The sequence below is a fragment of the Centropristis striata genome, chromosome 13 (assembly GCF_030273125.1).
Source record: "Centropristis striata isolate RG_2023a ecotype Rhode Island chromosome 13, C.striata_1.0, whole genome shotgun sequence".
NCBI classification, from domain to species: Eukaryota; Metazoa; Chordata; class Actinopteri; order Perciformes; family Serranidae; genus Centropristis; species Centropristis striata.
In genome coordinates this window covers 11,798,670-11,859,617 of record NC_081529.1, presented here as the reverse complement: position 1 = coordinate 11,859,617, position 60,948 = coordinate 11,798,670, and the positions used below count along the sequence as shown (strand labels likewise).

Here is a 60,948-nt window from a genome sequence, read left to right as displayed (position 1 = left end):
GTGACAACAATAGTGGACACTTTGGGTCTATAAATAGCGTGATCAGTCACTAAACATATGTCAGAATCACACTGTGTCCTGATACGATAAATCCAACTTTATTTTTTATTTTTTACATTATTTAAACAAACTGTGTCTTGATGTGAAATTAGAAATGAAAATAATTTCTAGTAGTTTCAGTTCAACAATCAAATTGCTGTTCTTTCTTACTTTCTTTCTTTTTGAAACTTTTATGAATGAGGAATCTTTATTGTGTGTTTCTTTATGTGTTTTTATGATGTGTCAAATAATTCATAACAATAGGGGAAAATAATTGAATACAAGACACTTTCAAACAAACATAAACACAAAAAAAATAATCACAGCAATTAATGAGAAACACTTCATGTTCTATCAGCCCAGTAAGAATGAGGACTGTAGGTTTTTGTACAGCTGCTCAACCAACTCCAGTCACTGTGGCTCTCGAGCACAATAATAAACAGCAGAATCTTCAGTCTTCAGACTGTTCATCTGCAGATACAGCTGCTGTCTGCTGTTGTCTCTAGAGGTTGTAAAACGGCCTTGAACTGACTGAGAGTAGTAGTTGGTGGTACCATGATTCAAAGCGAGCCACTCCAGTCCTTTACCAGGAGCCTGTCTGATCCAGCCCATCCAATAGCTGCTGAATGTGAATCCAGAGGTTGTACAGGTCAATCTGTGAGATCCTCCAGGACTTTTAACTGCTGGTTCAGATTCTGTCAGAGTCTGACCATCAACACCTGTCAGTCAAGAGGATAAAAGAAAACATTAATTCAATGAATTTGCGACACAAATATGGTCTGTGTAAAATTAAGAAAAGTCTCTACCTGCCCAGCAGACAGTTAGAAGCAGCAGTCCTGTCCTATAGTCCATCATGTTAAACTGTGTGTCCACTGTCCTCTGTCCTCCTCTCTGCAGTCAGATAAGTAGAGGTGGAAGACATCTGAGTTTTGCATTGACTCCTCCTTTCTGATTAAACAGTGTCTTCCATTCAATCTCTCCACAAAACTAATTGAATCCTTTCACTTTCTTCTAACTCATTCATTTTTTTTAAACTCAAGTTATTATAACATTATATTATAATGCTTACTTAACTGTAAATTAATTTTATCTGTGGATAATTACCCAATTCAACATACACACAACACAGTTTTGCTACTGTTTGTAAATTAAAGCTTATTAAATGTTATTATGATTATTCTGGTTTCAGGTCATTTAATATGAAAATCGCCTTATAGGTAAAAAAAACAAAAAAAAACACCTCATGTCTCCTGAAATTATTTTTCTTTAAAGTTTAAAGATTTGTGTCACGTGGCTTGTAACTTCTGCTGTTTGGAATATTTCTTGTATTATTAGACCAAATATGTATATTTAAACAATTAAAGGTCAAAACAATTTAAGTTTAACGTTTGAAGACATGATGGGTTAATTGATTATATTATTTGTACAGTGTAAAATTTATCAATGGTTTGTTGGTGATTGTAACCTAAAAGCATTTAAAGAGATGTAAGGGTTAATTTCTACTGTAGTGAGGAAGGTTTTTGTACACACAATGATGTTTCAATGATGATAATTTTAGATTATCTATTTGATATAAAATGTTGCTGTAAAATGAGATGAAGAACCTTTGTTCTTAGACTTCCTGTTTACTGTAACAGTGAGCTTGTGTTGAAGTCATTAGTGGTCTGAGGGCTCCTCCTCTGGTGGCTTCATGTTACAAGTGTTCAGGCACTGAGGGGTTTTTGTTCAGCTCTACTGATGCTTTGTGTCACTGTGGCTCTCTGGCACAGTAATACACAGCAGTGTCTTCAGGCTGCACATTCTGTCCGTTTAGAGTCACTGTGTTGCTGGAAGAGTCTAAGTCGATACTGAACTTGTTCTTCAGTGAATCTTTGTAGTATGAAGCACCAGTATATTTCATTCCAATCCACTCCAGTCCTTTCCCTGCAGGCTGTCTGATCCAAGCTGTGCTGTAGCTGCTACGAGAATAAGAGACCTGACAGGTGATGGTCAGACGTTGACCTGGCTGCACAGTCACAGAGGCTGGCTGAGTCAGCGTTTCACACTTTACACCTGTGGAGGAAAACATGTTGAATATTGAATGAGTGTAATAAGAGTGAACAGTCAGTGTGCTGTGATCATACTGTCAGTGTCTCTGCCTCAGTGAGACTCACAGGATCCAGCAGCCAGCAGCAGCAGCACAGCTACAGAGAACATGGTTGGTATTGAAGGTGATCTGATGGGAGCTTCTCTTCTTCTGCTGCAACTGACAGCATGATATCAAGTCTTTATAGCAGACTGTGAGGAAGTTCACTTTGCATAGAGAAGGACACTGACAGGCTGTAAAGGAAGGATGGACTGTCCTGTCATAAGTAGTGTGGGACTCTCCAGGTGTTTTAACCACTGGTTCAGACTCAGTCAGTGTTTGACCCTCAGTACCTGCAGACATTTAAACACCTCATTAGTTACTGTAATGCAGACATATTGTCATATTGTCAGAAAAACATTCATTGTTCTTACCTGCCCAATTATTCATTGACAGGATTGTCATATATGATTTATATTTTTCTTTCATATTATTATAATAATAATGATGACTCAATTAATGATTTTCAAATGGTTTAACTGCTATGTTAGTTTATTGTAAAATTGAACATATTCATTTATTTTGCTCAGCAGCATTTGGTGGTCCATCCATGTTCTAGACACATCATGTATAAATGTCCAAATATATTATCAATACCTGCTGTTATTCATTAAATCAACAATGGGAACATTACTAACCATTTTTAACCCAACAACACAGGAAGTCACAAACCACAGCATCAACTGCTGCTTTCACAGTGTGTGTGTGTGTGTGTTTGTTTAGAGACATTCTCTCCTTCGTGTCATCTGACTTCTTATCTTCTACTGCCACCTGTTGGTACTTGTGAGAATAACTTGTTTGAGGTTTTTGTAGAGCCTCTCTGCTTCCTTTAACCACTGTGTGTTTGGCACAGTAATACACAGCAGAGTCCTCTGGCTGTAAGTTGGACAGTCTCAGATACGTCATGCTGTTGCTAATATCTCTGGTGACTTCTATTTGTCCTTGCATGCTGCTGGCATAATCTGTTCTACTTGCATCGCTGTTAACACGGCCGATCCACTCCAGAGCTTTTCCTGCAGGTTGTCTGATCCAGTGCATGCTGCAGCAGCTAAATGTGAAGCCAGATCCCCTGCAGGAGAGACTGAGAGTCTCCCCGGGCTTTTTCACCACTGAACTGGAAGGAATGGACTCCATGCTCTGACCTGTACAACCTGATGAGATGAAAGGAGAGAGGAACCACAGAAGAAAGTGAGACAGTCATGTGGGAAGTTTTCTGGTATCACTGAGCGACCATCAGTCCATGTTGTCTGATCAAAGATCAAACAGCAGTCAGCAGGAGAACTCACAGGGCAGAGAGAGAGCAACCAGCAGAAGAGTGAGTGTGTTGATCATCCTGAGGCTGGAGATGTGACCTCTGATGCTCCACACAAAGTACAAGAGCAGTCAGCAGGACACAAGTACACTGCACACACTGAACATTTGCATCAGCACATCATGGGGAGGGAGGGGCTCCTGAAAACACAGAGTTTAATTAATCATTTATAATTTATTACATTTTTGTCCTTTTAATGGTTATACAATAACACATCCAGAGACAGGAACACTTTTTGGAAGTGATTATTGATATTGAATTAAAGATAATTAAAACAATAAAATAACAGTAATAAATAACAAAAACATCAAAATACATATTTGCACAATGGACCTAATCACAAATATCTGGAAAAATGTTTTCTTTAATTTGTTCCGAATGAAGCTCATAAGAAGAGTCTATTTCAGGTTTATGAAGGTGTTTTACCTGTATAAAAGAACCTCTGCAGGAATTTGATGCCAGTCGAGCTGTCATATTTAATAACAACAATCGTCTCTTTGGGTCTATAAATATTGTGATCAATCACTAAACATATGTCAGAATCACACTTTGTCCTGATGCGATAAATACAACTTTATTTTTTTCTTTTTCACATTATTTACACACACTGGGCCTCATTCATGAAACGTTAGTAGATTTGTGCGTAGATTTGCACATAAAAGCCTACGCTACTAAAAACCTACTCCGGATTCATGAACGCCGCGGGAAACTCAGATCTGATCGTAAACACGTGTGTATGATCATGAATGCCAATCCATCGTAAGGTGGCAGCGCGCTCCCGATAATCAGCAATTAGCATGAACCCCGCCCATGAATTGCTAATGACCACCATATAAGGAGGTGTGTAGAGGCATCCTGTCGACCTGTCAGTCATGGCACAAAGAAAAAAAGAACGAGAAAGAAAAAAGAATTTTTCCGAAGCGGAGATTGAAGTTATTTTGGGAGAAGTGGAGTCCAAAAAAATTTTTTTATTTTCATCTGTTAGTAGTGGTGTGACAGGGACAGGCAAAGCGAAAGCGTGGAGGGAGGTGACGGACGCAGTAAATGTGGTTTCTGTAGTGCAAAGAACTACAGCAGAGGTTAAACGTAAATGGTTTGACATTAAACTTGACGCAAAGAAACGCATTAGCGCACACAAAAAAAGTACATCTGCCACAGGAGGAGGACGCTCAGAGTCCAAATACCCCGTTGGTGCGCTCTACAACGGCCCGAGTAGCCGCGTGCGCCTCATTGTATGCTCCTGTGGTGTCTGCGGGCTGGCCAGTGGGGTCATAAACCACGGCGTCAGTGGGTAACCCCTATCCCCTATGGATATAGAAAGGTAAGTCCATATATAACACACACATGTGATTATGCAGGCTATATTCTTACCAATGAGCCAGCCGTCTCTCACAGCTCCATCCTCCAAACGCGTGCCAACTGCGCAATTACGCAGGATGAATGCGTCATGCGTCCCACCGGGCCACCGTGCCACAACGTTTAACAACACACACTTTGCGTCACAGATCAGTTGCACATTCACGGAATGAAAGTTTTTCCGGTTAATGTAAGCAAATGCATCACCGGATGGAGCCTTGATGCGTACGTGTGTGCAGTCTATGGCACCGATAACACCTGGCATGTTTGCAACTGCACTGAACCCCTGCATTACTTCTGTCTGCCGTTGTGCGCCGTATGGAAATTGGATATACTCTGGCATTAATTTAATGATACCTCTGAGAACTGCAGGCAGGATACGTCAATTTACATAGATAATTCACAATTATGAGTTTAATCTGAATCTTAATCCCGCCAATTGCCAACTAATTTAACTAAATATGTTATATTTTTAATCGTTTGCTATGTTTATATCACATTTTTCAAAGGCATCTGCGTATTGTGTACATAACAGAACGCATTATGAATTAAAATTGTAATTTCCAACAGTGACGAGCATTATTTATATGCGTTCTTAAATTTACACAAGCACTACGTGTGGTCAGCAGCATGTGTAGATTTTGTTAGTAGCTACGAAAAGATCGGAGCTACTAAAATATTGATGAATGCGGAGATGCACGTAAATTTCCGTCTGCGAACGGTTTACACACAAATTCGTTCTGCTCACGTTTCATGAATGAGGCCCACTGTGTCTTGATGTGAAATTAGAAATGTAAAGAATTTCTAGTAGTTTCAGTTTTTCAAATTGCTGTTCTGTCTTTCACCCTTTTATGAATGAGGAAACTTTATTGTGTGTTTTTCCTTGTGTGGTTTGATGATGTGTCAAATAATTCATTAAATAATTCAACAATAAGAAAAATAATATTTTTTTAACACAAGACACTTAAACAAACATTAATACAAAATGTATATCCACAGCAATTAATTAAAAACACTTCATGTTCTATCAGCCCAGTAAAAATGAGGACTGTAGGTTTTTGTACAGCTGCTCAACCAACTCCAGTCACTGTGGCTCTCGAGCACAATAATAAACAGCAGAATCTTCAGTCTTCAGACTGTTCATCTGCAGATACAGCTGCTTTCTGCTGTCGTCTCTGGAGATGGTAAACCGCCCTCTGACTGACTGAGAGTAGTACTGGCTGCCACCACCATTGGTAATAGTAGCGATCCACTCCAGTCCTTTTCCAGGAGCCTGTCTGATCCAGGCCATCCAGTAACCACTAACATCAAGTCCAGAGGCTGTACAGGTCAATCTGTGAGATCCTCCAGGACTTTTAACTGCTGGTTCAGATTCTGTCAGAGTCTGACCATCAACACCTGTGAAGAAAAGAAACAAGATTGAGAGAAATAAGAGGTTGACACAAATAGTAGAAACATATTAATGATATCTGAGAAACTGCTCACCTGCCCAGCAGACAGTTAGAAGCAGCAGTCCTGTCCTATAGTCCATCATGTTAAACTGTGTGTCCACTGTCCTCTGTCCTCCTCTCTGCAGTCAGATAAGTAGAGGTGGAAGACATCTGAGTTTTGCATTGACTCCTCCTTTCTGGTTGAATGAAAACATTTTTTTTATGTCATGGCTTTCACCTAACTGATCATATTTGGTGTTATTCTTTAACATAATCATCTCACTGTATCTTAAAATCTGTATTTCGTTTCCATTTTTTTTTAGCTGATGTCATCACTATCCTTGTTTTACTGTCAGACAGTTTATTTTTTCTATTTTTTTGTCCAATTTATTTTTATATATAGTAGGTAGTTAGGTTGAGACATTGTGTCACAACAATAAGAACAGAGTTATCTGCATTTGTTTGGAGGAAACTTTGACATCCAACATATTGTCAGTTGTTTGCTTTTGGCTTGTAGCTTCTGTTTATAGAGCAGAAATTTAACTTCTATTAAGTAGAGGTGGAAGACATCTGAGTTTTGCATTGACACCTCCTCAAAGGGAAGATATAACTGGAATAGATGTTCATTCATTCATTATCCTTAACCGCTTATCCAGAATCAGGTCGCGGGGGGCTGTAGCTGTTCCTTTGCACAGGGATGATTATTCAGATTGGGAATCTAATGACACCCAAAACAAGTTGATTAAGTTATGGAAATGCACTTTTTATTTCATGATAATAGCATTTGAATATGTATGTATATTCTAATGACTAGCTGTCTAGAATGTATCCCTCCTGAAGCCCAATGTCACCTCGGACTGGTTCCAGTCCTTTGTGACCTTGAGAATACACCATGGAGGAAATTGCAGCAACTTGAATGCTCTCTCAACATCACCTGTACTGCCCTCTCTTGGTTTAAGTCACGTCTCACAGACAGACAACATTTAATCAGCATGAACAGGCGTCCCGCCGGGCTCCGTACTTGGTCCTCTGCTGTTTACATGCCACCCCTCTGTAATCTTATCTTCATGGTCTCCACTTCAGCTTTTATACCAGTGATGTCTATTTCTACATATCCACTAAATCCATCATCGATGCAACTCTCTCCAAGCCTGTCGCATGGATGCAGGTCAACTTTCCCAAACTGCTCAACTCTTATTCCAGCATTATACATCTGCAAGCTTGACCTAAATTTTGACACTGACTTCTCATTCCAACACCAATTCATTTTTCAATTTTAAAACACTGTTTGTCTCCGCTCATCTTTCTCCTTCTGTTGCTAAATCTCCAATCCGCTCCTTCATCACATCCAGACTTGACTACTGTGATTCTACTTCTTATTGTAATCTTTATTGTAAGTCTGTTATAGACTCTGCTGTTCACCTGCTCACTCACTTTGTCCTCCTGCATCCACTTCACTCTTTCTCACAATTCAAATGTCTTCTCTTCACTCACTCGTCCTCTATAACCAGACCGGCTGTTGTCTAAACGACTTCTTTTGTGCATCAGTCAAGACAAGTTGATCCAAACTTTTTATGTTCAACAAACTATTCAAAAATCCCCTTCGAACACATTTTCAATGTTTGATCTGATACACGTTTTGCTTTAGTTTTTTTATTTGGCATGAATGGTATCACATTATCTTGTTACCATATTTTTTTGTTATATAAAATCATGTAGGTGACACACAAACTTAATATAAAATGAAATAGGAATTTCAGTCATACATATTCAGTCAGATTTCTGTTCATTAGGTCACCATTTGTACAAAGACAAATTAAATAGTAAATTATACCAGCATGTACTACGTGTTTGTGCACACAATCCCTGCAAGTAAACAAATTATCTGAATCGAATTCCATGGCCCGCCCAAAGATGTGCCTGTTTTAATATCAGAAAGTATTTCCAGTATTGTGTATATTTGAGAAATCATTGAAGCAGAGTGATAGGGGAGAATATATATTAATATCTTTAAACAGGATCATTTAAAAATATTACTTTTAGAGGAATTCTGGTCATTAATAATTAAAACTATCTTTTTAAAATATATGATTCAGAGCAAATAATACTGAGACTAATGAATGTTTCTTGTGTTGGTGGTAAAAAGAGGAAGTAGTTTTTGGTTGGCGCTGCTGTTAGTGTCTCTTATTGCGTTTCTGGCACATTAATACACTGCTGTGTCCTCAGTCTTCAGACTGTTTATCTGCAGATACAGCTGCTGTCTGCTGTTGTCTCTGGAGATGGTAAACCGCCCTCTGACTGACTGCGAGTAGTAGATGGTAGCACTGCCACTGCTGATATAAGCGATCCACTCCAGTCCTTTTCCAGCAGCCTGTCTGATCCAAGCAGCATCAATATTACTACTGAAGCCAGAATATGCGCAGGTCAGTCTGTGGGACTCTCCAGGTGTTTTAACCACTGGTTCAGACTCAGTCAGTGTTTGACCCTCAGTACCTGCAGACATTTAAACACCTCACTAGTTACTGTAATGCAGACATATTGTCTTTGTCAGAAAAACAGTTATTGTTCTTACCTGCCCAGTTAATTGACAGGATGAGAAAAACAATGAAATAACCAGGTGTGATCATTGTGAAAGCCAGTTGTCTCTGTCCAGTCTGCAGTGTGTATGTCAGTGATTTAGTGTCTGTCCTTCACTCTGCAACACATATGTAGAGATGGAAGACGTCACAGATTTGCATTGACTCCTCCTCAGAGACAAACACCACATCTCATGCATATGTGTAAAATAAATCCATCATTTGTACCATTTTTTCCAGATTAATATTATATTGATTCTTCCTCCTTGTTTTCCATTTCTCAAAAAAGTCAGACAAAAGTGTTGGATGACAAAGTTTCTTGTTTGACCTGTACTGTATGTGACGTCAAGCTGAAGTTTTGATGAGTTAAATTAGAGGAGCTTTAAAAAAAGTTGTCAGCTGAATATTTTAATTAATTGAGTGTTTTATGTTTGATTAAGTGTGATTCAGTTTCCACTGTGGAAAATGCATGCAGCATATTATCAGTGATTATTTGTCTCAGTATTTAAATTGAGGATATTTTATCTGAAGTCATTAGTGGTCTGAGGGCTCCTCCTCTGGTGGCTTCATGTTACAAGTGTTCAGGCACTGAGGGGTTTTTGTTCAGCTCTACTGATGCTTTGTGTCGCGGTGTCTCTCTGGCACAGTAATACACAGCAGTGTCTTCAGGCTGCACATTCTGTCCGTTTAGAGTCACTGTGTTGCTGGAAGAATCAAAACTGATACTGAACTTGTTCTTTAGGGAATCTTTGATGTATGTGCTGTATCCAACACCTCCTCTGATAATCCACTCACGTCCTTTCCCTGCAGGCTGTCTGATCCAAGCTGTACGATAGCTGCCAACAGAATAAGAGACCTGACAGGTGATGGTCAGACGTTGACCTGGCTGCACAGTCACAGAGGCTGGCTGAGTCAGCGTTTCACATTTTACACCTTGTTGGAAAAAGAAAATGTTTTGTAAGAAATTATGAAGTTAACTGCAAAAGAAGTGATGACTTTACCAAATGCAGAGAGACTCACATCCAGCTGCCAACAGCAGCAGCAGAGCTACAGAGAACATGGTTTATGTAGAAAGTGACGTGCTGTGAACTCCACTGACAGCCTGATGGGATGTTTTTATAGCTGAGGAACAAGGAAGCTCACTGAGTTTGCATACAATCAAACATATGAAGCATCAATGTTGGTCTGAATGGAGTCAATACAAGAGTCTGTTCACTGTTATTATAACTGCAGTGTTAACAATAAGGATCGTTATCACTATAATTACTAATATGAAAACATTATATCAATGTACATTCATATATTTGTGTGTGTGTGTGTGTGTGTGTGTGTGTGTGTGTGTGTGTGTGTGTGTGTATGAAATAATGATCATTTGATTGCTATGTTACCATTCCTAAAATATAAAAACTCTCTGTATCAAGTATTAAGCTGTAGTCCAGTCCAGTGTTTGAGTTTGTGTTGAGATCAATGAGAACAGCTGATTTGTGTCTCATTTTACTAACAGAGGAGAGAGAAACTTGACACTGACTGCCTTCTATTGATTTTATAGTAGAAACCACAACATTATAGATTCAGATTCTTGTCTCTTGACCCTTTTATGATCACGGAATCTTTATTGTTTTTTCATGATGTGTACAATGCAGATACAATTATTAATAGATTAATACAATTAATAAATAAACTAAAAAACATAACATAAATCTTATGAGCACCTCTTCATGCTTGTGCTCTGCCAACCCAGTAAGAATGAGGACTGTAGGTTTTTGTACAGCTGCTCAACCAACTCCAGTCACTGTGAGTGTCGAGCACAATAATAAACAGCAGAATCTTCAGTCTTCAGACTGTTCATCTGCAGATACAGCTGCTGTCTGCTGTTGTCTCTGGAGGTTGTAAAACGGCCTTGAACTGACTGAGAGTATTATTTGCTGCCACTTTTGGTCTCTGCAGCGATCCACTCCAGTCCTTTACCAGGAGCCTGTCTGACCCAGTGCATCCAGTAGCTACTAAGTGAAAATCCAGAGACTGTACAGGTCAATCTGTGAGATCCTCCAGGACTTTTAACTGCTGGTTCAGACTGTGTTAGAGTCTGACCATCAACACCTGTCAAGACAACAAGAAAACATATAAAATCTGTCAGCTAGTCACAAATGGAAATGTCAGATCAGTGAAAGTCTCCACCTGCCCAGCAGACAGTTAGAAGCAGCAGTCCTGTCCTATAGTCCATCATGTTAAACTGTGTGTCCACTGTCCTCTGTCCTCCTCTCTGCAGTCAGATAAGTAGAGGTGGAAGACATCTGAGTTTTGCATTGACTCCTCCTTTCTGGTTGGAAGAAACGTTATTTTCTTATGTCATGGCTTTCACCTAACTGATCATATTTGGTGTTATTCTTTAACATAACCATCTCATCGTATCTTAAAATCTGTATTTTGTTTGCATTTTTTTAGCTGATGTCATCACTATCCTTGTTTTACTGTCAGTCACTTTGTTACTTTTCAAAATGTTTATTTTTTCCATGTTTTTGTCCAATTTAACTTATAGGTAATGGCATATAGCTGCTGTTTTATTAATCAAATTATTAATGTGGTGTGATTCTCCCCTTGAGATAGTCAGGTTGAGACACTGTGTCACAACAATAAGAACAGAGTTATCAGCATTTGTTTGGAGGAAACTTTGACATCCAACATGTTCTCAGTTGTTTGTTTTTGTCTTGTAGCTTCTGTTTTCAGAGCAGAAATTCAACTTCTGTAGAAAGTTCAGCTGAATTTATTTCATCTCATCAAAAGTTTAATATTTAACAAATTATATACATGAATGTGGGGAAATTATGTATGAATGAGCTGGTGTTGAAATCATTAGTGGTCTGAGGGCTCCTCCTCTGGTGGCTTCATGAGACAAGGAAAGGTTTTTGACTTGTTGAGTTTTTGTACAGCGTTGCTCCTTCCTGTGTCACTGTGGCTCTCGAGCACAATAATAAACAGCAGAATCTTCAGTCTTCAGACTGTTCATTTGCAGATACAGCTGCTGTCTGCTGTTGTCTCTGGAGATGGTAAACCGTCCTCTGACTGACTGAGAGTAGAAGATGTAGCTGCTGCCACTGTTGATATAAGCGAGCCACTCCAGTCCTTTACCAGCAGCCTGTCTGATCCAAGCGTTCCAGTAATCATTATTGAAGCCAGAATATGTGCAGGTCAGTCTGTTGGACTCTCCAGGTGTTTTAACCACTGGTTCAGACTCAGTCAGTGTTTGACCCTCAGTACCTGCAGACATTTAAACACCTCATTAGTTACTGTAATGCAGACATGTTGTTTTTGTCAGAAAAACAGTTATTGTTCTTACCTGCCCAATTAATTGACAGGATGAGAAAAACAATCAAATAATGAGGTGTGATCATTGTGAAAGCCAGTTGTCTCTGTCCAGTCTGCAGTGTGTATGTCAGTGATTTAGTGTCTGTCCTTCACTCTGCAACACATATGTAGAGATGAAGACGTCACAGCTTTGCATTGACTCCTCCTCAGAGACAAACACCACATCTCTAGAAAACATTTGGCTTATATCATTTTGTATTACTATTATGGTAATTGTGATGATTTCATTAATGCTTTCCAAGTAATTCAGCTGCCTTAAAATATGTATAATCAAATTAAATATATGTTTTCATTTCACTTATGCATGAACATATCATGCATAAATGTCCAAATATATTTTCATGACTTGCTGTTACAATGTAGTGGGAACATCATGAGCCATCTTTCAACTTGGCAAAACAGGAAGTCACAAACCACAGAATCAGCTGTGGCTCTCACAGTGTTTGTTTGTGTTTAGAGACATACTAATTATTTGACTTTTTGTCTTCTACTGCCACCTGTTGGTATGTGTGAAAATAACTAGTTGAGTCCTTGTGGTGGTGTAACAGTTTTTGTATGACTCTGCTATTGATGTCTCTCACTGTGTGTATCTGGCACAGTAATACACTGCTGTGTCCTCAGTCTTCAGACTGTTCATCTGCAGATACAGCTGCTGTCTGCTGTTGTCTCTGGAGATGGTAAACCGGCCTTGAACTGACTGAGAGTAGAACTGTTTGCTGCCATCACTGTAGATCAAGGCGATCCACTCCAGTCCTTTTCCAGGAGCCTGTCTGATCCAGTTCATGCCATAGCTGCTGAATGTGAATCCAGAGACTGTACAGGTCAATCTGTGAGATCCTCCAGGACTTTTAACTGCTGGTTCAGATTCTGTCTGACCATCAACACCTGTCAATCAAGAGGATAGAAGAAAACATTCAATTCAACAAACTGGTGACAAAAATATGGTCTGTGTAAAATGAAGAAAAGTCTCCACCTGCCCAGCAGACAGTTAGAAGCAGCAGTCCTGTCCTATAGTCCATCATGTTAAACTGTGTGTCCACTGTCCTCTGTCCTCCTCTCTGCAGTCAGATAAGTAGAGGTGGAAGACATCTGAGTTTTGCATTGACTCCTCCTTTCAGAGACTAACATGTTTGTAGGTTTTGGTGACCAGGTGGGGACTGTAATGTCCATTCCTGTTTTAAGATATTTGTTTATTCTCCCTGCAAAACAACATCCTGTGAAAACTGTTTTTACTTTATTAAGTGCAAGGCAGTGAGCAAACCAACACATAACAGGCACAGATAGAGGTACAGGAGTTTTGATTTAAATTGACACTGCAGATTACTCAATGAGATTGATGCACCAACAATACATTACAATTATCAGTGTTATTGTTGTTATTATAATTTGTGGAAGTAGTATTACCAAAGTTATTGTTACTTAAGGAGCAGCAGATGAAGGCACAAGGAGTGATCAAGCTCCAAACACCAACTATTTTTTTTCATTCTGATATAAATATCTTGAAACAGGTGAAAACGAAAGAACGAAGAATGAATTGATTTAACTTGGTTTAACCCTTGTGTAATGTTCATATTGTTGTTACTCAGCCAGTGTTTGTGGGTCTGATGGACCCGTTGCATTTTGTGGCTTTTAATGCCTCACAATCAAACACTTTTATGTTAAAATACTGAACAGATGTTTACCTTATCCCAATTACAAGCAGTATAAACAATATATATGGTTAATATTTGCCCTTTACCTTTGTTACGTCACATTTATAACTTATTATTTGTGTGATGTTTATATTGTTGTTACTCAGCCAGTGTTTGTGGGTCTGATGGACCCGTTGCATTTTGTGGCTTTTAATGCCTCACAATCAAATACTTTTATGTTAAAATACTGAACAGATGATGCACAACACAAGCTGAACACATGAACACAGAGTAAACATATCAGTCAAGACAGACTGAACATCAATTTCCACACTTCTATTAGCCCAGGGTCCAGTGGACCCGGACATCTTATATGTAATAGAAATGTGTAGGGGGGGTGTATGGTGTGTGGTCATTAAATATGTATTCTGATATATGTTCTTCACAGAAAATGAGCCAAAGTCAGTGAGTCTCAGTTTGAAAAATTAATTAATTGTATCATTTTTCTTTTCATAAAAAATGAAAACGGGTCCCACAGACCCGAACACCACACAAGGGTTAAATGTTTGAAATCCACCAGCATCCATTTTGTTTGAAATAATCAACTTTCAAAAGTCATTAGAGATAATGTGCACATTTATCATCATCCTCATCCTCACATTGTATTAAAATGTCCTGGTTGTCAGTCATGCATATGAGGTTGTTTTTTCCCTACAAACTTATTTTATACAGATGTGGCAGGATGGCGTCAGCGTGTGCGGCCTGCCGTCTGCCAGCTCTGATATCTTTGATATTTGTTGCTGTTTTATTTTGCTGTTTTTGCCAAGATTCCTCTGCTTTGCTGGTGTATGAAAGGTAAGCTCTTTCTGACATTAAAGCTTCTCAAACAACACAACTAAACTTTCATTTGGGTGACCATAGATCAGGTCTCCCTCCTCCCTTGGCGTCCGTGCCAGCTTACCTGCTGTGCGTAGCGGCTGTCACTTCATGGAGGAAGTGTTCCAGAAGACACAGAAAGAGGGCTGGTGTCTTAGTGAAACTGAAGATCCTCAGAAGACTCTCCTGTTGGACCGATCCTCGCCATCCTGTCGGAGGGTCTCGGCCACGATGTCTTCTCTGGATCCAGCCTGCTGTACCTTCCGACCCAGCCGCTGGCTGTCTCCAGGTACCCCCTTCCAGGTGTCACCAGGTCCACAACGGATTGACAACGGAACGTGTGGATTGTAGGAATCTGCAGCCTCTGCGCTGCATTTCCACCCAGGAGGAGAGGAGATTACTCTCAACCTGGCTCTCTTGAATGCTAGATCGCTAGCAAACAAGACTTGAATAACTTCTTCACTTCACATGAATTGGATTTTATGTTCCTGACAGAGACGTTGACTCAAGTCGGTGAGTCTATCCAGTTCTCCGAGTTGCTCCCCCCGACTGTCTCTCTTTTAACTCTCCTCGAACCACCGGCCGAGGTGGAGGAGTAGCATCTGTTTTTAAATCCAGGTTTCAATGTCAAATGTCACAGCTGATCACTTTCTCCAGCTTTGAGCTGCAGACATTCATTGTGAACTTTTCTACACTCGTCTTGTGCTCCTTAATCTAACATCCGCCTCACTTCAATAGGAATTTTATAAAGGACTTCACAGACTTTGTGGCAGGAGTGGCAGTGAACTATGATCGGTTTTTAAAATGTTGAAGATTTTAATATCCATGTCTGCTGTGAATCTGGACCCCTGGTGAAAGACTTTCTTAATCTTATTGACTCTTTTAGCCGTACTCAGTCTGTGTGTGATGCAACACATGAGAAGAGCCACACTCTGGACCTGATATTATCCTTTGGGCTGCAGTTAAATGTCAGTGAGATTTGTGACAAACAAATTTCTGATCACTTTGCTGTCTTATTTAATGTAACACTGCCTCGCTCTCAAGTGAAGCGGTGCACCACGGACCGCCGTGTGCACACAAGTTTTTAAACACTTTTAATAGTATTTCTACTGACATTTTTGACTTGGTGGCCCCTTTTAGATGCAAGCGCTCCAAGCCAGCAGCAGAGCCATGGCTTAATGACAGCACTCACATTTGAAGACGTGCATGTAGACGCGCAGAGAGGAAGTGGAAGACAGATCGCCTTCATGTTTCTTTGGACATTTTAAAAAACAGTCTACGTCAATAACAGAAAGCTGTTAAAGCTGCCAAGAGTCATTTTTAATCAAATCTTGTATTAGTCAATAGTCACAAACCTCAGTTCCTTTTCAATACTCTTTTAAACCCCTGTGACCACAATGGTGTTTTTCCTTCAGTTGAACTGTGTAAATATTTTTTAAGGTTTTTTATTGACAAGATCTTGGATTTTAAGTCCTTCCTTTTGCCATCTGCAGTAGATCCTGCTGTCTCCCCCACTAGCCCTGCAGTTTTTGACACATTTGAGCAGTGTCTGTCTCAGAGTTAACTGATGTTGTCCAGCGTCTCAGGCCTTCTTCCTGTCCTCTTCACAGCATCCCTCCCCGTTTCTTTAAGGATGTTTTTAACGTTATTGAGCCCTGTGTTACGGATCTGATTAATTCATCTTTGATGTCTGGATGTGTCCCAGCTGCCTTTAAACATGCTGTGGTCGAGCACCTCCTCATAAAACATAATTTAGATCCCACAGTTTTATCTAATTTTAGGCCTATCTCTAAACTTCCTTTTCTTTCTAAGGTTTTGGAGAATGTGGTCAATGAACACCTGCAGTCTTATTGATCTTAATGGCATCTCTGAGAAGTTCCAGTCTGGTTTTAAGTCACGCCATAGTACAGAAACAGAGCTTTTAAGAATTTTAAATGACCTTCTTTTAGCAGTGGACTCTGGTAACTCTGTGGTCCTGGTCCTTCTGGATCTGACAGCTGCCTTCGACACAGTTGATCACAACATTCTCCTGTCTCGCCTAAACACCTCTGTCGGCATTAAAGGCATTGCTCTTAACTGGTTTGAGTCCTACCTGTCAGATAGGAGCTTCTCTGTGCAGCTGGGCCAGTATTCCTCAGACACTTCTGCCCTGAACTGCTGGGTGCCTCAGGGTTCTATTTTGGGCCCCCTTCTCTTTTCTATTTACATGTTGCCACTGAGATCCATATTTCAGAAGTATAGCGTCTCATTTCATTGATATGCGGACGATGTACAAATAAATTTGCTGCTTAAAATGAATGACCAAACCTCTGTGCAGGTCTTATTAGACTGCCTTAAAGACACTCAGTCATGGATGGAAGCAAACATTCTCACTTTAAAACATTTTTTTAAATTAAAAACCCATTTATTCTCCTTGGCTTTTTTACTTTTTACTCCTTTATTTTATTTTTTAACTCTAACTCTGTTTTTAGATTGAGTTTTTATTACTATTTTATTGTTTAATTGTTTTTAGTATTTTATTGTTTTTATTGTTTTTTTGTATTACTATACTTCACTTACGTAGGATTTTATTGTATTTTAAGACTGAACAGCACTTTGGTCAACTGAGGTCGTTTTAAATGTGCTCTATAAATAAACTTTGACTTGACTTAATGTGACTCGAACAATGATAGCAGTGAGTCATGCTTTGGTCTCTTGTTTCATAGTGGAAAGAGTTGTTGCTTTTATGCTTTATACATGTTTAATATATACTTGAGTGTGCCCTGTGGAATAAATAGAGGAAGCAGTTTTTGTTTGACTCTGCTATTACAATCTCTCACTGTGTCTCTTCTGACACAGTAATACACAGCTGTGTCCTCAGGCTGCAGATTCTGACCTTTTAGAGTCACTGTTAGAGCAGACGTGTCCCTGCTGTAGCTGAACTTGTTCTTCAGAGCATTATTTTGACTTAAGCCACTTGTACCCCACTGATGGGAGATCCAGTCCATGGGTTTTCCTTCACACTGTCTGATCCAACCTGTTGCATAGCTGTCATCAGTCAGAGAATAACCAGAGACCTGACAGCTGATGGTCAAAGACTGTCCAGGCTGCACAACCATTGAGTCTGGCTGGATGAGATCAATACTGTTCACACCTGTGGAAACACAAATCAACATGATCTCCATCATTCATGTGAATATTCAGTGTTTCTAATGTGTTTATTAGTGTGAATCCAGTGAAAGCTGCTCACAGGATCCAGCTGCCAGCAGCAGTATCAGAGCTACAGAGAACATGGTTGATGTTGAAGCTGAACTGATGTGAGCTCTTCTCTCCTCTCACTGACACACACACACACACACACACACACACACACACACTTCACTTCTTTATGAGGCAACACAAGGAGGCAGATTTACATACTGTTGACACTAAATCAGCTGACTAAAGTATATTCAAATAATTCTAAATGGAGATGAAACTTCCAGGTGTTATTCTTCATCTCAAAGAAAGAGAAGGTGGAACTTCAATCTCTGACAGTTTAGATTGTTAGGTTTGACTTTGATCATAATGAAGTTGGCAAAAGACTTTTGATTCAGCCACGAAAGCAATAATTATTCAGATTTTATTGAACCAGAAATGTCATGGAAGAGAAGCTGACTTTTAAGAGTTAATTTCTACTGTAGTGAGAAAGGATTTTATACATGCAATGATGTTTCAATGATTATAATTTCAGAATATCTATTTGATATGATATGTTGCTGTAAAATGAGATGAAGAACCTTTGTTCTTAGACTTCCTGTTTACTGTAACAGTGAGTTGGTGTTGAAGTCATTAGTGGTCTGAGGGCTCCTCCTCTGGTGGCTTCATGTTACAAGTGTTCAGGCACTGAGGGGTTTTTGTGCAGCTCTACTGATGCTTTGTGTCACTGTGGCTCTCTGGCACAGTAATACACAGCAGTGTCTTCAGGCTGCACATTCTGTCCGTTTAGAGTCACTGTGTTGCTGGAAGTGTCTTCATCAATACTGAACTTGTTCTTCAGTGAATCTTTGTAATCTGCAGTGTATCCAACACGGTGACCTCCTATCCACTCCAGTCCTTTCCCTGCAGGCTGTCTGATCCAAGCTGTGTAGTAGCCACTAACAGAATAAGAGACCTGACAGGTGATGGTCAGACGTTGACCTGGCTGCACAGTCACAGAGGCTGGCTGAGTCAGCGTTTCACACTTTACACCTGTTGGAAAAAGAAAATGTTTGTAACAAATGATTAAGTTAATCTGCAAAAGAAGAAGTGATGACTTTACCAAATGCAGAGAGACTCACATCCAGCTGCCAACAGCAGCAGCAGAGCTACAGAGAACATGGTTTATGTAGAAAGTGACGTGCTGTGAACTCCACTGACAGCCTGATGGGATGTTTTTATAGCTGAGGAACAAGGAAGCTCACTGAGTTTGCATACAATCAAACATATGAAGCATCAATGTTGGTCTGAATGGAGTCAATACAAGAGTCTGCTGCAAACAGAAATACAAGGAATAGTTAGAATCATGTAAATTTGTGCATTTCAAAGTTATTTTTAATAATGAAAATGATAATGTCAGAAATAAAATAAGGGTTAATCAGTTCATAGACAGGTGCATGGTTCAACTTGTTGTTTTCATTTATTTATTAAATCATTCATATTACAGCCAAATAAAATAGTTATAAAATTGTGACCAAAAAATAAACGTGTGGGTTTATTCTTGCCCATTGAGATATGTTGCTATATTTATCTTCATATTCACAATCTTGATTATTGACTGTTAATATTCTCTCCACATCTTCTCGGCACATTTCACTGCAGTTAAAACACGATTATTTTATAACTATATTTGTATACTTTTTTAAGAATAACAAAAGTTTCCACACAAGGTATTTACATACAATAAGAATATACGTGTGATTCAACTAAATTGACTTTGTTTTTGTCAAATTAAATAGTGTCATTATTCCACTGCCCCTCCACTTTAGAGATCACTGCTGTCTGCTTGCATAAATTATTCTAATGAAGCTGCAGTATGTGATGAGAAGAGAGATCATTATTTTATCATGGAATGTAACTTTAATGTCGGTCGTACATTAGTGGGACATTAATGTCTGTTAGTTGTCTCATTTTAAATTAGACAAGAATACACTATTTGTAGGAATAATCATTTACTTGCAGGAATTTAATTGCAGCACACAGTTAGTTTTGGATTTACTGCAAATATTTATAAGAGCCACTTGTGAATAATGCGTATGATGCAGTTTTTTATTATTATATTAAAATTCCAAAATAAAGTAAACCTGATCATGTAAAGCAACATGAAAAAATAAGTCCAAAAATAATCAGTTCAACTGTCAAATATAAATATTACAACCACTTAATGCTTTTCCTCCACCAGCAGAGTGAAGGTGAGGACTGTAGGTTTTTGTACAGCTGCTCAACCAACTCCAGTCACTGTGGCTCTCGAGCACAATAATAAACAGCAGAATCTTCAGTCTTCAGACTGTTCATCTGCAGATACAGCTGCTTTCTGCTGTTGTCTCTGGAGATGGTAAACCGCCCTCTGACTGACTGAGAGTAGTAGATGTAGCTGCTGCCACTGTTGATTAAAGCGAGCCACTCCAGTCCTTTTCCAGGAGCCTGTCTGATCCAGCCCATCCATCTGCCAGCAAAGTTAATTCCAGAGGTTGTACAGGTCAATCTGTGAGATCCTCCAGGACTTTTAACTGCTGGTTCAGATTCTGTCAGAGTCTGACCATCAACACCTGTCAGTCAAGAGGATACAAGAAAACATTAAATTCAATAAACTGGCGACAAAAATATGGTCTGTGTAAAATTAAGAAAAGTCTCCACCTGCCCAGCAGACAGTTCTGTCTGTCTGCAAGCAGCAGTCCTGTCCTATAGTCCATCATGTTAAACTGTGTGCCCGCTGTCCTCTGTCCTCCTCTCTGCAGTCAGATAAGTAGAGGTGGAAGACATCTGAGTTTTGCATTGACTCCTCCTCAAAGGGAGGACACATCTGGAATAGATGTGTTTTGACAATTTCGTTTGTGTGAAATGTGAAGAGAAACATCTTATCAACAATCAATACCATCCATATTTCTTTAAACTCAACATCTGTTCCTTTGCACTGTGATAATAATTCAGATTAGGAATCTAATGTAACCCAAAACAAGTCGATTAGGTTTGGCAATATACTTTTTTATTTCATGACATTTGAATATTTATGTATATTCTAATGACTACTTGTCCAGAATGTGTCCGTCCAGAAGCCCAATGTCACCTCTGATTGGTTCCAGTCCTCTGTGACCTTGAGAATGAGTTGACATGGATGGATGGATGAAGTTCCAGCAACTTGAATGCTCTCTCAACATCACCTGTACTGGCCTCTCTTGGTTTAAGTCACGTCTCACAGACAGACAACAGTTCATCAGCATGAACAGGCGTCCCACAGGGCTCCGTAGTTGGTCCTCTGCTGTTTACATGCCACCCCTCTGTAATCTTATCTTTTATGGTCTTCACTTCAGCTTTTACACCAGTGATGTCTATCTCTACATATCCTCTAAATCCATCATCGATGCCACTCTCTCCAAGCCTGTCGCATGGATGCAGGTCAACTTTACCCAACTGGGTGGCACTTTATAATGAGTACACACTATTACGCATTAGTTAAGCATTAATAAATACTCAATTCATCATTTATAACGCATTTTTCTGACATTACCACACATTAGTATTTAGTTTATAAACACAGTTAAAAATGTTTTATTCATCATTGATAAGCACATTAGTTATGGATTAGTAATTACTGAATTCATCATTTATAAAGCATGTTTCTGCCGTAAATACTCATTACTATGTGGTATATAATCACAATTATAAATGTTTTACTCTTCATTAATAAGCTCATCTATAATGTCCTAATGATTGCATTTTCATATTTTATACATGATGGATTCAGCATTTCTAAATCAAGTATTACATCACTTACTAACCAGTTATATAGGATTTGTCAGTGGTTTGTAATATCATATAGAAAGTGCATGTAAATGATGAACAAAGTATTTAGATGTACATTTCTGCATGCACTTGCACATCCACTATTCAGACATGTATTAATGATTAGTGACTGTGTTAGCAGATCCTATAAACAGTTAATAATGCAGGAATTCATGAATTGAGGCTGTTATGAAGCACTTACTACTCGTTAATTAAGTATTTTGTGTGAATCTAAAGTGAGCACTATCTATGGCTTATGAATAAAAACTTGCCAACATCAACAGTGGATCACAGACGTTTCAAATATGACAAATAAAATCTTTGTTTTTTTAATTAAAAACTTTCTGTATCAAAAATAAAGTCAGAAAATATTTCAGTGTCACAATTTAACATAATTCTAAATCCTTTCTCAAAGAAACGTCTAAAATTATTTGAGACAGATAAAATAAATATGTTCAACACATGATTAAATAATACAGGAAAAGGAATTTTACGACACTACAAAAACAAAGTGCACTGATTTCTTGGACTTTGTCTCACAGAAAGACAAATTCTTGCAAACAACGGTTACAGTGACTGCATATGACTAGTTTTATTTTTTGGAAATGTCATGAATCAGTCTGCCAAATGCACCTTTACAGTGTTTCTTTGCGAGCCATTCATGCCACTCAATCACTGAAAGGTGGTCGGAAAGCAAACTGATTTCCCCTAAGCCTCCAGATCTGCTCCTTGTAGGATCTCCAGGCCCTCTCAAGATGTTGGGTATGGGCACCAGTTTGGGAATCTACATACCACCTGCTGTGGTTGACAGTGTGATGGTTGTACCCTAGTGCAGAGAGTATGCGATAGGCACGCCACTCATCACTTATAACTGTAGATCCAAGCCTCACATGATGGGCAATCAAGGGGACTAGATGTCTTCGAGATCTTCTCTCCACAAGACGTAGAATAGGCTTTCTTCGTCCTTGATGATGCCTCACACCTAACATGCCAAAGACCCACTTCTTTCTTTTCCACCCACCAGCCATTCTTCCTCTCCCATACTGATGCAGAAACAAAACAACAAACACAAACGTAAACAGATACATTCTATTACAATAACTTGTTTGACTGTATTTAACACTTAATTAAAGTCACTATTATTACTATAACACATACCTTTCTTTTGTGCCGAAAAAGGCTTTCATCGATCACAACATGTACATTTCGGAGCTTTAAAGATGGCGCCGGGGTGTCTGTGTCGCCACTTGGCTCTCCTCAGTTTTATTTGTTTGATAATGATTTTGACGTTCGTCACAAGGACCATCGACTCACTGCTGGTGTATGAACGTCAGGAGTTGGTAAAAACTGGGGAAACAGTGCAATCGTGTGTGATCTATCATGCAAACAAGTCGGATTCCTTTTACCTGGCCGATCTACCTGAGCACCTCCTTCGGGTGAATGCGTCGCTGCCCAGGAAGCGTAAACGCCGAGAAGTGCGATCCGGCCGGCTTGTGAAGTTAAAAGCCTGGCTGGCACTTTCTCCCGACATGGTGTGGTCACTCCCATGGGACTACAGAGACTGCCTTCGCCGCTATGTCTCTCAGCGCACTCTCGCTCGAGCCGGCACTTGGCTGGTGTCCATTATCCGACAGCGAAGGGATGTCTATACGTGCACCCTCACCGCTCTTCTCACCTGGGCTTGGGTGGTGTGTCCCCAGGCAACCTCAGGACGCTGAGCCGGGCAGCTCGTGCGGCCGTGACGGCTTCTACGAGGTGCGCACTCGACAACGCGAGATCCGTGATGAATAAAACTTTCATCCTGCAGAACTTCTTTACTTCGCACTCTTTGGATGTACTGTTTTTAACGGAGACTTGGATAAACGCCGGTGAGTCCACTGCCTTCTCAGAGCTGTTACCTCCTGACTGCACCTTTATCTACACACCAAGAGCCACTGGTCGTGGGGGAGGTATAGCTACTGTTTTGAAGAACTGCATTTATTGAGTAATATCAGACTGGACTTTCTCATCTTTTGAGCTAAGTTGCTTCGAGCTACGACAGAGTGATCCAGTGATGTGTACTGTACTGACAAATTTTAATTGTCGGAGATTTTAATGTGCATGTGTGTTGTCCGTCTAAATCCATGGCCAGAGAGTTTTTGGAGCTGATTGAAGCTTTTCATTTGACACAGCATGTCTCTGGCCCAACACAAGTGCAGAGACACACTTTGGACCTTCTGTTATCTCATGGTTTTCCTGTTGACAATGTAGTTGTGGGTGATGCAGTATTCTCCGATCACAGTCCTGTCATGTTTGATTTTAGTTTAACTATCGAGAGGAAGTTGCCTGTCGTGCGCCATGGCCGTGTTATTGCATCTGACACTGCTGCTGCTTTTTCTCCTCTCTTTACCTCGTCAGTGCGGGATTCTTTAAACAGTGTTGCATTCGCAGACACGGAGCAGCTGATGAACTCTTTTATTTCTACCTGCTCTGATGTTCTGGACAGTGTAGCTCCCATCAAGGCCATGCTTTCAAAACCAAAACAGGAGCCTTGGCTCAACGACATTACGCGTGCAGCCAGGCGTGAGTGTCGGAGAGCGGAGTGCAGGTGGAAGAAAGATCATCTGGAGGTTTCTTGGCAGATTCTTAAAAATAGCTGGAGAAATTTTCAGAGTGTCGTTAGAAACGCAAAAACAAAATACTTGTGACTTAGTTTTAAAAAGAATGTGAGGCTTGCTGACATTATTTAAAACCATTAGTTCTGTTTTCAATCCGATTCCTTCCACTTCACTGCAGATTACATCTGAGAAATTCATCACCTTTTTGAATGATAAGGTTGCTGCTATTCGAGCCACTATACCCCTTTCTGTACTGTCTCTTACAGTAGCCACTCAGTGCTCTGCTGTTTTTAGTTGTTTTGAGCCTGTGTCATTGTCTGAGCTCACAGGGATAGTGAACAAATTAAAACCCTCCTCCTGTCCCACAGACCAAGTCCCTCCTCGCTTCTTTAAGGAGGTCTGGAGCACTACTGCTTCTTCTGTCAGGGAGATCATCAACAGCAGCTTGGCCTCTGGCATTGTTCCCTCCTTTTGTAAAAAAGCTGTTGTTGAGCCCTTGATTAAAAAACCTGGTCTTGATCCGACACTTACCGGCCCATTTCCAAATTACCTTTTGTGGCTAAACTTCTAGAGAAGTGTGTTTTTGCGCAACTTAAGCCTTTTCTGGATAGTAATGGCACTTTAGACCCGTTTCAGTCTGGGTATAAGGCATTTCACAGCACTGAGTCTGCACTTTTGAAGGTTTTTAATGATCTCTTTTTAATGACTGATTCGGGTAGTTAATTTTAGTGCTTTTAAACCTGACGGCTGCCTTTGACACAGTCGACCACAACATTTTTTTAGACCGCCTGAGGGACTGTTTGGGTGTCAGGGGGACCGCCTTGGAGTGGTTCAGGTCCTACCTGTCAGAGAGGTCTTTCTCTGTCAGGCTGTGGGACTCCACTTCGTCCTCCACCCCACTTCATTGTGGGGTCCCCCAGGGATCTATCCTGGGACCTATCCTGTTTGCAGTATATCTCCTCCCTCTTGGAGAAATTTTTCACAGACATGGCATTTCTTATCATCTCTACGCTGACGACTGCCAGATTTATATGCCAATGTCTAAGGACAGCCACTGCCCCCTGACACCCCTATTCGACTGTCTATGTGATGTCAAGGCTTGGTTAGCCCAGAATTTTTAAAAACTCAACGGGGAAAAAACGGAGGTTATGATGTTTGGCAGTGCCCTCATCGACCTGGAACCCCTCACAGAGTATGAGCGTCTTAAAGTCACCAGCCTTGGCATCACCATAGACAGCGATTTTAAATTTGATAAACAGATTAATAGCGTTTTAAAATCTTGTTTTTATCATCTTCATCTTTTATCAAAAGTGAAACCGTACAGATTGTGCACGCTTTTATTTCAAGTCGACTGGACTACTGCAACGCTCTGTACTCAGGCGTCAGCCACAAAGCCCTCTCTCGTCTGCAGTTCGTCCAGAACGCCACGGCACGACTTTTAACAGGGGCCAAAAAGCGGGAACACATTACCCCGATCCTTGCGTCTTTGCACTGGCTTCCTATTAATTTTCGGATTGATTTTAAGATTTTATTGTTAGTTTTAAAAAGCTTTGAATGGACTGGCCCCACAGTACATCAAGGATCTCATCCAAATCTATACTCCAGCGCGTGAATTGAGGTCCGAGGGCCAGCTCCAGCTCGTGGTGCCTAGAGCGAGACTTAAAACCAGGGGGGACAGGGCTTTCTCTGTGGTCGGCCCCAGACTTTGGAACACCCTCCCTCTCCATGTCCGAACAGCCCCCACAGTGGAGTGTTTTAAGTCTTGTCTTAAGACCCATTTTTATTCCTTGGCTTTTTAACTTTGCGTGAGTTTTGTGGTCCTCTGTGTCTTTTATTTCTTTTACTACTTTTAACTACATCTTTTATTTATTTTACTATGTTTATCTGTTTGATTGTATTGTTTTATGTATAGCATCATTTTAGATTTATACACTTATTATTTATTGCTGATTGTATATGGAAATGTTTGTTTTATTGTTGATTCTATGTACAGCACTTTGGAGACGTTTTTGTTGTTTAAATGTGCTATACAAATAAAGTGGATTGGATTGGATTGGATAAATGTAAATGCTGTAATATTGTCATTGTTTGATCCAAAAGGATTTAGATTAGATAACATTACTAACTACATAAATCGCATTTAATTTGTATTGAGTAGCCTGATTACATCCCAAAGTAATCTGATCCAAACCTGCACACATCAACACATAACTGCAAATTATTTTAAATGTGCCTATTTAATTGTACATTTCTCACCAAGCATATAGATCTCCACTGTTCGCCCTCTTTTTCAGTTTCATATCATGATGGCATATGCTGCACTTTACTTTTCTTTTTAGCAGTTTCCTCTTTTGAAGCCACTTTATCAGCTTCAGGGCGTTTCTTTTCGAGGTTTCCTCCTTAATAAGCTTCTTCAGTCGGGTGAATATGCTCATTGTTTTATGCATTTAAAAAAGCATTACACTGTGGTGGTTTATGAAGACATGCTATTGTTGTGATCTTATCTGATTGGGAGCTCGCAATCCGGCTCTCAGCCCATCATCAACGTGACGACGGTGGGAGGTGTCAACATTTTACGTTCATATTTACCTTAACTCTCAGAAGTTTCTGAGAGCGCAGCCAAGAGAAGCATGGAGAAGTCTGGCCTGCATCAACGATTCAGGCGGACGCGGGCCAATACGTATGGCGGTGTGGGGATGGATACATTGGAGTCGGTGGCCGGCAGCAGAACTAGTGGTGAGTGTCTTTGTTTTCTAGCACACATTATGGATGAAAGCTAACATTAGCTTGTCAGCAGCTGAAGGCGTTTGCTCTCGCTCCCCGACTAGCGTTACTACCGACCTGCCCGCGGTGGCAAAGCCGACCTAGACACTCACCTCGCCCGGCTAGACAAGACTAGACTGACTTAACCGCGGCGACACAAACATTACAAGTTTAAAAAAAAAACTATATTTAAAGTGATAATGATAAATGCATCCCAAAGTTTACATGAAATACATTACATGCATTGGTGTGCTTCACACAAAATGGAAATAAAAGTATATGCATGTATGTAAAGTATATAAAATATAAAGTTATGACATGCATATACTGACATAGAACATATACTGAATATTATTAAACTCAATTATTTCACATGAGATCCACTGTTTAAAGTTGCTTGAATGTCAAAACATTCCAAAATCACAAGTGTCTGAAAATATACTCAGTTGGTATATAACTACATGCATTAATGAACACTTTCTTTCTTTTAGGTGTGTCCATGGCCCCTACTGCACAGCTGATGGACAAAAGGAAATCACACGAGTTGGAGATGTGTAAGCTGAAGGTAGAGTTGCAAAAGGAGAAGATTGATGAACTTATCAAAGAGAGAGACTACCTTAAAGAACAGTTGGCATCAAGTCTCCCTACACACAATATGTAGAGGAATTATTGTGCAGTTGGATCTTATTATGTTAATTTACTGTATATCTGGACTCTATATTATGCATGTGTCTCTTTGTGACATATTGATCTAATGTTTGTATTTTAATCTATTTTAACAGCTCTTAAAAAAAGGATACAGGATACCCAGGCAATCTCCTTGTCTTCATCTTCCTCTTGTGACAGCTCAGAGGAAGATTCCTCTGATACTGTGTCTGCATCCTCCTCTACTGCATCCTCATCAGAGGACAAGAAAAAGAAAAGGAGGAAGACGAAGGGGAAAGAGAGAAAGTCCAGTGCCCATACCCAACATCTTGAGAGGGCCTGGAGATCCTACAAGGAGCAGATCTGGAGGCTTAGGGGAAATCGCACTGACAGTTTGCTTTCCGACCACCTTTCAGTGACGACTCGCAAAGAAACACTGTAAAGGTGCATTTGGCAGACCGATTCATGACATTTCATGCAGTCACTGTAACCGTTGTTTGCAAGAATTTGTCTTTTTGTGAGACAAATTCCAAGAAATCAGTGCACTTTGTTTTTGTAGTGTCGTAAAATTCCTTTTCCTGCATTATATCATGTGTTGAACATATTTATTTTATCTGTCTCAAATAATTTTTAGACGTTTCTTTGAGATAGGATTTAGAATTATGTTAAATTGTGACACTGAAATATTTTCTGACTTTATTTTTGATACAGAAAGTTTTTAATTTTTTCAAAAAAAGATTTTATTTCTCATATTTGAAACGTCTGTGTTCCACTGTTGATGTTGGCAAGTTTTTATTCAGCCATGTTTACCCTTGTTCGTCTTTATACAATATGTTGGGAAGTTGCAATAAATATCAATACAATATGTTCTATGTCCCTTTGTGTTGTGTCTCTTCTTCGTCTGTCAAGATAACTGAACATTTTGGGAGTCTTGAGGCATTGCCAACCTTACAAATCTAATTTGTAAATGCTTTATAAGCCATAGATAGTGCTCACTTTAGATTAGCTCACACAAAATACTTAATTAACGAGTAGTTAGTGCTTCATAACAGCCTCAATTCATGAATCCCTGCATTAATAACTGTTAATAGGACATCCATTGAAAATGAATTTGTGAGTTTTTTTATGGAGCATCTGCTAACACAGTCACTAATCATTAATACATGTCTGAATAGTGGATGTGCAAGTGCATGCAGAAATGTACATCTAAATACTTTGTTCATCATTTACATACACTTTCTAAATGATATTACAAACCACTGACAAATCCTATATAACTGGTTAGTAAGTGATGCAATACTTGATTTAGAAATGGTGAATCCATCATATATAAAATATGAAAATGCAATCATTAGGACATTATAGATGAGCTTATTAATGAAGAGTAAAACATTTATAATTGTGATTATAAACCACATAGTAATGAGTATTTACGGCAGAAACATGCTTTATAAATGATGAATTCAGTATTTACTAATCCATAACTAATGTGCTTATAAATGATGAATAAAACATTTTTAACTGTGTTTATAAACTACGTACTAATGTTAGGTAATGTCAGAGAAATGCATTATATATGATAAATTGAGTATTTATTAATGCTTAACTAATGCTTAATAGTGTGTACTCATTATAAAGTGTTACCCATTTATTTTGCTCAGCAATTATTTTATCGTTTTTAACCCGACAATACGGGAAGTCACAAACCACAGCATCAACTGTTGCTTTCACAGTGTATGTTTGTGAGTGTGTGTGTGTGTGTGTGTGTGTGTGTGTGTGTGTGTGTAAAATAATGATCATTTGATTGCTATGTTACTATTCCTAAAATATAAAAAAAAAACGATCTGTATCAAGTATTAAGCTGTAGTCCAGTCCAGTGTTTGAGTTTGTGTTGAGATCAATGAGAACAGCTGATTTGTGTCTCATTTTACTAACAGAGGAGAGAGAAACTTGACACTGACTGCCCTCTAGTGATTTTATACTAGAAACCACAACATTATAGATGTGTGTTATCATGATGTGTACAATGCAAATAAATTATTAATAGATTAATACAATTAATAAATAAACTAAAAAATATAATAGAAATCTACCGAGCACCTCTTAATGCTTGTGCTCTGCCAACCCAGTAAGAATGAGGACTGTAGTTTTTTGTACAGCTGCTCAACCAACTCCAGTCACTGTGAGTCTCGAGCACAATAATAAACAGCAGAATCTTCAGTCTTCAGACTGTTCATCTGCAGATACACCTGCTTTCTGCTGTTGTCTCTGGAGATGGTAAACCGCCCTCTGACTGACTGAGAGTAGTAAATGCTGCTGCTGCCATCACTGTGAATCCAGGAGATCCACTCCAGTCCTTTTCCAGCAGCCTGTCTGATCCAAGCAGCGTGTATATCACTACTGAAGCCAGAATATGTGCAGGTCAGTCTGTGGGACTCTCCAGGTGTTTTAACCACTGGTTCAGACTCAGTCAGTGTTTGACCCTCAGTACCTGCAGACATTTAAACACCTCATTAGTTACTGTAATGCAGACATATTGTTTTTGTCAGAAAATTATTGTTCTTACCTGCCCAGTTAATTGACAGGATGAGAAAAACAAGCAAATAATCAGGTGTGATCATTGTGAAACCCAGTTGTCTCTGTCCAGTCTGCAGTGTGTATGTCAGTGATTTAGTGTCTGTCCTTCACTCTGCAACACATATGTAGAGATGGAAGACGTCACAGATTTGCATTGACTCCTCCTCAGAGACAAACACCACATCTCATGCATGTGTTTAAAAAAATTTTTTTTTTAGAGCTAACTTAGACTGTAATTGTTTATTCTGCTCACCAGTTAATAATGAGTCATACTTCTACTGGATATATCATGGATACATGTTCAAATGTTCAGTCCCCCAATCAATGACGGGAAAATGTTAATGAGCTCTTGGTAAATATAACACTAAGAAACAGGAAGTCACAAACAACAACATCAACTGTTGCTTATAGTGTGTGTGTGTGTGTGTGTGTGTGTGTGTGTGTGTTTAGAGACAGACTCTCCTTCTTGTCATCTGACTTCTTATCTTCTACTGCCACCTGTTGGTACTTGTGAGAATAACTAGTTTGAGGTTTTTGTAGAGCCTCTCTGCTCTCAACATGTCAGAACAAGTCAAATCTTTGCTTTCTGCTTTTCACATTCCCAGAAATTAACTTCAGTTCAACATCATCAACACACTCAGAGAAACATGGTGTCAATGAAACGGTAAATATCCTGTTTATCTGAATGTCAATGTTAATCTTTGAGTTTGTTGTAATAACCAATAAATTGTCCTTCACGTGTGTTTATTAAAAAAAAATGTTCACAACATAATTCCAAGCTTTGACTACCTGTGACAGGACAGTCCATCCCTCCTTTACAGCCAACACTTTCTGTCAGTGACTGTCTCTGTCACATCTGTCCTGGTTTTTATACAGCTCTGTGGCTTCCTGCATCACTGTGGCTGTCGGGCACAATAATAAACAGCAGAGTCTGCAGCAGTCAGGCTGTTCATCTGCAGGTACACCTGGTCCACGTTGTTGTCTCTGGAGATGGTGAAGCGATTCTGGACTGATGTGGACTAAGTTTTAGTGTCTCCACTCGGAGCAGAAATGAAGGCAACCCACTCCAGTCCCTTTCCTTCAGGCTGTCTGATCCAGGCCATAGCAGCACCACTATCAAATATTCCTGCATATGTACAGGTCAGTTTGTGTGATTCTCCGGGGCCCTTCACCACTGGTTCAGACTGCGTCAGAGTCTGACTGCTGACACCTGGAGAGAGAAACAGTCTGATCAGAACATGATAATCGTAACACGACATATTTTAAATAAAATAAGCATCAAAAGGATCAAACTGTAGTGAAAGTCTCCACCTGCCCAGCAGACAGTTAGAAGCAGCAGTCCTGTCCTATAGTCCATCATGTTAAACTGTGTGTCCACTGTCCTCTGTCCTCCTCTCTGCAGTCAGATAAGTAGAGGTGGAAGACATCTGAGTTTTGCATTGACTCCTCCTCACAGGGAGGAAATCACTGTTTATTCTTATGTGACCATTTTACAGCATTTAAACATTCATTGTTTGTACTAATGACAGATATAATTCAGGATTAGATAATGTTGAGATAATTAAAGGGACTCTGTCTTTTTCTGTGAGTGATGTAACATCATGAGGAGAACAATAAACTCACTTCATAGTAAAGTATTTAAAATGTAATGTGGATGTATTAAAGTGATTTTGCACGTGTTGATAAAACTCAGATATCATTGAGATCACTTTGCTGTTTGTTGTCTGTAGAGGTTTTTGTGCAGCTGCTCCACTGTCTTCAGTCAATTTGAATTTGAATACATTTTTTAAAATGTGCATTCAAATTTGCATAATCATAAAAATAATAGCTGTTTGATTAGTTAAGCATTTTCATTAAAGCCATGAGATGGTGCTATGTATCTCTGTAAAGCAGAACAACTTCATGATTCATGTCCAATATATGCTTATACATTATATTTAGTAATTTCTTCAGTTGTGAGGCCTCCCCACCACCTGACTCTTCTTCACTGAAAGCATTGAGAAGTATTCATGAATCTGTTTCTCTTGTCCACAGCAAAGGTTAGCCTATGATTTATGATGAAGCTCTGTTACATACAGTAGAAGACAGAAGCTGTTTCCATCATAATATTCAATTTTAATTAAAAAAAAAAAAAAAAAATCAGTGTGATAATGACTTGGTTTGTTGCTATGTTTTCCATATTGTACCTGCTGATGGCCGTTTTTTTTTAATCCTGCTTTATCATGATAATTTAACAATCAGGAGTACTACATAATGCACTTTTAGGGAAAGTCAAAGACTGGGAGGTTAAAATATTTTTATGAAACAATGTAACGTACAGTTGAAAAATGGCCACAGGTCAATTTCACCTGTTGTCGGTTCTAGTGTTATTAAATATTTAAACCATTTCCTTGTTCCTTGTTAGTCATGAATAACTGCACTACAAAAATGGGGTGTCTAAAAACAAGATAAAAAAAACATAAACACTAAATCTGAGGGAAATGATCTTGCTGCATGGACAGATAATTTCACCAGACAAGATTTCTTGGATTAAGATTAATTCTAGAAATAAGCATGTTGAACACTAAAAAAGAAATAAAGAAATTAACTCTTAAAACAAAATAAATTATCTAACACTTCTAAATGTAAGTTGTTTTTTTTGTCTGTTGGTAAGAACCAAATAATTAATAACGAATGTAACACCATAAAGACAATTCAAACAACACATTAATATAAGGTGTATACAATCCACAGATGATGTTAACTGGATTATGGTGAGAAAACTCAGATATCATTGAGATCACTTTGCTGTTTGTTGTCTGTGGAGGTTTTTGTGCAGCTGCTCTACTGTCTTCAGTCACTGTGTCTCTTCGAGCACAGAAGTAAACAGCAGAATCTTCTGCTGTCAGGCTCTTGACCTCGAGGTACTGAGTGCTGCTGGGAACATCTTCAGTCATGATGAAACGGCTTTGAAAGGAGCTGCTGTAGCTTGTGGAGCTGGAACCTGAGTTCATCTGACCAATCCACTCCAGAGCTTTCCCAGACCTCTGTCGTATCCAGCTAAAAAAGCCGCTCGTCATGCTATAACCAGATATGATGCATGACATCTTCACTGTCTCTCCAGGTCTCTTCCCCTCAGAGGGAGACTGCTCCAGTTTGATCTCACTCCAAACTCCTGGAAGTAGAAACATTTTGATCATTATCCATCAAACTTGTAAATCACAGGTCGGACATTTAAAAAGCACCATTGATTTTCTCACCATGAATAGCAACTGCAAATAATAAACTCCAGATAATTGCATTGTCCATTCTGTGATGAACACTGTAGTTCAGAGCTTTCTGACCTGAGTGTTTCAGAAATATAGAAACGCTCTCAGTTTCTGATGGTGTGTTTATAAGAGAGGAAGAGTTTGCATAGACCTCCCTCTGCAGGTTTCAAAAGGAACATGTGACACATTTCTATAAGTAGAGTATCTCTACAACAGCAGAGAAAACTCAAATATCAAAGTCCTGGAAACTCATTTCTGAACTGATGGAAAATATTTAAACTACAACGATCTACAATGACAATCTTTAACTCACGGTGAAGCTGATTAGAGCATTATTTTCCACATTGGCCCAATTACAAGAGTGAGATTCACCTCTCATTATGTATTTGTGAGGAGACAGAGCTGCTGTTTAGGTTATAGTGAAGTTATAAGATGTATTTGCTCCCCATTAAAACAGGAAAAGTGGTTCCTCATCTTTTCTCCATATAAACAACAGATTCATTTAAAAAAAATGTGTCATGTAAATTTTGCATTGTGGGGAAAAAAGTTATTTTAAGTCTCTTTCATACTGAGTAAAGAGTGTTTATTTTGATAATGTTCACATTTAGAACTTGTTTTTGTGGTTGAGTCACATGGTTGCTGAGTATTTTTGCAGGTCTGTTGGTGGTTTGTATCACTGTGGAGCTACACGGACACAGCAAAATTGGGAGTGTTAAATTTAATATTTTTTCTGAGTTTATATAGTTCTGACGGATTCTGAGTTAAGATTACACGTTGAAAAGTGTTAATATTTTAAATCTTTAATAGTGTTAAATATTTGACACCCTTGTTGTTTTATGACATCACATAAGTGCACTTTTAACTCGAGATTGTGTTATTCCCTTTCACTGTGAGTGTTTCAACCCTAAAATCATGTTATTTCCGTTCACTCGTGATAATTAACATTCATTGTTTTGTTTTACGATACATTAAAAGTGCATTCTGTCTTTAGCATTTAGCATAACATACAAGTCACAAAATCAGTCAACTCCAACTGAAGTGAATCTAAGTCAGGTGTTAACATGTAACTCGCTTGATTGACAAAGCTGGCTGGGTTTTTTTTTATCACTACAAGTGTTAAAACAACTCCAAAAATCAACACTCACCAACTCAAAATTATTAACACTGAAAAAATGGCTTTACAGATTTTGCTGTGTGTGTCCTCAGGCTGCAGATTCTTTCCTGTTAATGTCACTGAGCTTGAAGAAGTTTGTGTGTGGTAAAGGAACTTGTTCTTCAGAGCATTATTTTAATTTAAGCCACCTCCACCCCACTGATGGGAGATCCAGTCCATGGGTTTTCCTTCACACTGTCTGATCCAACCTGTTGCATAGCTGTCATCAGTCAGAGAATAACCAGAGACCTGACAGCTGATGGTCAAAGACTGTCCAGGCTGCACAACCATTGAGTCTGGCTGGATGAGATCAATACTGGAAACACAAATCAACATGATCTCCATCATTCATGTGAATATTCAGTGTTTCTAATGTGTTTATTAGTGTGAATCCAGTGAAAGCTGCTCACAGGATCCAGCTGCCAGCAGCAGTATCAGAGCTACAGAGAACATGGTTGATGTTGAAGCTGAACTGATGTGAGCTCTTCTGTCCTCTCACTGACACACACACACTTCACTTCACTTCTTTATGAGGCAACACAAGGAGGCAGATTTACATACTGTTGACACTAAATCAGCTGACTAAAGTATATTCAAATAATGCTAAATGGAGATGAAACTTCCAGGTGTTGTTCTTCATCTCAAACAAAAAGAAGGTGGAACTTGAATCTCTGACAGTTTAGATTGTTCGGTTTGACTTTGATCATAATGAAGTTGGCTAAAGACTTTTGATTCAGGCATGAAAGCAGTAATGATTCAGATTTTCTCGAAGTAAAAATGTCATGGAAAAGAAGCTGACTTTCAAGGGTTAATTTCTACTGTAGTGAGAAAGTTCAAAGTTTCAATGATAATAACTTCAGATTTTTTAACTGATATAAAATGTTGCTGTAAAATGAGATGAAGAACCTTTGTTCTTAGACTTCCTGTTTACTGTAACAGTGAGCTGGTGTTGAAGTCATTAGTGGTCTGAGGGCTCCTCCTCTGGTGGCTTCATGTTACAAGTGTTCAATGGAAAAGAAAATGTTCGTAACAAATGATGAAGTTAAACTGCAAAAGAAGAAGTGATGACTTTAAAAATGCAGAGAGACTCACATCCAGCTGCCAACAGCAGCAGCAGAGCTACAGAGAACATGGTTTATGTAGAAAGTGACGTGCTGTGAACTCCACTGACAGCCTGATGGGATGTTTTTATAGCTGAGGAACAAGGAAGCTCAATGAGTTTGCATACAATCAAACATATGATGAATTAGTTAAACACAATGAGTCACCACACATATATATTAAGGTTTTATGCAATTGATTCATTTATTGTTTATTTTTTGCTTGCTTACTGCTACAAAGAGAGATATCTGCTGCAGCCAGGATCATGTCAATATCATAAACACTTTAAGTCTGATGTTGCTGGTTGCAGGTTTGAATAAAAGACTTTTAATAGTTTCAGTGTTTGCAGACACAGACATACAGAGAAAAGCATCGAGCAGCAAACAGCTGATCAGGAACTGAAACAAGTGACAAACTGCAGAAAACTAAATCCTTTAGCTTAGTGACAACTATGGTAGTTCAGACATGTAGAATATGTAGCATATTTCACTTTCATCTGTGTCCCAAATAAAAACAAGTCTATGTCAAATATCAGGCAGTGTGGGTTGTACTGAAGGTTTTTATTGTCCAAGTCAAGTCAAGTAGAATATGATCTGATTTCTATTATGGCAAACTTATTCCTGTCCATGAATAGATGCAGCTACATTTTCTTTATATTCAGAAACAGTTTGCATCAAACTCTTAATATTCTCTCATTTTAAGATATTTCTCTGCTGTTAAAACACAACAATCTTTTGATTAGTCGCCCAGTGAGGAGGAACAAAGACAGAAATGGTTATTAATTTATTAGTATTTCTCAGGAAACATACTTAGTAATGTGTGTAATGCAGAGAGAGTCATTTATTAGTTTAAAAAAATGTGTAAAGTAAAACATATCATTTAAGGCAACATAAAAAAAGATAATATGAATAATGAAATGCAGTCTATCATATAAATACAATAAAATATGACATTGTTTTCCTCAAACAGCCAGTAAGAATGAGGACTGTAGGTTTTTGTACAGCTGCTCAACCAACTCCAGTCACTGTGGCTCTCGAGCACAATAATAAACAGCAGAATCTTCAGTCTTCAGACTGTTCATCTGCAGATACAGCTGCTCTCTGCTGTTGTCTCTGGAGATGGTAAACCGCCCTCTGACTGACTGAGAGTAGAATTGTTTACTGCTATCATAGTAGATCAAGGCGATCCACTCCAGTCCTTTTCCAGGAGCCTGTCTGATCCAGTGCATGCCGTAGCTGCTGAATGTGAATCCAGAGGTTGTACAGGTCAATCTGTGAGATCCTCCGGGACTTTTAACTGCTGGTTCAGATTCAGTCAGAGTCTGACCATCAACACCTGTCAGTCAAGAGGATACAAGAAAACATTCAATTCAATAAACTGGTGACAAAAATATGGTCCGTGTAAAATTCAGAAAAGTCTCCACCTGCCCAGCAGACAGTTAGAAGCAGCAGTCCTGTCCTATAGTCCATCATGTTAAATTGTGTGTCCACTGTCCTCTGTCCTCCTCTCTGCAGTCAGATAAGTAGAGGTGGAAGACATCTGAGTTTTGCATTGACTCCTCCTTTCTGGTTGAACGAAATATACATTTTTATGTCATGCCTTTCACCTAACTGATCATATTTGGTGTTATTCTTTAGCATACTCATCTCACTGCATCTTAAAATCCGTATTTCAATACATTTTATTTTAGCTGTCATCACTATCCGTTTTACTGTCGGTCACTTTGTAACTTTTCAACATGCTTTTTCCATGTTTTTGTCCAATTTAAATTATAAGTAATGGGGTATAGCTTCTGTTTTATGAATCAAAATTCTCAATATTTTTCAACTTCTGAAGAAAGTTCAGCTGAATTTATTTAATCTCATCAAAGTTGAATGTTTAACAAGTTATAGGCCTATACATATATGTGGGAAGTGTACAATGATGTGTGAATGAGCTGGTGTTGAAATCATTAGTGGTCTGAGGGCTCCTCCTCTGGTGGCTTCATGAGACAAGGAAAGGTTTTTGACTTGTTGAGTTTTTGTACAGTGTTGCTCCTTCCTGTGTCACTGTGGCTCTCGAGCACAATAATAAACAGCAGAATCTTCAGTCTTCAGACTGTTCATCTGCAGATACACCTGCTTTCGGCTGTTGTCTCTGGAGATGGTAAACCGCCCTCTGACTGACTGAGAGTAGTAGATGCTGCCGCTGCCACTGTTGAAATAAGCGATCCACTCCAGTCCTTTTCCAGCAGCCTGTCTGATCCAAGCGTTCCAGTAATCATTATTGAAGCCAGAATATGTGCAGGTCAGTCTGTGGGACTCTCCAGGTGTTTTAACCACTGGTTCAGACTCAGTCAGTGTTTGACCCTCAGTACCTGCAGACATTTAAACACATCATTAGTTACTGTAATGCAGACATGTTGTTTTTGTCAGAAAAACAGTTATTGTTCTTACCTTCCCAGTTAATTGACAGGATGAGAAAAACAAGCAAATAATCAGGTGTGATCATTGTGAAAGCCAGTTGTCTCTGTCCAGTCTGCAGTGTGTATGTCAGTGATTTAGTGTCTGTCCTTCACTCTGCAACACATCATTCATGTAAATATTCAGTGTTTCTAATGTGTTTATTAGTGTGAATCCAGTGAAAGCTGCTCACAGGATCCAGCTGCCAGCAGCAGTATCAGAGCTACAGAGAACATGGTTGATGTTGAAGCTGAACTGATGTGAGCTCTTCTGTCCTCTCACTGACACACACACACACACACACACACACACACACACACACACACACAGACACACATACACACACTTCACTTATTTATGAGGCAACACAAGGAGGCGGATTTACATACTGTTGACACTAAATCAGCTGACTAAAATATATTGAAATAATTCTAAATGAATTGAATTTTAGGTGATTGTTAGGTTTGATTTTGATAATGAAATTGGCTAAAGACTTGTGATTTAGTCATTTAAGGAGAAATGATTCACATTTTCTTGAAACAAAAATGCCATGGAAGAGAAGCTGACTTTTAAGGGTTAATTTTTTTTTTTTACTGTAGTTGGAAAGGCTTTTAGACATGAAATGATGTTTCAAATATTGTAATTTCAAATTATTTTTTTTAATATAAAATGGTGCTGTAAAATGAGTTTAAGAACCTTTGTTCGTAGACTTCCTATTTATTTTTGTTCAGCTCTACTGATGCTTTGTGTCACTGTTGGTCTCTGGCACAATAATATAATATAATAATATCATAACATTCATAAGATCCAATGTGTGTAGTAGCTGCTAACAGGACCACTTCTCTCCCAGTGTCACCTGGACTAAACTGCAGCCTGTATTACACATAAGAATAATTAATATTGCAAATGCAGTTTTATTGATGGAATGTTAATTTTACATTCTTTTGAGTCTGCACATTAAAGTACAGACTTGTCTCACATGGACTGCTTAAATTTGAATTAAAAGCCAGATATGAAGATGCCAGCCTTGATTCTTTCAGAGAAACAGAATCATACTTGACTTGTCCTCAATACATCATCACCTTGAATCCGCCCTCAGCATGACCTGTACTGCTATTTCCTGGATTATTAATCTATATCTCACTGACAGACATCAAAAAATCAGCCTAACAACTTCATCTTTACCATGTTTATTCTGTCCCAAGGCGTCCCCCAGGGCTTCATGCTTGGTCCTCTGCTGTTTAATTTCTACATGCCCCCTCATCTGTCATCATGACCTCCACTTTCACACTGATTATATCCACCTCTAGATTTCCACCGACTCCATCGTCACTGACCTATCTCCACCTTGACCAACAACCTCACCATATTAATTCATGTATGGACGCCACATTTCTAAAACTGCTCAACTTTTCCTCATTTTCTTCACTCACAAAGTCCTCCATGACCAGGCCTCCTCTTATCTCACCAACCTCCACACCCACACTCCTTTCCACATTTTAGTGACTCTAATGACTCTGAAAATAATCATGTGTTGCTGTTGTCTCTTTTTAATGATATTTAGAAAGAGAAACTGACTGATAGTAAGCATCTAAATATGGACAGTCTATTTAAAATTGTCGAGTGATTGTTTTTTATTACATGATAGTTTTCTTTTTTAATAATGTATCACAATGTGACTCATTTTTCTAATGGGATAAAATATAATTCTGTATATGATTATGAGATCCAATTGCTTAAACTGAGAACCATTTATAAAATAAAAAAAACTGTTTCTCTCTTTACTGTAACATTGAGCTGGTGTTGAAGTCATTAGTGGTCTGAGGGCTCCTCCTCTGGTGGCTTCATGTTACAAGTGTTCAGGCACTGAGGGGTTTTTGTTCAGCTCTACTGATGCTTTGTGTCACTGTGTCTCTCTGGCACAGTAATACACAGCAGTGTCTTCAGGCTGCACATTCTGTCCGTTTAGAGTCACTGTTTTGAGGGAAGAGTCTAAGTTGATACTGAACTTGTTCTTCAGTGAATCTTTGTAGTATGAAGCACCAGTATTTTTCATTCCGATCCACTCCAGTCCTTTCCCTGCAGGCTGTCTGATCCAAGCTGTGAGGTAGCCAAGAGAATGAGTCAGTGTTTCACACAAGTGTTCAGGCACTGAGGGGTTTTTGTTCGCACGCACGCACACACATGCACACACACACACACACACACACACACACACACACACACACACACACACACACACACGCACACATGCACACACACACACACACACACACACACACACACACACACACACACACACACACACACACACACACACAAACACATTTTGAGGTTAAAGGGCATAGTTTGAAATCTCTGAAGAATCTCATCATATTGTACACACACCGGCAGTAGCCCCCGTGGCCCTTTCAAAATTTCCCCAGAGGACATTTTCTAGTTTTAAGATATTTCTCTGCTGTTAAAACACAACAATGATCTTTTGATTAGTCGCCCAGTGAGGAGGAACAAAGACAGAAATTTTTGTAAGTCCATTAGTATTTCTCAGGAAATATTCTTAATAATGTGTGTAATGCAGAGAGTGTCACTTAATTAATTAAAATATGTTAAGTAAAACATATAATTTAAGGCAACATATAAAAAGATAAAATAACTAATAAAAACAGTATATAATATAAATACAATAAAAAATATGGCATGCTTTGACTCAAACAGCCAGAGAGAATCAGGACTGCAGGTTTTTGTACAGCTGCTCAACCAACTCCAGTCACTGTGAGTCTCAAGCACAATAATAAACAGCAGAATCTTCAGTCTTCAGGCTGTTCATCTGCAGATACAGCTGCTGTCTGCTGTTGTCTCTGGAGATGGTAAACCACCCTCTGACTGACTGAGAGTAGTACTGGCTGCTACCACCACCATCAGCAGCGATCCACTCCAGTCCTTTACCAGGAGCCTGTCTGACCCAGTGCATCCAAAAGTTACTGAATGTGAATCCAGAGGCTGTACAGGTCAATTTGTGAGATCCTCCAGGACTTTTAACTGCTGGTTCGGATTCTGTCAGAGTCTGACCATCAACACCTGTAAGGATATAAAAAGATCAAGTAAAATATGCTACGAACACAAATAAAGCTATGTAAGATTTATATCAGTGAAAGTCTCCACCTGCCCAGCAGACAGTTAGAAGCAGCAGTCCTGTCCTATAGTCCATCATGTTAAACTGTGTGTCCACTGTCCTCTGTCCTCCTCTCTGCAGTCAGATAAGTAGAGGTGGAAGACATCTGAGTTTTGCATTGACTCCTCCTTTCTGATTGAACAGTGTCTTGCATTCAATCTCTCCACAAAACGAATTTAATCGTTTGTCTTTCTTCTAACTCATTCATGTTTTTAAACTCAAGTTATTAAACCATTATATTATAATGCTTATTTAACTGTAAAATAATTCTATCTGTGGATAATTACCCAATTCAACATACACATAACACAGTTTTGCTACTGTTTGTAAATTAAAGCTTAATAAATATTATTTTGATTATACTGGTTTCAGGTCATTTAATATGAAAACCGCCTTCTAGATAAAACAACATCTCATGTCTCCTGAAATTATTTTTCTTCAAAGTTTTAAGAGTTGTGTCTTGTGGCTTGTAACTTTTGCTGTTTGGAATATTTCTTGTATGATTAGACCAAAAATGTATTTTTAAACAATTAAAGGTCAAAACAATGAGTTCAACATTTGAAGACATTAAAGGTTAAATGATTATATTATTTGTAAAGTGTAATATTTATCAATGTTTTGTTGGTGATTGTAACTTAAAAGCATTTAAAGAGATTAGAGAGACTCTCCAGGTGTTTTAACCACTGGTTCAGACTCAGTCAGTGTTTGACCCTCAGTACCTGCAGACATTTAAACAGCTCATTAGTTACTGTAATGCAGACATATTGTCGCATTGTCAGAAAAACATTCATTGTTCTTACCTGCCCACTTAATTGACAGGATTGTCATATATGATTGATATTTTTCTTTCATATTATTATAATGATAATGATGACTTAATTAATGATTTCCAAATGATTTTACTGCTATGTTAGTTTGTTGTAAAATTGAACATATTCATTTGTTTTGCTCAGCAGCATTTGGTGGTCCATCCTTGTTCTAGACACATCATGTATAAATGTCCAAATATATTATCAATACCTGCTGTTATTCATTAAATCAACAATGGGAACATTATGAACCATTTTTAACCCGACAACACAGGAAGTCACAAACCACAGCATCAACTGTTGCTTTCACAGTGTGTGTGTGTGTGTGTGTGTGTGTGTGTTTGTTTAGAGACATTCTCTCCTTCATGTCATCTGACTTCTTATCTTCTACTGCCACCTGTTGGTACTTGTGAGAATAACTAGTTTGAGGTTTTTGTAGAGCCTCTCTGCTTCCTTTAACCACTGTGTGTTTGGCACAGTAATACACAGCAGAGTCCTCTGGCTGTAAGTTGGACAGTCTCAGATACGTCATGCTGTTGCTATTATCTCTGGTGACTTCTATTCGTCCTTGCATGCTGCTGGCATAATCTGTTCTACTTGCATCGCTGTAGACACGGCCGATCCATTCCAGAGCTTTTCCTGCAGGTTGTCTGATCCAGTGCATGCTGCAGCAGCTAAATGTGAAGCCAGATCCCCTGCAGGAGAGACAGAGTCTCCCCGGGCTTTTTCACCACTGAACTGGAAGGAATGGACTCCATGCTCTGACCTGTACAACCTGATGAGATGAAAGGAGAGAGGAACCACAGAAGAAAGTGAGACAGTCATGTGGGAAGTTTTCTGGTATCACTGAGCGACCATCAGTCCATGTTGTCTGATCAAAGATCAAACAGCAGTCAGCAGGAGAACTCACAGGGCAGAGAGAGAGCAACCAGCAGAAGAGTGAGTGTGTTGATCATCCTGAGGCTGGAGATGTGACCTCTGATGCTCCACACAAAGTACAAGAGCAGTCAGCAGGACACAAGTACACTGCACACACTGAACATTTGCATCAGCACATCATGGGGAGGGAGGGGCTCCTGAAGCATATTATTTACATTTGTTTATTTGTTGCTGTTATTTATTATATATTCATTTTTTTTGCATGAATTTAGAAAATATAGTTATTCCTTTTTAATGTTTTCTTTGAAGGATGCAGCAGATTTGTTCATCTAAAATTTGACTCAAATTACTTTTTTTTCAGTTTTTTTCCTTTTTAAGTTTTGTTTGATCAGTTTAATACAGAAATCTTAAAATTCTGAAGAAGAAAAAAAGACTCATTGTATTGATTTATGTATTTGTATTTATTTTATTTTAGGATTATTTGAATAAATACCTGAGATTTCAGCAGCTGGTTGAAGAGTTTTTTTTAAGGGTTCAGGATTCAAATTGTGTCCGTTTGAAGCAACAGACACTCAGAGGATCAACTAGTTCAGAACTATAACTATTGTGACAAGATGCAAAATAATAGGTCAGGAACTTTTTTTTCCTGTATTTTCTCTCAAATAATGTACATGAAATTGTTCCTGTCATAATGAAGACAGCTAGTAGACACCTGGAACAATATAGTTAGTTTCCAGATGAAAAACAGTTCAAACCTCCATTTATTCTCCCAATCCACAGTCTTTGCAGTACTCTGTAAGCTAGAAACAGTAAAAAGGCTTGTAAACTAAATGTTGGACAATTAGAAAGTTAATTTAAATACACAAGTGTTGTTTCTTGTTCAGTTGCTGTCTTTAATGAGGAGGTATTATAAATAAAGCTCTGTTATGAGTGTTTGTTCATCTGCAGACAAACCTGCAAGTCAAGTCAAGTAGAATATGATCTGATTTCTATTATGGCCAACTTATTCCTCTCCATGAATAGATGCAGTTACATTTTCTTTATATTCAGAAACAGTTTGCATCAAACTCTCAATAATCTCTGATTTCAAGATATTTTCTGCTGTTAAAACACAACAATGATCTTTGTATTAGCAGCCCAGTGAGGAGAAACAAAGACAGAAATGGTTATTAATTTAATAGTATTTATCAGGAAATATTTTTAGGAACTTGTGTTATCAAGTGTTGTGTTATACAGTCATTTATTAGTTTGAAAAAATGTGTAAAGTAAAACGTAGAATTTCAGGCAACATATATAATATAAATAATAAAATACAGTATATCATATGAATACTATATAAATATGACATGTTTATCCTCAAACAGCCAGTAAGAATGAGGACTGTAGGTTTTTGTACAGCTGCTCAACCAACTCCAGTCACTGTGTCTCTTCGAGCACAATAATAAACAGCAGAATCTTCAGTCTTCAGACTGTTCATCTGCAGATACAGCTGCTGTCTGCTGTTGTCTCTGGAGATGGTAAACCGCCCTCTGACTGACTGAGAGTAGTAGATGCTGCTGCCACTGCTGATATAAGCGATCCACTCCAGTCCTTTACCAGGAGCCTGTCTGATCCAGTGCATGCCATAGCTGCTGAATGTGAATCCAGAGGCTGTACAGGTCAATCTGTGAGATCCTCCAGGACTTTTAACTGCTGGTTCAGATTCTGTCAGAGTCTGACCATCAACACCTGTGTAGAGAACAAACAACATTGAATGAAATAAGTGGGTGACACAATTTAAAGAAACATAGTGTTAATATGTGAGAAACTATCCACCTGCCCAGCAGACAGTTAGAAGCAGCAGTCCTGTCCTATAGTCCATCATGTTAAACTGTGTGTCCACTGTCCTCTGTCCTCCTCTCTGCAGTCAGATAAGTAGAGGTGGAAGACATCTGAGTTTTGCATTGACTCCTCCTCACAGGGAGGAAATCACTGGCCTGGAAATATTTAATGAAACAGGGAAAATAATGTCTAATAATATAATATATAATATCATTATATATAGAATAGTCTGACAATTTTAAGACCACTCCAACATTTGTTCTAAGAATACCTTACAGTTCATTTTGTTTCAGACCATAGACTGTATCCAACACATGAACATACAAGGTTTATTCTCATAAATTGAATTATAACATCTGAGTATCATGACTCATGTGTCTCATCAGTCACTTTGGGCATAAAGTTCTGCACATGAGAGCTTTACATTTATATAAATCTAATGAATCTAATTAGATTTCTGACAGTGAGTTCATTCTTATGTGACCATTTTACAGCATTTAAACATTTATTGTTTGTACTAATGTCAGATATATTCAGGATTAGATAATGTTGTGAGAATTAAAGGGACTCTGTCTTTGTCTGTGAGTGATGTAACATCATGAGGAGAACAATAAACTCACTTCATAGTAATGTACTGTATGTAAAATTTAATGTGGATATATTAAAGTGATTTTGCACGTGTTGATAAAACTCAGATATCATTGAGATCACTTTGCTGTTTGTTGTCTGTAGAGGTTTTTGTGCAGCTGCTCCACTGTCTTCAGTCAATTTGAATTTGAATACATTTAAAAAAAATGTGCATTCAAATGTTCATAATCATAAAAATAATAGCTGTTTGATTAGTTAAGCATCTTCATTAAAGCCGTGAGATGGTGCTATGTATCTCTGTAAAGCAGAACAACTTCATGATTCATGTCCAATATATGCTTATATATTATATTTAGTAATTTCTTCAGTTGTGAGGCCTCCCCACCACCTGACTCTTCTTCACTGAAAGCATTGAGAAGTATTCATGAACCTGTTTCTCTTGTCCACAGCAAAGGTTAGCCTATGATTTATGATGAAGCTCTGTTACATACAGTAGAAGACAGAAGCTGTTTCCATCGTAATATACAATTTTAATATTAAAAAAGTATACCCGCTGATGGCATTTTTTAAATCAACAATCAGGAGTGCTACATAATGCACTTTTAGTAAAAGTTAAAGACTAGGAGGATAAAATATTTTAATGAAACAATGTAACGTACAGTTGAAAAACAGCCACAGGTCAATTTCACCTGTTGTCGGTTCTAGTGTTATTAAATATTTCAAACATTTCCTTGTTCCTTGTTAGTCTTAATAACTGTTGATGTTTTCTTTTGTGGCTGACTAATGTAACATCATAAATACAATTCAAACAACACATTAATATGAGGTGTTTACAATCCACAGACGATATTAACTGGATTATGGTGAGAACATTCAGATATCATTGAGATCACTTTGCTGTTTGTTGTCTGTGGAGGTTTTTGTGCAGCTGCTCTACTGTCTTCAGTCACTGTGTCTCTTCGAGCACAGAAGTAAACAGCAGAATCTTCAGTCTTCAGACTGTTCATCTGCAGATACACCTGCCTTCTGCTGTTGTCTCTGGAGATGGTAAACCGCCCTCTGACTGACTGAGAGTAGTAGATGTAGCTGCTGCCACTGTTGATATAAGCGATCCACTCCAGTCCTTTTCCAGCAGCCTGTCTGATCCAAGCAGCGTGTATATCACTACTGAAGCCAGAATATGTGCAGGTCAGTCTGTGGGACTCTCCAGGTGTTTTAACCACTGGTTCAGACTCAGTCAGTGTTTGACCCTCAGTACCTGCAGACATTTCACCTCATTAGTTACTGTAATGCAGACATATTGATTTTGTCAGAAAAACAGTTATTGTTCTTACCTGCCCAGTTAATTAACAGGATGAGGAAAACAAGCAAATAATCAGGTGTGATCATTGTGAAAGCCAGTTGTCTCTGTCCAGTCTGCAGTGTGTATGTCAGTGATTTAGTGTCTGTCCTTCACTCTGCAACACATATGTAGAGATGGAAGACGTCACAGATTTGCATTGACTCCTCCTCAGAGACAAACACCACATCTCATGCATATGTGTAAAATAAATCCATCATTTGTACCATTTTTTCCAGATTAATATTACATTGATTCTTCCTCCTTTTTTCAATTTCTCAAAAAAGTCAGACAAAAGTGTTGGATGACAAAGTTTCTTGTTTGACCTGTACTGTATGTGACGTCAAGCTGAAGTTTTGACGAGTTAGATTAGAGGAGCTTTAAATAAAGTTGTCAGCTGAATATTTTAATTAATTGAATGTTTTATGTTTGATTAAGTGTGATTCAGTTTTCACTGTGGAAAATGCTTGCAGCATATTATCAGTGATTATTTGTCTCAGTATTTAAATTGAGGATATTGTATCTGAAGTCATTAGTGGTCTGAGGGCTCCTCCTCTGGTGGCTTCATGTTACAAGTGTTCAGGCACTGAGGGGTTTTTGTTCAGCTCTACTGATGCTTTGTGTCACTGTGGCTCTCCTGGCACAGTAATACACAGCAGTGTCTTCAGGCTGCACATTCTGTCCGTTTAGAGTCACTGTTTTGAGGGAAGAGTCTATGTCGATACTGAACTTGTTCTTCAGTGAATCTTTGTAGTATGAAGCACCAGTATTTTTCATTCCAATCCAGTCCTTTCCCTGCAGGCTGTCTGATCCAAGCTGTGTAGCTGCCAAGAGTATAAGAGACCTGACAGGTGATGGTCAGACGTTGACCTGGCTGCACAGTCACAGAGGCTGGCTGAGTCAGCGTTTCACACTTTACACCTGTGGAGGAAAACATGTTGAATATTGAATGAGTGTAATAAGAGTGAACAGTCAGTGTGCTGTGATCATACTGTCAGTGTCTCTGCCTCAGTGAGACTCACAGGATCCAGCAGCCAGCAGCAGCAGCACAGCTACAGAGAACATGGTTGGTATTGAAGGTGATCTGATGGGAGCTTCTCTTCTTCTGCTGCAACTGACAGCATGATATCAAGTCTTTATAGCAGACTGTGAGGAAGTTCACTTTGCATAGAGAAGGACACTGACAGGCTGTAAAGGAAGGATGGACTGTCCTGTCATAAGTAGTGTGGGACTCTCCAGGTGTTTTAACCACTGGTTCAGACTCAGTCAGTGTTTGACCCTCAGTACCTGCAGACATTTAAACAGCTCATTAGTTACTGTAATGCAGACATATTGTCTTTGTACCAGGAGCTTTGTCACAAAAGCATTTATTGTTTTTACCTGCCCAGTTAGAAAAACAAGCAAAATAATCAGGTCTGCTCATTGTGAAATGTGATTTACATCTTTCTGTTATATCATTATTGTAATTGTGATGACTTAAATCATGAATAAATCATTTTCAAATGGTTTAACTGCTATGTTAGTTTGTTGTAAAATTGAACATGTTCATTTATTTTGCTCAGCAGCATTTGGTGGTCCATCCATGTTCTAGACACATCATGTATAAATGTCCAAATATATTATCAATACCTGCTGTTATTCATTAAATCAACAATGGGAACATTATTAACCGTTTTTAACCCGACAACACAGGAAGTCACAAACCACAGCATCAACTGTTGCTTTCACAGTGTGTGTGTGTGTGTGTGTGTTTGTGTGTGTGTGTGTGTGTGTGTGTGTGTGTGTGTGTGTGTGTGTTTACAGACATTCTCTCCTTCGTGTCATCTGACTTCTTATCTTCTACTGCTACCTGTTGGTACTTGTGAGAATAACTAGTTTGAGGTGTTTGTAGAGCCTCTCTGCTTCCTTTAACCACTGTGTGTTTAGCACAGTAATACACAGCAGAGTCATCTGGCTGTAAGTTGGACAGTCTCAGATACGTCATGCTGTTGCTATTATCTCTGGTGACTTCTATTCGTCCTTGCATGCTGCTGGCATAATCTGTTCTAGTTGCATCGCTGTAGACACGGCCGATCCATTCCAGAGCTTTTCCTGCAGGTTGTCTGATCCAGTGCATGCTGCAGCAGCTAAATGTGAAGCCAGATCCCCTGCAGGAGCGACTGAGAGTCTCCCCGGGCTTTTTCACCACTGAACTGGAAGGAATGGACTCCATGCTCTGTCTCACTTTCTTCTGTGGTTCCTCTCTCCTTTCATCTCATCAGGTTGTACAGGTCAGTCATGTGGGAAGTTTTCTGGTATCACTGAGCGACCGTCAGTCCATGTTGTCTGATCAAAGATCAAACAGCAGTCAGCAGGAGAACTCACAGGGCAGAGAGAGAGCAACCAGCAGAAGAGTGAGTGTGTTGATCATCCTGAGGCTGGAGATGTGACCTCTGATGCTCCACACAAAGTACAAGAGCAGTCAGCAGGACACAAGTACACTGCACACACTGAACATTTGCATCAGCACATCATGGGGAGGGAGGGGCTCCTGAAAACACAGAATTTAATGAATGATTTATAATTAAAAACAATTTTGTCCTTTTCATGGTTATACAATAACACATCCAGAAACAGGAACACTATTTGGCAGTGATTATTGATAATTAATTAAAGATAATTAAAACAATACATTAACAGTACTAACAACAAAAACATCAAAAGATGTATTTGCACTATGGGCCTAATGACCAATATCTATCTAATGTTCTGAAGGAAGTTCATAAGAAGAGTCTATCTCAGATTCTTTTTACCTGATGTTTTTACCTGTATAAAATAACTCCTGCAGGAATTTAATGCCAATCAAGCTGTTATATTTAGTAACAACAATAACCTACACTTTGGGTCTATAAATATTGTGATCAGTCACTACACATATGTCAGAATCACACTGTGTCCTGATGTGATGAATCCAACTTTATTTTTTCGTTTTCACATTATTTACACACACTGGCCCTCATTTATCAAGTGAGCGTAGAAACGAGCGCAGATCTGAGTGTACATTTTGTCTTACGACAGGGTTCACGTGTGATTTATCAAACGATCGTATCTCGCCAATCACAGCGTAAGAATGATCGGCTGTTGATAAATGTGGCGGCTCGAAACATGCGTAATTTAAATACCACGCCCTAATATATACCCCATTCAGAAGACTCGCCTTCAGAGTTTACGACACCGAAGGGCGCAATATGGCCAAAAAGAGGATTTTTTTCACCCTCTAAATCAGCTTTATAAGCAAAGTGCACCGTTACAATTAACAATAGGGGCAATATAGACATATTAAAGAAATACGCAGCGACGGAGGTTTATGAAATAAAAGTACTTCTAGTTATAAACTCAAACAAGTTCACTGAATATTTTACATTTGGAGCACGGACTTAGAAGTTTTCAGCTTTTTGGTTGAAGGAGGTAAACAATGTTTTAAAGTAAGTTTTAATTCAAGAAGAAGAGGAATTTCTCAGTCAGAAAGTGAAACGCTGACGTTCAACAGCTGCAACACAACAAACTAGTTTTGTTTGGCAGCATAAAAAGTGAAAAGGGAGGAAATCAGTGCTGCTGTCAGCAGAGTAGCGGACTATTTAACTCCCGGCGAGGTTTGAGTAATTACATCGTGATATATAAAGCCTAATAATCTATATAATATCCGAATATTGCTATTATTATGATGGAGATATATTATTCACCTCTTTACATTTACTAATAATGATGTCCTAGTCAGAGGAGCGTGTGAGCCTAGTCAGTGACAGCGCTGATTGGAAATGTTTCTATTCAGGCAGCGCCGGTGGTAAAAGAGTCGCTGACGCTCAGTTGTCGGAGCTGGATAACAGTAAACAGCAGAAGACAACAACATTTAATATCCTCGGCTGGTATTCTGTTTAAAGAATTTCACGATCGCAGGGTGTATTTATTTTTGGATTATGTTTTAGTGATAAATTATGTAGTCTAAACATGTTTTGCTTTGTCACTATTAAAAATCAAAACACCACAGAGTTTTATCAGCTCCATCGATACAATAGTCTAAGATCAATTCTCCGACTCAGACGTGTGGACTTCACGCTGACTCAAATTTGCGTACACGAGCTGAGAGCAGACGTGAGATCTGATCGTACCGTCCGCTCACGTCCAAATTGATAAATGCCGAGGCTTGCGTAGAAATCATCTTACGCCCACTTTACGCATACTTTCTGACGTACGCTCGTTTGATAAATGAGGGCCAATGTGTCTTGATGTGAAATTATAAATGTAAAGAATTTCTAGTAGTTTCAGTTAAACATTTAAATTGCTGTTCTGTATTTGACCCTTTTATGAATGAGGAATCTTTATTTTGTGTTTTCATGATGTGTCAAATAATTCATGACAAGAAAAAATGTATTTTTTTTTTAAACAAGACACTTTTAAACAAACATTAATACAACATTTATATCCACAGCAGTGAATGAAAAACACTTCATGTTCGATCAGCCCAGTAAGAATGAGGACTGTAGGTTTTTGTACGGCTGCTCAACCAACTCCAGTCACTGTGAGTCTCGAGCACAATAATAAACAGCAGAATCTTCAGTCTTCAGACTGTTCATCTGCAGATACAGCTGCTGTCTGCTGTTGTCTCTGGAGATGGTAAACCGCCTTCTGACTGACTGAGAGAAGTAGATGCTGCTGCCACTGCTGATATAAGCGATCCACTCCAGTCCTTTACCAGGAGCCTGTCTGATCCAGTGCATGCCATAGCTGCTGAATGTGAATCCAGAGGCTGTACAGGTCAATCTGTGAGATCCTCCAGGACTTTTAACTGCTGGTTCAGATTCTGTCAGAATCTGACCATCAACACCTGTGAAAATATAAAAACTGAAATTCACTGCTAACACAAATAAAAGCAATGTTATATTTAGATCAGTGTATATGTTCACCTGCCCAGTAGACAGTTAGAAGCAGCAGTCCTGTCCTATAGTCCATCATGTTAAACTGTGTGTCCACTGTCCTCTGTCCTCCTCTCTGCAGTCAGATAAGTAGAGGTGGAAGACATCTGAGTTTTGCATTGACTCCTCCTTTGAGAGACTAACATGTTTGTAGGTTTTGGTGACCAGGTGGGGACTGTAATGTCCATTCCTGTTTTAAGATATTTGTTTCTTCTCCCTTCAAAACGACATCCTGTGAAAACTGTTTTCACTTTATTCAGTGCAAGGCAGTGAGCAAACCAACATATAACAGGCACACATAGAGGCACAAGAGTTTTGATTTAAAGTCACACTGCAGATTACTGAGATTGATACACTAACAATACATTACAATTATCAGTGTTATTGTTCTTATTGTGATTTGTGAAAGTAGTATTACCAAAGTTATTGTTACTTAAGCAGCAGCAGATGAAGGCACAAGGAGTGATCAAGCTCCAAACACCATTTTTTTTTATCAATCATCCGCCTCAGTTCAAAAAGGATTTTATAAAGGACCTCACAGACTTTATGGCAGGAGTGGCAGTGAACTATGATCGTTTTTTAATTGTTGGAGATTTTAATATCCATGTCTGCTGTGAATCTGGACCCCTGGTGAAAGACTTTCTGAATCTTATTGACTCTTTTAGCCGTACTCAGTCTGTGTGTGATGCAACACATGAGAAGGGCCACACTCTGGACCTGATATTATCCTTTGGGCTGCAGTTAAATGTCAGTGAGATTTGTGACACGCAAATTTCTGATCACTTGGCTGTCTTATTTAATGTAACACTGCCTCGCTCTCAAGTGAAGCGGTACACCACGGACCGCCGTGTACGCGCACGTTTTTAAACACTTTTAATAGTATTTGTACTGACATTTTAGACTTGTTGGCCCCTTTTAGATGCAAGCGCTCCAAGCCAGCAGCAGAGCCATGGCTTAATGACAGCACTCACACTTGCATGTCAACGCGCAGAGAGGAAGTGGAAGACAGATCGCCTTCATGTTTCTTTGGACATTTTAAAAAACAGTCTACATCAATATCAGAAAGCTGTTAAAGCTGCCAAGAGTCAGTTTTTATCAAATCTTATATCAGTCAATAGTCACAAACCTCAGTTTCTTTTCAATACTCTTTTAAACCCCTGTGAGCACAATGGTGTTTTTCCTTCAGTTGAACTGTGTAAACATTTTTTAAGGTTTTTTATTGACAAGATCTTGGATATTAAGTCCTTCCTTTTGCCATCTGCAGTAGATCCTGCTGTCTCGCCCACTAGACCTGCAGGTTTTGACACATTTGAGCAGTGTCTGTCTCAGAGTTAACTGATGTTGTCCAGCGTCTCAGGCCTTCTTCCTGTCCTCTTCACAGCATCCCTCCCGTTTCTTTAAGGATGTTTTTAATGTTATTGGGCCCTGTGTTACGGATCTGATTAATTCATCTTTGATGTCTGGATGTGTCCCAGCTGCCTTTAAACATGCTGTGCTCCAGCCCCTCCTCAAAAAACATAATCTAGATCCCACAGTTTTATCTAATTTTAGGCCTATCTCTAAACTTCCTTTTCTTTCTAAGGTTTTGGAGAATGTGGTCAATGAACAGCTGCAGTCTTTTATTGATCTTAATGGCATCTCTGAGAAGTTCCAGTCTGGTTTTAGGTCACGCCATAGCACAGAAACGGAGCTTTTAAGAATCTTAAATGACCTTCTTTTAACAGTGGATTCTGGTAACTCTGCGGTCCTGGTCCTTCTGGATCTGACAGCTGCCTTCGACACAGTTGATCCTGTCTTGCCTAAACACCTGTGTTGGCATTAAAGGCACTGCTCTTAACTGGTTTGCATCCTACCTGTCAGATAGGAGCTTCTCTGTGCAGCTGGGCCAGTATTCCTCAGACTCTTCTGCCCTGAACTGTGGGGGCCTCAGGGTTCTATTTGGGCCCCCTCCTCTTTTCTATTTACATGTTGCCACTGAGATCAATGTTTCCAAAGTATGACGTCTCATTTCATTGATATGCGGACGATGTACAAATACATTTGCCGCTTAAAATGAATGACCAAACCTCTGTGCAGTTCTTATTCGACTGTCTGAAAGACACTCAGTCATGGATGGAAGCAAAATTTCTCACTTTATCACATTATTAAAAACCTATTTATTCTCCTTGGCGTTCAGTCCCAGCTAGGCAAGAATCCTTTGCTTTTTTAATTTGTACTCTTTTATTTTATTTTTTTTTAACTCTAACTCTGTTTTTAGATTGAGTTTTTATTACTGTTTTATTGTTTTTAGTATTTTATTAGGGCCACGGGGCTATCGCACCAAGCACTGGCCCCTACAGCTATTGGACACAATTTCATCCTGCTGGTAGTTATAATACCAGACAAATTACATGTCAAAACGTGCGGTTTGATCGGGATCCGTCGATAGTTAATAATAATAGTTTTTTATCAATCCCTGTTCAATGACCATGATCATTTTTGGAGAAATTCTGAGATTATAATGGGTGTGTATTGCATGGGATGTTTGTGTCACAGTGTGTGACATCATCGCCAGAGTGTTGAGGGAGAGATAAAATTGTCAAAAAATAAATTTGAAAACTGCGCTCCAGGCTGCAAATTCCACTCTACAGAAATAATTTATACATAGAAACATAGGAAAATTTGTCTTCTTACTCACAATCCTCTGGTGAAGCTGTCAGAGTTATAGTTTGGGCATATTTAACAGTTTTTCAGATCGCTCTTACAAAGCTATTTCTTAATTTTTCTTCACAAAAAAACATGTCGCTGTTCAGGAAGAACTCAGGAAGCTCAAAGTGAAGTCGGATCAATGATAGGTATTATGGTTTTGCCAAAAATGCTGTCTGTTCGAGGCCAGAAATTCCAGTCTGACCACCTCTGGCTGCTGTCACTGTGTCGAACATTCTACAGGTGCAGTTAATTCTGTTGATTACTCTGCTCTGATTGCCTTTGCTCTGATTGCCTTTGATCCTTTGATGTGATTACAGTTACAGATAAACGCACGCACGCACACACACACACACACACACACACACACACACACACACATGTGCTCGTAATCGTGCACACTCCTCCAGATACACATGCTTGACACACACACACACACACACACACACACACACACACACACACACACACACACAGGTAACTTTATGTGATTTTAGTTACACACACACATGAGTGCATGAGCGCGCACACTCCTCCAGACACACGTTTCAAACACACACACATTTTGAGGTTAAAAGGCATAGGTTGCTGAATAAATAAATACTTGTTGTAGGTGTGCTCCTTGTATATCATATAGTATCATAACATTACTAGTATTAATTGTTTGAAATCTCTGAAGAATGTCATCATAGTGTACACACACCGGCAGTAGCCCCCGTGGCCCTTTCAGAATTTTCTCAGAGGAAATTTTCTAGTTGTTTTTATTGTTTTTATTTATTACTATATTTGTGAATGATTTTATTGTATTTTAATAACTCTACAGCACTTTGGCCAACTGAGGTTGTTTTTAAATTTGCTCTATAAATGAACTTTTACTTGACTTGAAGTCACTAGAACAATGAGAGCAGTGACTCATGCTTTGGTCTCTTGTTTCATAGTGGAAAGAGTTGTTGCTGTAATGCATTATAGATGTATAATATATACTTGAGTGTGCCCTGTGGAAAAATAGAGGAAGCTTTTGTTTGACTCTGCTATTACAATCTATCACTGTGTCTCTTCTGACACAGTAATACACAGCTGTGTCCTGAGGCTGCAGGCTCTGTCCTTTTAGAGTCACTGTTAGGGCAGACGTGTCTCTGCTGTAACTGAACTTGTTCTTCAGAGCATTATTTTGATAAAAGTCACCTCCACCCCACTGATGGGAGATCCAGTCCATGGGTTTTCCTTCACACTGTCTGATCCAACCTGTTGCATAGCTGTTTTCAGTCAGAGAATAACCAGAGACCTGACAGCTGATGGTCAAAGACTGTCCAGGCTGCACAACCATTGAGTCTGGCTGGATGAGATCAATACTGGTCACACCTGTAGAAACACAAATCAACATGATCTCCATCATTCATGTGAATATTCAGTGTTTCTAATGTGTTTATTAGTGTGAATCCACTGAAAGCTGCTCACAGGATCCAGCTGCCAGCAGCAGTATCAGAGCTACAGAGAACATGGTTGATGTTGAAGCTGAACTGATGTGAGCTCTTCTGTCCTCTCACTGACACACAAACACACACTTCACTTCCTTATGAGGCAACACAAGGAGGCGGATTTACATAATGGGGCGGCTGTAGCTCAGTTGGTAGATCGGCTGCCCACTGATCAGAATCATGGCAGCCTACATGTCCAAGTATCCTTGGGCAAGATATTGAATTGCTGATGCTGCGTTCATTGGTGTACGAATGAATTCCCAATGGTGGAAGGTGGCACTGTTAATAGTAGCCTCTGCCACCAGTATGAATAATCTGTACGGGTCTGTAGTGTGAAGCGCTTTGTATAAAAGTGCTATATAAGTTCAGTCCATTTACTGTTGACACTAAATCAGCTGAAATAATCAAATAATTCTCAATGAAGATGAAACTTTCAGGTATTTTTCCTCATCTAAAACAAAGAATTTAGATTGTTAGGTTTGACTTTGATCATAATGAAGCTGGCTAAAGACTTTTGATTTAGTCATTTAAGTAGAGATGATTCACATTATTTTAAACAAAAATGTCATGGAAGAGAAGCTGACTTTAAAGGGTTAATTCCTACTATGGTTGGAAAGGCTTTTAGGCATGTAATGATTTTTCTGTGATAATAATCACAAAATCAAATAATTTATTTGATATGAAATGTTGCTGTAAAATGAGATGAAGAACATTTTTTCTTAGACGTCCTGTTTACTGTAACAGTGAGCTGGTGTTGAAGTCATTAGTGGTCTTAGGGCTCCTCCTCTGGTGGCTTCATGTTACAAGTGTTCAGGCACTGAGGGGTTTTTGTTCAGCTCTACTTATGCTTTGTGTCACTGTGGCTCTCCTGGCACAGTAATACACAGCAGTGTCTTCAGGCTGCACATTCTGTCCGTTTAGAGTCACTGTTTTGCTGGAAGAGTCTACATCGATACTGAACTTGTTCTTCAGTGAATCTTTGTAAACTGCAGTGCATCCAGCACATTGAGCTCCAATCCACTCCAGTCCTTTCCCTGCAGACTGTCTGATCCAATTTGTACTGCTGCTAAGAGAATAAGAGACCTGACAGTTGATGGTCAGACGTTGACCTGGCTGCACAGTCACAGAGGCTGGCTGAGTCAGCGTTTCACACTTTACACCTGTGGAGGAAAACATGTTGAATATTGAATGAGTGTAATAAGAGTGAACAGTCAGTGTGCTGTGATCATACTGTCAGTGTCTCTGCCTCTGCCTCAGTGAGACTCACAGGATCCAGCAGCCAGCAGCAGCAGCACAGCTACAGAGAACATGGTTGGTATTGAAGGTGATCTGATGGGAGCTTCTCTTCTTCTGCTGCAACTGACAGCATGATATCAAGTCTTTATAGCAGACTGTGAGGAAGTTCACTTTGCATAGAGAAGGACACTGACAGGACTGTCCTGTCATAAGTAGTCAACGCTTGGAATTATGATGTGAAAATATATTTTTTACATACAGGAAAGAAAATGTATAATTTAACAGTGTCTATGGATCTAATACATGCAAATAGTTACATGCTTCAATTAGGGCTAGAGTTTATTGGGAATAAGAGACCAGGCAGGTGATGATGAAGTCTGAACTTGATGGATTTATAAATCCACCTGCATATATTTACAGAAATTATCCTCACAGCAACACTCTCTAAAGTTTAAGGAGTTTAGGGCCAAAACAGTCTGAATACTACAGTTTGATCAGTTTTCTTCCTCCTGGACAGGGCCAATTTGTTATGCTTAACAATCAGTTTATGTCACTAACAGTTGTTCTGTCATTCAATATGTGTCTAATCATTTTTTACGCTTAGTTAATTTGTGTTCTTTCAATCACTACAATTTCTATCACAGTTTCTTCTTTTAACAGTTAAAATATAACAGAAAATCCTTCACACCTGCCTGACACAATAACAGATGGGAATATCATTTACCAGTTATTTGATGTACAAAGCACATGCTGTGAAAAAAATATTTTAAAAAAAGAGGAAGTCATAAACCACAGCCTCAGCTGGTGCTTTCACATTGCTTTGTTTTTGTGTGTATGACGCCGTTTATTTGCTGCCACCTGGTGGTGATTTGTTGTTTGATGTTTTTGTAAAGCCTCTCTGATCAAATACACACTGCGTGATCCAGATCAGTAATACACAGCTCAGTCCTCTGGCTGTAAGTTGGACAGTGTCAGATATGTCATGCTTTTGCTGTTATCTCAGGTGATTTCTATACATCCTTGCACACTGCTTGCATAGTTTGTTTTACTTGCATCATAGTAAATAAGCTCCTCCAAGAAGCGCCACCTTATCGCGGTGGAGGGGTTTGTGTGATCCTGGGAGCTGTGTTGTCAGGAGCAATAGCTCCTGGTGGTGCCTCCCAAGGCAAAGTGGTCCCAGGGGAGGTGCCAGACTAAGAGCGATTCAAAAGACCCCTATGAAGCGGATCCATAGGGGCGTGCTGAGGAGGCCTTTCGGTCTTTGCTGGCTGAGGGGTCTCCGGAAGCAGCAGACAGGTACCATTCAGCCAGAAGGGCTGCAGCTGCGGCAGTTGCTAAAGCAAAAGCTCGGGTATGGGAGGAATTTGGGGAGGCCATGGAGAAAAACTGGAAACCGTCAGGCGACTCAGGAAAGGAAAGCAGGGCTTGGCCAAAGCTGTGTTCAGCCAACACGTCCTCTGTGGAAGAGGCAGAGTCTGAAGACTATGGGGAAGACTCATCAGTATCCCTGGCAGAAGTTGCCGATGTAGTCAAAAAGCTGCCTGGTGGCAAGGCGCCAGGGTTGGAAGAGATTCGCCCTGAGATGCTGAAGGCTCTGGACACTTGGGCTGTCATGGTTAACACGCCTCGTCTGGGACAGTGCCAATGGAGTGGCAGACCGAGGTGGTGGTTCCCATTTTTAAAAAGGGGGGCCGGAGGGTTCCAATTACAGTGGAATCACACTCCTCAGCCTCCCCAGGAAAATCTACTCCAGGGTCAAACCTCAGATTCAGGAGGAATAATACGGCTTCCGTCCTGGCCGTGGAACAACGGACCAGCTCTTTAACCTTGCGAGACTTCTGGAGGGGTCATGGGAGTTTGCTCAACCAGTCTACATGTGTTTTGTGGACTTGGAGAAGGCCTACAACCGTGTCCCTTGGGGATACTTGTGGGGGGTTCTGCGGGAATATGGGGTACCGGGCTCATTGGCACGAGCTATCCGGTCCCTATATAACCAAAGTGAGCGATGTGTCCGCATACTTGGCACAACGTCAAACATTCCCAGTGGGTGTTGGCCTCTGCCAGGGTTGCCCCTTGACTCTGATTCTGTTCGTGGTTTTCATGGACTGGATCTCAAGCGCAACCGGGGGGAGGAAGGGATCTGGCTTAGTGACCTTAGAATTGCATCTCTGCTTTTTGCAGATGATGTGGTTCTTTTGGCCTCATCAGGCCGGGACCTCTAGCACACATTGGGGCGGTTTGCAGCCGAGTGCGAATCGGTTGGGATGAGAGTCAGCACCTCCAAGTCTGAGGCCATGGTTCTCTGCCGGAAAATGGTGGACTGCACCCTCTGGGTGGGGAGAGAGGTACTGCCTCAAGCAAAGGAGTTCAAGTATCTCGGGGTCTTGTTCACGAATGAGGGTAGAACAGAGTGTGAGATGGACAGGCGGTTTGGTGCGACATCAGCAGTGATGCAGGCTTTGTACCGGACCGCCGTGGTGAAGAAGGAGCTGAGCCGGAAGGTAAAGCTCTCAATTTACCGGTCCATTTACGTTCCAACCCTCACCTATGGTCATGAGCTTTGGGAAGTGACCGAAAAAACAAGATTGCTAATACAAGCGGCTGAAATGAGCTTCCTCTGTAGAGTGGCTGGGCTCAGCCTTAGAGATAGGCTGAGGAGCTCAGACATCCATATAGAAATCAGAATAGAGCCGCTGCTCCTTTGCATCAAAAAGAGCCAGCTGAGGCGGTTTGGGCTCCTGGGCGCCTCCCGTTAGAGGTGCTCCGGGCATGTCCAATTGGTCGGAGGCCCCTGGGAAGAGTGCTGGAGGGATTATATCTCTTGCCTGGCCTGGGAACGCCTCGGGGTCCCCCAGGAGCAGCTGGATGTTGTGGCTGGGGAGAATGACGTCTGGAATGCCCTACTTAGCCTGCTAGCCCCGCAACCCGGCCCTGGATAAGCAGAGGAAAATGGACTTTTCCCATCCACTTTTCCTGCAGGCTGTCTGATCCAGTTCATCCCATAATTACTGAAATCAAGTCCAGTTCCCTTGCAAGAAGGACTGAAGGCTTCTTGAGGTTGTTTCAACAAGGGAGTCGATGGAATGGACTCCAGAGCCTGGCCATTGAAACCTGTCAAAGAACCAGAAGTTAAAAGAGGTGAGAAAAAAAAGTGGCAAAATACATTATTGGATCGGTATTGCAGCATGAAGTGACTTACAAGGCAGACAGAGCACTGTCAGCAGAACACAAAGTTTTTCCATAATCTTGAGACTGAATATGTCAACCGCTGCCCACTAATGAAGAAGTCAGTGGGAGGACAGATGTATACCCTCTGAAAACCCCAGATTTGCATGGGATTTCAAAGAGGAGGACCTAATATATATGGGGAAGAGGAAGTGGAACGGCTTTGGAGCGCACGAATTTTTCGACGTTGTTCCGAGCCACAAGTTCCGACTTTCAAGTTCCGACTTTCAGTGTAAATTAAGCACACCATAAGGCGGTAAGAACGTGTTAGACCCACCTTCAAAATACAAACAAACACATTCTTCTTTCAAAATAAGAGCACAAAAACTGTCAAAATATGACACCTTAAATAAAACCGAACCCTTATTCTCCTTTACAATAATTCATTTAAAAAATGCAATGATTAAGATGGGATAGTGGCATTGTGCTGTATAAATACATAAATAAAGTGGACATTAGAATGTGCGAGAAGCCACCAAATTAAGGCTTTTAGAGCAAGAAATTTTGACAAAAAAAATCCTGTGGGAAA

The 60,948-nt window shown here is 39.5% G+C and overlaps 12 gene segments (V, D, J or C); all 12 read right to left on the bottom strand.

Annotated features, from left to right (window-relative positions):
* Positions 1 to 450: 450 nt before the first annotated feature.
* LOC131982846 (immunoglobulin heavy variable 3-7-like) lies at positions 451 to 894 on the bottom strand. The segment is given in 2 exon segments: positions 451 to 758; positions 846 to 894. Coding segments are annotated over 2 exon segments (357 nt in total).
* An 892-nt stretch (positions 895 to 1,786) lies between these two features.
* LOC131982866 (Ig heavy chain V region 5A-like) lies at positions 1,787 to 2,235 on the bottom strand. The segment is given in 2 exon segments: positions 1,787 to 2,091; positions 2,193 to 2,235. Coding segments are annotated over 2 exon segments (348 nt in total).
* Positions 2,236 to 5,916: 3,681 nt separating this feature from the next.
* On the bottom strand, positions 5,917 to 6,366 carry LOC131982841 (Ig heavy chain V region 6.96-like). The segment is given in 2 exon segments: positions 5,917 to 6,230; positions 6,318 to 6,366. Coding segments are annotated over 2 exon segments (363 nt in total).
* A 2,099-nt stretch (positions 6,367 to 8,465) lies between these two features.
* On the bottom strand, positions 8,466 to 8,889 carry LOC131982871 (immunoglobulin heavy variable 3-48-like). The segment is given in 2 exon segments: positions 8,466 to 8,755; positions 8,835 to 8,889. Coding segments are annotated over 2 exon segments (345 nt in total).
* Positions 8,890 to 12,781: 3,892 nt separating this feature from the next.
* On the bottom strand, positions 12,782 to 17,983 carry LOC131983014 (immunoglobulin heavy variable 3-33-like). The segment is given in 2 exon segments: positions 12,782 to 13,089; positions 17,941 to 17,983. Coding segments are annotated over 2 exon segments (351 nt in total).
* Positions 17,984 to 18,627: 644 nt separating this feature from the next.
* LOC131982876 (Ig heavy chain V region XIG14-like) lies at positions 18,628 to 19,049 on the bottom strand (the record flags this gene model as incomplete). The annotated part of the segment is given in 2 exon segments: positions 18,628 to 18,920; positions 19,010 to 19,049. Coding segments are annotated over 2 exon segments (333 nt in total), but the record flags the coding sequence as incomplete, so codon positions are not given.
* An 18,790-nt stretch (positions 19,050 to 37,839) lies between these two features.
* On the bottom strand, positions 37,840 to 38,284 carry LOC131983013 (Ig heavy chain V region 914-like). The segment is given in 2 exon segments: positions 37,840 to 38,150; positions 38,230 to 38,284. Coding segments are annotated over 2 exon segments (366 nt in total).
* A 6,213-nt stretch (positions 38,285 to 44,497) lies between these two features.
* Positions 44,498 to 44,959, bottom strand: LOC131983012 (Ig heavy chain V region 914-like). The segment is given in 2 exon segments: positions 44,498 to 44,823; positions 44,911 to 44,959. Coding segments are annotated over 2 exon segments (375 nt in total).
* A 1,264-nt stretch (positions 44,960 to 46,223) lies between these two features.
* On the bottom strand, positions 46,224 to 47,908 carry LOC131982838 (immunoglobulin heavy variable 3-11-like). The segment is given in 2 exon segments: positions 46,224 to 46,762; positions 47,866 to 47,908. Coding segments are annotated over 2 exon segments (471 nt in total).
* Positions 47,909 to 51,408: 3,500 nt separating this feature from the next.
* Positions 51,409 to 51,835, bottom strand: LOC131982885 (Ig heavy chain V region 914-like; the record flags this gene model as incomplete). The annotated part of the segment is given in 2 exon segments: positions 51,409 to 51,707; positions 51,787 to 51,835. Coding segments are annotated over 2 exon segments (348 nt in total), but the record flags the coding sequence as incomplete, so codon positions are not given.
* Positions 51,836 to 55,327: 3,492 nt separating this feature from the next.
* Positions 55,328 to 55,981, bottom strand: LOC131983011 (Ig heavy chain V region MC101-like). The segment is given in 3 exon segments: positions 55,328 to 55,443; positions 55,534 to 55,842; positions 55,939 to 55,981. Coding segments are annotated over 3 exon segments (468 nt in total).
* An 847-nt stretch (positions 55,982 to 56,828) lies between these two features.
* On the bottom strand, positions 56,829 to 57,268 carry LOC131982875 (Ig heavy chain V region XIG14-like; the record flags this gene model as incomplete). The annotated part of the segment is given in 2 exon segments: positions 56,829 to 57,118; positions 57,226 to 57,268. Coding segments are annotated over 2 exon segments (333 nt in total), but the record flags the coding sequence as incomplete, so codon positions are not given.
* Between the last annotated feature and the right edge of the window lie 3,680 nt (positions 57,269 to 60,948).